Source organism: Tasmannia lanceolata, unplaced genomic scaffold, assembly GCF_043159265.1.
Source record: "Tasmannia lanceolata isolate RefF3 unplaced genomic scaffold, GAP_Taslan_0.1 ptg000007l, whole genome shotgun sequence".
NCBI lineage: Eukaryota > Viridiplantae > Streptophyta > Magnoliopsida > Canellales > Winteraceae > Tasmannia > Tasmannia lanceolata.
The window spans coordinates 27,614,442-27,686,530 of NW_027518684.1; the positions used below are offsets into that span (position 1 = coordinate 27,614,442).

Genomic DNA, 72,089 nt, shown 5'->3' on the forward strand with positions numbered 1-72,089 from the left:
AACCGATCTGCTCTTGGGATATCTGTCCAACCTCTGGTTCTGGATCCCCTCTAACTGTGATAATTATGTTATTCTTGATGAACTTGAGTTTCTGATGGACAGTGGAAGGAACAACTCCGACCCCTATGAAGCCAAGGTCGGCCGAGAAGGAGAAAGAAGGAGGTCTTGATATCTAGAACTTGGAATTCTACGCCGAACATTTCACCTCCAATCTCAATTTTAGTGACCAAAGTTCCAATGACATCCCTTCTTGTTCCATCGTAAGCTAGTATCCCCTGCTCTGACGGGATAAAGTCATCCGGCCCAAATCCCAAGGGGGTAGCGGTGCTCAAAGGACACACGTTCAGCGCTGACCCGTAGTCAACTAAAACCGTTGGTACTTTTTTCTTATTGCACAGTACAGTAATTCAGAGAGATTTTGTATGATTCCTGCCCTCTGGAGTCTGATCTTCATCAGAAAAAGACACGGTCTTAGCCACTCTGGCCATAGATACCAGTCCAACTAGCTCATCAAGGGTTATATCAACAGACACCTGTGCTGCATTCAATTCACGAAGTATGACTTGAGGGTGTTTAGGAGATGACATCAACAGACCCCAGATAGAAACATTAGCTTGTGTCTTCCTAAGTTGCTTCAACATGATATCTTCATCTTCGTCAGGACTCAACCTCTGATTCTGGTTTTCAACAGCTCTGACAATCTCAGCAGGATTTTCTGCTCTCAGCTCGGGAGGCTTAAAGACACGTCCACCACGGGTAACATGGCGAACCTCATCACAGGGATCGTTCAATAGCAGCAAGTCCTCATCCTCAAGCTTAAGGACATATGGGACTTTGTTTTCCTCTTCTTCCTCCTCGTACCTGAGGACATAAGGACATTTAGAAGATTCCCCGGCTTCCTTGTTATAGGTCAAGACGTAAGGCTTCTCGCATTCAACTTTCTCATCATCGGATTCCCATCTCAAGATGTACGACTTTTCAGAAATGACTCACATATACGGGAATGATCCAGGACAACTTCGTCAGTAAAAATGGCATAAACATTTGGAGGAGGCACAGCATGCGTCAGCAATGGATTTCTGGTGACATTAGGAAGAGCTTCCACCGCGATTTCTTTTGCCTCAATCTTATTCTGGATCTTATGCTTTAGTGCCAAACATCTGTCAGTCAAATGCCCAACACTCTGGTGATATTCGCAGTATTGATCTTTTCTCCAATATTTTGGGAGAGGATTTGAAACTTCCCGGGGTTCTAGCAGAGTGATCTTCTTGTCCCTCAACAGCTTTCTGAGAGCTACAGATAGGGAGTAGGGTAAATGAGTGAATTGTCTGGGCTCGTTCCTCTTCGGACGACCTCCTTCGGAACCTTCTTTCTTAATTGGACAAGCAGTATTTACATTGTTAACTTCCTTCGGTGGTGCCATAGGCCTTTTTCCCTCTCTGACATCTGAGGAAGAGGTCCTAGTTCTCAGGCCGCCCTTAACCAGTATATCTTCGATTCTTGTCCCGGTCTTGATCAGGTGATCAAAATCATTGAAGTACTGGATTGGCATATGAGGAAAGTAAAAAGGGGAAAGATTCTTGATAGCAATTTTGATCAGATCTTCATCAGGCAACTTGTTGGTCATTTGCACCGCCTTTCTCCTCCATCGCCGAATGAAGGAAGTAAAGATCTCATTAGGTCCTTGCTTCAACAATTTTAAATCCCTTTTTGTCACGTCAATCCCTTCTTCCATGGAGAATTGTTGGACAAATTTGTTAGCTACGCCTTCAAGGGTCCTGATTTCTTCTGGCTTCAGATGCAGAAACCACTTCTTAGCTGTACCGGTTAAAGTTCTAGGAAACACCAAGGCAATCTGCTCTGCGGATAAACCGTGCTGCTGCAAAAGAGGAAGGATTGACTTAAGATGGCTACGAGGGCACCCATTCCGTCGTATTTGTCAAAGTCTGGCATTTTGAACTTGGGCGGAAGTATGACCCCTGGAGCTATCATGAATTCAGACATATCTAATTTTTTAGGACCTTGTCATTTCATGTTTTCCATATCTCGGGTCAGCTTCTCAATTTGGTTAGCTAATCCTTTTGCTTTATCAGGATTTCCCAGGTTAGGAAGACAGTTCTCTTCTGCATACTGGTCCTCATCAAAATCTTTGAATTCAGGCAATACAGCTGGCCTGGGAGAAACAAGAGGGATGGAAGGTATAACTGGAGGCTGCTGATGGGCAGGCGCTTCAGAGGCAGAATGCCAGTCATTTTTCAAGAGGGCTATATCATCCTTCATGGTATTCAGCTGAAGAAGAATAGCCTTCATCATCTCATTCATATCAGGACTATTGTTTCTGGTCTCTTCCATTGATTCAGGTGTAAGCTGAATTGGCGAAAGTATTTCCGGAAGACCAAGTAGAAGCGGTGCAGGAGAAGTAAAAGACTTCGGAGAAGAAGAATGTCTACTCAGCCTGAAATCTGAAGACTGACGGGATTAGGCCGGTTTTGAACTGACTTTCTTGGGAGCGATGGTGTTCAGTTAAGACTCCTGAATGGAAGTTAATACATTAGATTGAGTGACTGATAATTGAGATAGAATATTGCGAATAAATTCAAGACGAGAAAAATAGAAAAAAACACACTTTCATTGATCACAAATCAAACTGCAGTTACGATTGATAAAACATATCATTTTTAATTACAACTAAATGAAAGCAAGTGAGCATAATGAAAATTGAAGAAATTAAAATGACAATTGCATGAAAATGGTCTTCAATGCTCCATGATCTGAGCTCTCTTTCCCGCAGGCTCTTCTGGTAACTCCTTCCGTTGGACTTTAGATGATAGAGTAAATCTGTTATCTGTAACCTTGTTTCTCCAAGCAGCTACAATAGACTTGATGAGATTGGGAGTAAGCTTTTCGCAAGGAGGAGGTGTTACAATTCCCGGAGGACATGGATTTCCCGTGATCTGGTAAAGCAAATGTGTGGGTGCATAAAATATTGACTTTTCCAAACTCATAAGATACACAAATGGATGCGGGTAGGTGCTAGTGATAACTTGCAAGCATGGATGACTCACCTAGTGAAATTGATCATTCTTCACGTGCTACAACCAATTATGCTACGCATCAATGGATTGGGGTTGATTGGCCATTGGTTGCTATGAAAGGTGATCCTTGAGGGTGTACTGAAGAGAGCTCCGAGGCCGAAGGATGGTAAGTTTTTCACAAAGCCACAAATAAAGCAGTTTGACACACCCATGGAAATTATCCTTAACCTCTTGCCAAGCAATAAGATCCAGCCGCAGAGAAGGTTTCCGCTAGCATGATTGGGAGAAGATTCCTTCCTTCGCTAATTTGATCGACTACACTCAGTAAGGCCACAGGGGCAATACTAGAGTCTTCACGGATAACGTGACGTGCAAGGACACCAAAGATTAGGGCACTGCGCCGACAACTTTGAAAACGGGAATCGGTAGGGTCAACGTTTTTAGAAAAACGCTTAATGAGGTTATCGAATTGCACGCACGTGTCTTTGAAATAGGGCATAGCATCAACAGTTTTGTTCTCGAAAAGCTTACAGAAAAGGGAATGAGGAGACTCTACACTCGAAGGTTGGATCCAAAGTCCCTCAAGTGGGAGTTCTAATAGGGAGCACCAATCCTCGAATAATGGACAGATTTCAAAGGGACCAAATTGAAAAACATGGAGAATGGGATCCCAAAGTCTTGCAGCTGCTTGAAGAAATTATCAATTCACACCAGATGGGTTCAAGTGATTGAACGTGCTGATGAACCTGTCGACCATACTCCACTCTGCATGCTCACGCAGGAGAGCTCTAATTGACTCAATTATCCAATCCTTCATCACCTTGTTCGACATGATTAAACCTAATCACACAGATAAGATAAGATCATGAGAGAGTAAAGATAACCTTGAATGTCCAAATAATAGGGATAAACTTGACCAATCATATGGGAAGGATACAACTAGTGACATTGAATTTATTTCATCAATGATCAAGGATGATCGGTAGATCAGAAAGGTAGATCACGACCACAAAATGACAGAAGTAGGTCATAGACTGGATCTCAAATCTGACGATGAACATTGACAACTGTATGATCAAGATGATCGATAATGATAGATCATGGTCACAGAGACAGCGGACAAGCCATCAACCAGATCTAAGGCAGAGTAGGTAAATAGGCAAACTCTAGCCTAGCGAGCAATAGATATACACAGCATGAATCTATGACACATCAACAGAATGGGTACACAGTCGAAGGGTAATATACATATACGACATGGATCTATGTACACAACATGAATCTATGACACAACAGACGAATGAGCTCATGATCAAAGGGCAATGAATAGACCGTGGCCATGAGAGTGACGAGTATAGACCACTAATCAGGTGACTCTGAAAGAATGTACATATGATTGATTAAACCAGGAATCCCTCACCAAAAAAGAGGGTTCTAATCTAACCAACCGACAAAACTGAATATACAGAAGAGATTTGTACAATCTGGAGACAAAACGACAGATTATAGTCACAATAATGGTAAAAGAAATACTATCGATTGCATCGAAAGAACGTAAATAGGGAAGGTACATAGGATGACTTAGACCTGGAATACCTACTGCAAAGGGGTCATGATCTGAATGACCGACTTGGCAAATAGGGAAGGTACAAGAAGATGGCAAAACTGTACATCGACTTAGCAAGTAAGACATCTACAAAGGAACAACACAACTGTACACTCAAGAGACAGAAAATAGACCATGGTCAGTATAACGACCAAGGAAAAATACTAACCAATTTGAAGACTAGAGAATGAAACTATGTAACTGATAGTTAGACCAGAAAACTCGTCTAACAGGTTAGCACAGAGAGCGATTAGAATCACAGAATTTACACGATATGGACAATAAGGAATCAAGGACTGGACCATGCCCATGAAAGGTGGTGAACAAAAACCATTGGCCAAACCCACAACTGAAAGAGTGAACAAACTCTAATTGATGATAATAGATCAGGAAACCTCATGGATATAAACCCAAGACAGTGGAATAATCATATGATAAGAGATCACAGGGTAGACCATGATCAGGGTGACGACCAAATCGAGAGTAAGGGTCATTGATCAGGTCTGAAAGAATGGCACGACTGAAATAGATACAAAAACTTAATCTAGGAGACAGGTTCTAATCTAAGAATAGATATAATACATGGACGAACATATATACATACATACCCTAACCAGGGGCACCAGCCCTAACCTAATCTAGCGGAGCCAAGAAAATCTCGACTCAAAAGTGTCTGTGAGTGTACTAGATAACGCGGCGGGTAATCACGGTGTGACTTACCCTTCTACACTACATGGGTAGGCTGACTTCTATCCTAGGCTCACATATGCTGGTCGCACATGTTCGTCCTATATGAGTACATATATATAGTGTCCTAGCAAGGGTTCCCTAATTTTGGTTCTAAATGGGGTAACTAATATATATATATATATATATATATACATAATATAATGAAATGAAAGTAGGGCCCAGGGACATCTGCAGCGTACTATGCATAGGAAAGATAAATTTTCATAATTTTGGTAAATGCAAAAAATAACCTGAGCTAACATGCCCCATGAAGGAACAATCCCCAAATTACATGTACAATGTACATAATGGCAACGATTTTAGACTCAAAAGATGACACAGGAGTATGAAATCAAATAGAATTTAAACTCAACAAAACTTCTGTATCTCAATATGTCTAAAAAGAACAGGCTACTAATGAATCAAAATCATTTAGAAACCAGCTAGGATGTCCCCGTAACAATTTGTAACCTTGAAATCTCACAAAATTCGATGACTGCTCTGAAAATCACCGACCGAGTAAACCATCAGCATATAATAAAGCTCTGAGTCCACATGATTATGAAATTTCAAATACAAGATAAACATTCGGCATATCATCCCATCTCAAGAGTAATACCACTGCCATAGATGCAAACTAACCCTGAAGTTCAATTTTGAAATAGTAAAAATGGAAGAGAGATGCAATCATCCAACCAAGCTCTTGTAGGTTAATTACACTAACCCAGACCATTTTTTTTATAACAATAAGATTTGTTGACAATGGAAGAAACCACATGTGAGAACTGGAATAAATTTTTAGGAATTACAAGACATGAAAATTGGGTTCAGAACATGACAAATAGCATTACACTATACTGAAACAGACTTTAAAGATCGGTTACAGAGGGAAAAAATGAAGGTAATGCCATTCCTAGAACTGGGTAGTACATATATCACAATGAAAGGAAGGCTGCAAATTTGAGAAATCGAAATCCAAGGATTTAATCTGGATTCAAAGTACAATGCAAAAATGGGCTACAAATGCGATAAATTCAAATCAAAGGATTTGATCCAGATCTAAATCACAGTGAAAAAAATGGGCTACCAATGTTGAGAAAATCAACGAAAAGGTAAGTTAAACAGACCTTTGTTTATCACCACCTTCTTTGTGTGTTGCGATTGATTGATCGGATGATGATCGGATTCCGTTAAATCGATGATAAAGGAGATGAGAGACCTTCTATCTCTTTATTCCTTTCTCCCTGCAAACCATTCCTCTCATTCTTCTTCTTATCTTCAAGAACCTTCGCAGCCCCTTTAACAAACCCTAATGAAATTCCCTTTCACTACAGACCAAAAGGAGAGAGAATCGAATTGGAAAGAAGAAGAAGAAATGGAGATTGATGTTGGCTGATGGTGGTAGTGGTGGAATTGAGTGATTAAGATGGGTTTAGAACGAAACAGGGGAAAGATTCTAATGTTTGATAATGGAAGAGGGTTTGGTGGACTTGGTTTTTCGAAATGGGCTTGGGGTGGAGATGGTGGTAACGGAGGTGGAGAAATGGGGTTTTGAGAGTGGGTTTGAATGGAATAGAAGTAGTAGCAGACGAGGTTGAAGATGGTGATGATGGAAAATGAAATGGGTTTATGGTGGAGGTTGACCGGATTGGGATGAGCTTGCCGGATTCCGGTGAGGATGACCGGAGAAGATGTCTACTCAAAACCCATTTTTTCTCTTTTTTCTGCTGCTCTTTCTCTCTCACCCTCTATTGCTCTCTCCTCTGCTCTCTCGGTGCGTGTGTGGCTGAGATTTGGTGGTGGAGATGATAGCTTGGGGGGTAGATGAAGAGGATGGGTTTGATGACCGAGGAGGTGAAAATGGGGGTCTTGATGGAGGTTTTGATGGTAGTAATGGAGGGAGGTAGAGGGAATAAGGGAAGAAGATGGTGGAATGGGTGCCGGATTCCGACACCACTTGCCGGAGAAGAAGAGTTTCTTCTTCTCCCTCTACTTTCTTGATTTTTCTTGTGAAAATGAAGCCCTCCTTTTTTAGAAAACCCTAGCCGAACCTTTTATTAAAAGGTAAACGATATATTCCACCCCTTTTCTGCCTTGGAATAGCCCCATAGTGTGATTTATGAGTACTCTTTTTAATCCATAAAGGGGTGGTCCAAGTAGAAAATAGGGCGAAAATTCTCTTCTCTTCAAATGATCCTAACCCTCTAATTCGATCCAATGGCCATTAAGGGTTACTTGCAAGGAAAGCAATACCCAAAATTCCAACATTACCCTTGTAACAAATGGCAAACCCCCTTTTGCCGACAAAAAAAAACCTTATCTTGTATTTTGATACTCGCACTATCTCTGCTTGTCTTATTTTACATTTTTTGTCTGATTGCCGTAAAATTTTGCAGGGGTATCCCTGAGAACACTAACAATCTCCTGGGAAATTTGTACCCACGAATGCGCTCAATAAGATGCTCAAAAACTCAAGCCTTCTTCTCATTTTGGGTCCATTCTTCAGGAATTTCTTTAACTTTGAGACCTTGACTCTATTTTAGGAACTTTAGGGCCTGGTCAAAATGGGGTGTCTACAGGGTGAAGCAGATGTGATCTTGGGTACAAGAATCATAAGGCTAGTTTGATTCTGACCCAGTCACATTATATTGAAAAAGTTCTTAACAAGTTTAATCATTTTGATTGCTCACCTATTTCAACTTCTTTTGATCCTAGTGGGAGGCTATATCTTAACTCTGGAAGGACTATTTCTCAAATTGGGTATGCTAGTGTGATTGGTAGCCTTATGTATGCTATGACTTGTACTAGGCTAGACATAGTGTTTGCTATAGGTAAACTTAGTAGGTTTACCAGTAATCAAAATTTCTCTCATTGGAATGCAATCTATAGAGTATTAAAATACTTAAAGAAAATTATAGACTATGGTTTATGTTATACTGGGTATCCAATTGTAAAAGAAGGGTATACTGACTCTAGTTGGATAACTGAGCATATAGACCGTACATCAACCAGTGGGTGGATTTTCACCCTTGGTTGGGGAGCAGTCTCCTGGGCCTCTAAGAAGCAAACATGCATAACAACTTCTACTATGGAAGCAGAGTTCATTACCTTGGCTGCTTGTTGTAAAGAGGCTGATGGCTCCAGAATTTATTATTAGAAATTTTGTTATGGCCTAAACTTATGCCATCAATATATGTCCACTATGATAGTCAGGCCACACTATCAAGGGCATATAATCATGTTTATAATGGTAAGTCCAGACATATAGGACTTAGGCACAGTACTGTGAGAGAGTTACTTACTAATGGAGTAGTAACGATTGATTATGTGAGATCAAGCCAAAATTTGGCTGATCCATTCACTAAAGCTCTTGCAAAAGATCTGGCGTATAAAACATCAATAGGGATGGGGTTAAAGCCATTACCAAATAGTCACCAATGATAGAACGTCGAGTCAACACTTGAATAAATATCAAGTCTTGAGTTCAATGAGTCAAAGTACATCATATGGAGTGATTGCAAGCACTATAATATATTATATTTGCCATCCTAAGGTAAAGTGCTTCTACTGTAATGTATAAAGGAAAAATTGCCAATAGGTGACATCAAAATATGAGAATTGCCAACGGGAGACACACTTTTGAAAAATTGTTAGAGAGGGACGTAGTGGGGGTTATTAAGTCTCTAAAAAGGGGTTACAACCCTCTAAATGGGGTCATCAAACTCTCAAAAAGGGGTTATCAACTCTCTTTAACAATTTTTCAAAAGTGTGTCCCCGTTTGGCAATTGTTGTATTTTGATGTCCCCCATTGGCAATTTTTCCATGTATAAAACTGAAAGGCTGAGCATTTGAGCTCTAAGTAGACTTATAACAAAGTGTTGGAGTGTTATAGTTACAGGGGCACTCTTAATAAGTCTATCTATGTGAGTATGGGAGTGGTGCCGCTTCTTATGAGACCTGGCTAGTCTCTAGAGCGCTCATGAAACCAAGATATAGATACAAGGCCATACATGTGTCGGTCTTTTAGAAATTGCCTAAAGAGTTGAATTCTTATGTGTGAGATGTGTTCGGTTAACCAAATAGAATTGCTAGTTCAAAGACATGTCTAATATGCAATTCTGGTTAACTTTGATGTGTTTTCACTAAGTGAAGGTTCAAATCGAGAGATACCTTCATTTATGCATAAGTATTTCAATCCTGATGAGAAAACTTTCTTCGATTTTGAAAATGGTGGGGGATTGCTAGAGTTTTCTTTGAAAAATATTTTTTTAAAGTTGTATTGGAAAAAGAAAAACTCTTCTTTGAAAAATTTGCTTTTTGCTTTTGCTTTTGGAAAGAGTGTAGAAGTGCATTGAAAAGATAGTCTCACAATGCTTTGGAGAAAAGTTGGAGATGGGTATATATTCCTTTACCCATTCCTTTCTCTTGCTTTATTACACAAGGGTTAGCCATTGGTGGACCCGCAGGACAGTGCAACGCACCGTTCGCACACGCGGACGCGGCGTGGGCAGTGTGGGCTGTAAGGCGCTAGTGGCGCCTTTTAAAGCGCACTTTGCCTCATCGTAGCGAGGAGTGATTGGAGCTTTTAATTTTTCCAGATTTGATCCTAGCCATTGGATCTAAATCGAGTTGGATCGGTCAATTGGATGGACCGAGTGGTAGAACCCATCCATTTCAATATAGAAACGTATCTACCCGTTTCTGGTGCAATTCTTGAAAGTTCCAGTGCATTTTTACACTCTTTTCTATCTCACCAAAGTCGTTTTACATACTGTTTTCATTGCTATTTCTCTAACTACTGTTATACTGCAGAAACAGTAATCAAACTGATTCTCTAAGGCTTGCCATTCTCTAGGGGCATTTCGGATTTAACTCCGCTTGTGCATAGCGTCGTCAGATATTAGTATGGTGTTTCCCGTAGTAGGAATGACATGTATAGGAGGCCTAACATGCATAAGAAACTTGACATACAACAACGAGCACAATGCACAAGGAAGGCTTACTATTAGGGGAATGAGCCTATTGAACGAACTTCGCATACTAATAGGAGGCAAAGATACAAACATGAGAAAATGGATAATTCTTGAAGGGCTTACTTTTCATTCATCAGTCTCAAGATCTGAGAATACCATTGTATTAATAAGAGGAGAAAATACATCAATGAGAAAAAAATGTGACAGCTACAAGTTGCAACATTATACGGAAAACACGTAGTCTCACACTAAGTTACAAGTTTACAAAGGAAGCTTTGAATAGATAGACACCAAGAAATCATATCTCAGTAATTGGTGATATAAGGAGAACTTTCACCAACCACTAAGGAAATATTTCATCTCTCTCCATCGATATCAAGCCCACCCAAGCCTAAGAAATCTGTCTCGACTGCATACATTTCCTTTACAACATCTCTCATTTCCATTCGTTCACTTGGCAATTCTGCAGAACATACAACTCCAATCCTCAACAAAGACACCAAACATTCTCGTAATTGTTGTACATTATCTCTGCAATTGTCACCTCTTTCTTCCTCATATTTTAATGGAAGTAACGGATCCAAAATCTCCATTGCTCTTTCAGGCAAAGCCAACTCAACAAATATGCGAAGTGTTATGCCATCCTTAAACATGTCATCTGTGGGGCACTTTCCAATGAATAACTCCAATAAAAGAATCCCATAACTGTATACGTCTCCAGATATGGACACATGGCCACCTATCCCATATTCTGAAATTTCACACTTCTCTTATAATTTTGTTATGAGAAAGGAAGCTAGATACTATTTAGAAACTAAAATAAAATAGGAGATTTGGTTTTGAGAAACAAAAAGGGGAAAATTTTCCCATAAAAGCATTGAAAGATTTTGAGTATTATAATGCATATGCAGGCATAAACTATATATGGACCAAAGATAATCAATTTGGCTCAATGAAATAAATGAGTGTCATTGCCTCAAATCAGTGAGTAGATGGTTAAAGACTCGAGGAACTGAAGTAAAATTTAGTAAAATTGAAAGAATTAGACATAAGTATAATTGAAAATTTAGACAAAAACATTTTAGGCATAGCATTTTCAAAGAAATTTATGTTTGTCCCGTTTTCATGAAATTCATTTGAAAATAAGAAGGTTGAAGAAACTAACAAAATTGTTACATGGAGCAATGTACCCAATAGTTCTCTTTAATCCAATCGTGCTGCTTTGATCTTCAGAGGAGTTACGAATGAGTCCTGAATGGAACTTGGCTAACCCAAAGTCACCCACATGGCCATTCATTTCTTCATCAAGAAGAATGTTGCTTGGCTTCAGATCACAATGAGCGATTGGCGTATGACAATGATGGTGAAGATAATCAAGGGCTGAAGCCACATCAATTGCTTTGTTTAGTCTCTCAATGAAGTTCAAAATCCTCAATTGATGTTGCTCATCTACTTTTGGATGCAACCACTTCTCTAGACTCCCATTTGGCATGTACTCAAAGACAAGAGCTTTGAAATCATCACCTCCAAAATTCATACTTGAGCAAGAAGTTAAGATCTTGACAAGATTTCGGTGACGAATGTTTCTAAGTGCTTTGCACTCAGCTATAAAACTCTTGCCAGTTAAATTTTTGTCCCAGGAAGAGTTAGTTAAATTTTGGTCCCATCCCATGTTTGGTTGCCTTTTAGCACTAGGTTTATTTTAATCCCACTCTTGTAATGTTTACTTGTGGGGTGAATTTTTTAATCCCACTTTTGTAATGATTGCCTTTTCATCCCATCCCAAAATAACCCCAGGAACAAAAATAAACTCAGGAACCAAAAATAAGCTTGAGAAGAATTTTTTTCTACCCAACAGTTCAAGCAACCAAACAAAGGTTTTTTTTTTTTCCCACCGGTCAACCAAACATGGGATTTTTATTTTACCAGGATACTTCTAGGACTTTTTTTTTCCCACCTATCTCCCAGGGTATTTTTTTCTCCCACATAACTCCCAGGAACAAAAAAAACCCGGCAACCAAACAGAGAGGCTCCGTGTAATTGAAGGTTGAGAACCTTCACGGCAACAATATTTTTTTCACGTCCAAGAATTCCCTTATACACTGTTCCGTAACTTCCTACGCCTATCAAATTCGCTGAACTGAATCTATTTGTTGCTTCAAAGAGCTCTGCGTAGGAAACCTTTAAATGCTGACCCTCTATAGAAGTTGTGGAAGATGGCTTCATCCTTGACTTTCTTAACCAGTAAAGAACCGCACTGGCACCCAATATGAAAATCAAACATAAAGCCACACTCGCTACTGGGATGATCACTTTAGAAACGAGTGATTTTCCTTTCTTCTCATTATCTAGAATGGGGCATGGATCCAATTTTAATTCTAGGATACCTCCACAAAGATTGTCATTTCCAATGACTGGAATAGCATTTGCATTTCTAAAGACCCCTTGTATTGGTACTTCACCCTACAAATTATTGAAAGACAAGTCTAGATGCTTCAAAAACTGAAACCTCTCTAGATATGTTGGAATTCTCCCAGAGAAGTTATTTTGTGAAAGACCAAGGAATTCAATAGCTTTAAAATTGCTGAAAAAAGGAGGAATGGTCCCTTGAAAAGAGTTGGTGTCCATATAAAGTGCTATTAAGCTCTCACAATTCCCAAGAGTACTTGGAATTTCACCTGACAATTTGTTCTTAGAAACATCCAAAATCGCTAGATGTTTTAAGTTACCCACTTCTAATGGGAGGGGGCCAGTAAAAGAAAATCCAGACAAATTAAGTCCAATTGATAGAGAAGGAAGTCCCATAACTTGTTTTGGTATGGTACCATGAAGCTTATTTTCAGCAAGCGATAATAATAAAAGATTCTGATAGGTTCCAAGAGTTAAAGGTATGCTTCCTTGCAGGTTGTTGCCTTGTAAGTAGAGTTTGTTCAATTGAGTAATATTGCCAACAGAGGGTGGGATTTGCCCTGACAACCGATTTCCTGAAATGTGCAATATTTGCAAGCTATGCAGCTTCCCAATTGAACTTGGAATAAAACCCATGATGAATGTTTCATATATACCCAGTACCTGTAAGTTAACAAGATTTCCAATGTCACTAGGGATGCTTCCAAAAATTGGACTTTTTCCTAGTTCTAGCCAACTCAGGTGAGTCGAGAGCTTGGCTATTGAGCTAGGAATTATGCCACCAAAACGATTTTCTTGTAGCATCAACGATTGTAGATTACTACAGTTGGTCATTGAAGTGATAAAACTCAAGTCATTAGCTTTTCCAATCCCAAACTGGTTACCTGATAACACGAGGCTACGCAGATCCTTTAGGCTTCCAAAAATTTCAGGCACAAGCCCACTAAAGTGGTTGTCTGCTAACTCAACTGCTTGAAGCCGCGAAGCATTGGATAATGAGATTGGAAAGTTGCCTGTAAATTGGTTTCCTCCTAAAACAAAAATTTGGATTCTAGGGAGAGAGATTCCTAGGTCAATTGGAAGGGTACCAGATAGTTGGTTTTCCACCACAGCAAGTTCCACGAGAGACGAGAGATTATAAAGAGAGGAAGGGAAGGTGTCAGATAGATTATTTGTAGAAAGAGAAATGATTTCCAAGCTCCGAATTCGGGCCAAGTCATAAGGGATGGTTCCCTCCAAGTGATTGGAACGTAGGAAAAGAATGGTGAGAGATGTAAGGTTCCCAAGAGAAGGTGGAATACTTCCTCTGAGAAAATTATATCCAAGAAACAATTGTTGAAGATTCTTGAGAGTGCTAAGCTCGACTGGGATTTTCCTCGTCAGAATGTTGTTCCCTACATCAATTTTTTGGATGTCCATACAACGGCTGAGATTTGATGGAATTTCCCCTTCAAGGGAATTGAAGCTCATATTAAGATATCGTAATCTAAATAAATAGCCAATTTGTTGGGAAATTTGGCCATTGAAGTTGTTTTCTTGGAGGTACATTTCCCTAAGGAAGGTTAGGTTGAATATAGAGGGAGATATAGAACCCACCAAATTTTGCCCACTAAGGTCCAATACCGTGACCCTTTGATGCTTGTAACTGCAAGTGACTCCATTCCACATGCAAAAATGAACAGTATTGTTCCATGAGATCAAGGCATTAAGAGGATCGCTTCTTATCCCATTCTTGAAAGTAAGCAAAGCCATTCGATCAGTTTCATTTCCTCGTAAGGAAGTGGTGGTGGACATGCAAAAAATGAGATTTGCTTAGAGGATAAATGATCTAAAGAAACAGAGAGTCGTACCTGGTAGTTCCATTTGGGTTGGATACTGTTGACTTTTTATGTGAAAAAAGTCTTTTTGTAATTCAAACTTACAATGGGGTGTTTTTAGTCTTTATATGTATGCTTTTGGGCTTCCCTCCAAAAAAGACTAAAGTCATGAGAAAACTTTAGTCCTAGATGCGAAGTGTGAGAGGATGAGAGTGGCCATATATATACTTTCACTCTCTTAACCTTGTGAATAAGCAAAAGGTCATGGGGATCCTACGCGCACGGATCGCCCACTTGGGTCCGGTGGGCTTTTGATCTTACCACACACGCACGCCGCCCGGCCCGGCACGTGGACCTAAGGCTTTTCTTTTTATTTATTTATTTTTCCTTTTAACGGTCAAGAATTTATTTAATTTTGTTTTAACTCTTTTTTTACCGTTTAAGATTCCTTAATCGTGGTTTAGCGACCGTTTGGAAAACGTCTCTCACGCACTAAAAGAGTGCGACGTTTCACCCTAACGTGTCGATTACTTTTCTATATAAATCGGTTTTAGAGAAAACAGAAGGAAATCCTTGACGGATTCTTCTTCTGCTCTTTCTCTTCTCTGGTTTTTCTCTCTGGTTTTCTGCTCAAGGCTACTGGCAAATATAAGCGAGTTCTTAGGCATCCGGGCTGCGTGAGTGCACACCCCTGGAGCGAGAGTTGTTGTATCCTGGAGGCATACGCCGAGACGCCCATCTGCACCGTTGATTCGTCGTAGTGGGGGCGAGATTTGCCTTAAGGACAGCGAAGATTCTTCGTGCCTCAACTCGATAAGTGATCTAACGATTTCTTTTTTCCTTTACAGATTATTATTGCAGAAATAGTATTATTGATCTCTGTCTTCAACGTGTGAGGTTAATTTGTTATAAGGTATTCTCGAATCCTAAATTACAGATTTGCACATCATTTTTCTAACAATCTTAAGGCAAATCTACGATCTGTGATCTGTAATTTTTGGGATTTCGATTATTGGAAATTAATCATCATGGCTTCCCAAACCGAAAGACCGGAGAAATTTGACGGATCGGATTTCGGTAGATGGCAGGAAAAAATGCGATTCTTTCTGACTTTTCTAAACCTAGACTATATCTTGAATGATCCTGACTCATTACCTGATGAGGAAGAACCTGCTAGAACTCATCTCATTGAGAAAAGAAAAAGAGATAACTATCTCTGTAAAGGTCATATACTGAGTTGTCTCAGTAATCAATTGTTTGTTGTATTTTTTAGAATTGAGTCTGCAAAAGTATTATGGGAAACTCTAGAAAAGAAATACCTAGTCGAAGCAGCGGGTTCTAAGAAACATCTAATTGAAAAATATTTCCTCAGATGGTAGATGGAAAATCCATTATGGATCAAGTGAATGAGATCCAGTTGATTGTTTCTGACATTCTTGCTAGAGGGATCAAAATAGAAGAACAGATACAAATTGGTGCAATTATTGAAAAACTACCACCTTCATGGGAGAAATTCCAAGATACATTATTATATGACAGAAATAATTTTTCTCTTCAAGACTTGTTTGTTTATCTTAGAACTGAAGATGAAAATCGTTTCAGAAAACAGAAATCTAAGGCCTATGAGTTTAACTCTAAGGCAAATCTCACTGAATCTTCATCTGGAAAGAAAACTTTTTCTAAACCTGCATTTGGATCAGGAAAAGGTCATTTCAAGAAAAATAATAAGGATTTCAAGAAAAAGAAGGGTAACTGCTTTGTGTGTGGGAAAGCAGGTCACTATGCTAAAAACTGTCGGAAAAATGATAAGAAGAAAAACCCTTAAGGAAATAATGCGCCTTAGGCTAATGTGGCTGAAGATCAATACCTGTCGGCCGTAGTGTCTGAAGTGAACCTGGTTAGTGACGTGAATGACTGGTGGGTGGACACTGGTGCCACTAGATACATCTGTAGTGACAGAAGTGTATTTTCTTCTTACGAGCTTGTAGGGGATGGAGAGCAACTTTTCATGGGAAACTCGTCATCATCTCTTGTGACGGGTAAAGGAACAGTGCTGTTGAAGCTTACATCTGAAAAAGTTCTGAAGCTCTGTGATGTCCTTCATGAACCAGATATAAGAAAGAATCTGGTGTCTGGGTCACTTCTGATCAAGAAAGGTTTTAAACTAGTTTTTGAGGCTGATAAATTTGTAATCACTAAAAGTGGTGAATTTGTGGGAAAGGGTTACTCTAGTGAGGGTTTATTCAAACTGAATGTAACTGAGAACATTATGAATAAAGCTTCATCTTCTTCTGCTTATATTACTGATTCTTCTTGTTTATGGCATGGTAGACTAGGTCATGTTAACTATGCATCTTTAAAGAAAATGATGACCATAGGTTTAATTCCTAAAAGTGATAAAATAGTAGAGAAATGTGAAGTATGTGTGGAATCAAAGTACTCTAAGAAGCCTTTTCACAAAGTAGAAGAAATAAAAATAGAACTATTAAATTTAATTCACAGTGATGTATGTGACTTAAACAATGTTTTAACTAGAGGAGGTAAAAGGTATTTTATTACATTTATAGATGATTTCTCTAGATATTGTACTGTTTATCTTATTAGAAATAAAGATGAATCTTTTGATAAATTCATTACATATAAAACTAAAGTAGAAAATCAGTTAGAAAAGAAGATCAAAATTTTAAGATCTGATAGAGGTGGTGAATACACTTCTAATGATTTTAGTGAATTTTGTGAAAACCAAGGCATAATACATCAAGTTACTGCACCATACTCTCCACAGCAAAATGGAGTTGCTGAACGTAAAAACAGAACTCTAATGAACATGTTAAATTATATGTTAGGAAGTTTAGGATTACCTCAAAATTTATGGGGAGAGGCTCTTCTCTCTGCTTGTTATATTTTGAACAAGATATCTTTTAAAGATTCTGACAAAACTCCTTACGAGTTATGGAAGAATAGAAAACCACATTTTAAATACCTTAAAGTGTGGGGGTGCTTAGCTAAAGTTAGGATTCCAGATCCTAAGAGTACTAAGTTAGGTCCTAAGACTGTTGATTGTGCATTCATTGGATATGCACAAAACAGTAGTGCATATAGGTTCTTGATTTATAGGTCAGATCATGTTGATATGCAACCTAACACCATAATAGAATCCAGAGATGCTGAATTCTTTGAAACCTTATTCCCTTATAAGACTAGTCGAAGTGAGAACATAATTAAAAGACCCTTTGAATCTATAGATAAAGACCATCTAGTGTCTGAAGAATCAGTAGAGCCTAGAAGAAGTAAAAGGGCAAGAGTAGAGAAATACTTTGGTCCAGAGTTCATTGCCTATCTTCTAAAAGAAGATCCAAAGACATATAAAGAGGCAATGTACCTTCCAGATTCTTCATTCTGGAAAGAAGCTGTCAAGAGTGAAATAGACTCCATTTTGAGTAATGGAACATGGATCTTGACAGATCTGTCTCCTGGTTGCAAACCTATTGGTTGCAAGTGGATCTTTAGGAAGAAATTAAAAACTGATGGAACTATAGATAAATATAAAGCTAGATTAGTAGCTAAAGGGTTCAAGCAAAAAGAAGGAATAGACTTCTTTGACACTTATTCACCTGTAATCAGAATAACTACAATAAGAATTTTAATTGCCATAGCTGCAATCTATAACCTGGAAATCCATCAAATGGATGTCAAAACTGCATTTCTGAATGGTGAATTAGATGAGGAGATCTATATGGATAAACCTGAAGGCTTTGTAATCCAAGGCGAGGAACAAAAGGTGTGTAAACTTATAAAATCTCTATATGGTTTGAAACAAGCCCTAAAACAATGGCATGAGAAGTTTGATAGTGTGATGCTATCAAATGGATTCATAAAAAATGAATCAGATAAGTGTGTATACAGCAAATTTAGTGGGGATAGTGGTGTTATTGTTTGTCTGTATGTAGATGATATGTTAATCATCGGAACAGACATTAGTGTAATTAAAGGCACTAAAATTTTTTTATCAAATAATTTTGATATGAAAGATCTGGGAAAGACAGATGTAATCCTGGGTATCAAAATTAATAGAAACACAGAAGAAATAATTCTATCTCAGTCTCATTATGTAGAAAAAATTCTTAGAAGGTTTAATCAATTTGATTGTAAACTTGTGGCAACCCCATATGATTCTAGTATAAGATTATGTAAGAATAAAAGAAGTGGAGTAAATCCACTTGAATACTCTAGAGTTGTAGGGAGTCTAATGTATTTGATGAACTGCACTAGGCCAGACATAGCCTATGCAGTGGGTAGACTCAGTAGCTATACCAGAAATCCTAGTAGTGATCACTGGGAAGCTCTAATTAGAGTATTGAAATATCTTAAAGGAACCATAGACTATGGTTTGCATTTCACTAAATATCTTGTTTTACTAGAAGGGTATAGCGATGCAAATTGGGTATCTGGATTTGAGACCAAATCAAGGAGTGGATATGTTTTCACTCTAGGAAGTGCAGCAGTTTCTTGGAAATCAACCAAGCAAACGTGTATAGCCAGATCGTCTATGGAGTCTGAGTTTATTGCTTTAGAGAAAGCAAGTGAAGAAGCTGAATGGCTTAGAAACCTTCTAACTAATATTCCATTTTGGAATAAGCCAGTACCGGGTATTACAATCCACTGTGATTGTCAAGCTGCTATTGGAAGAGCAGGTAATAATGTATATAATGGTAAATCCCGACACATACGTTGGAGGCATAACTCCATAAGACAGTTGTTGAAAAATGGAGTGATAACCATTGATTATGTAAGATCAAGTGATAATATATCAGATTGTCTTACAAAAGGACTAAATAAAAATTTAGTCATGATCACATCGAGGGGGATGGGGCTGAAGCCCACTGTTTAGATCACCTATAACAGGAACCCAACCTATCTGACTGGAGATCCCAAGAAGTAGGTTCAATGGAAAAAACAAGTTATTTGAGTGATCTGTTTTGCACCAAGTTGTATGTGAATTAAGTTCACAAAGCCTATCCCTATAGTGTGGGTGCAACCTGTAACAAAAAGAGGATGAGTTGTAGGACTCTTAATGTTATCTATAGCTGACTAGCTGATTGTCAGTGGGGTGCGTAGTTACAGGGTACTCCTGATAGATACACCTATATGAGTGTGGAAGTGTGGCCGCTTCCTATGAGAATGGGCTAATTTCTCTAGAGCGCTCATGAAAACAGGACATAGCACATGGCCGAAAAGTGCAACACCGTATGAACTTGCTTATGTCTACTGTGTTGTGTGTGTGGTATGTTGTCTCAGTTTATTACTAAAAGTGCTTGGTTCAAGACGTATGTTCACCAAGTACTTGATAAACTCGATATACCTATACTAAGTAAATGTTCAAGTCCAAAAGACACCTCTACTGAAGTATAACACATCTTGCCTTGATCAAATCTATTTACATTTATGATTTATTTATTTCTTGTAATTTTGAATTAGTGGGGGATTGTTGACTTTTTATGTAAAAAAAGTCTTTTTGTAATTCAAACTTATAATGGGGTGTTTTTAGTCTTTATATGTATGCTTTTGGGCTTCCCTCCAAAAAGACTAAAGTCACGAGAAAACTTTAGTCCTAGATGGGAAGTGTGAGAGGATGAGAGTGGCCATATATATACTTTCACTCTCTTAACCTTGTGAATAAGCAAGAGGTCATGGGGATCCTACGCGCACGGATCGCCCACTTGGGTCCGGTGGGCTTTTGATCTTACCACACACGCACGCCGCCCGGCCCGGCGCGTGGACCTAAGGGTTTTCTTTTTATTTATTTATTTTTCCTTTTAACGGTCAATAATTTATTTAATTTTGTTTTAACTCTTTTTTTACCGTTTGAGATTCCTTAATCGTGGTTTAGCGACAGTTTGAAAAACGTCTCTCACGCACTAAAAGAGTGCGACGTTTCACCCTAACATGTCGATTACTTTTCTATATAAATCGGTTTTAGAGAAAACAAAAGGAAATCCTTGACGGATTCTTCTTCTGCTCTTTTTCTTCTCTGGTTTTTCTCTCTGGTTTTCTGCTCAAGGCTATTGGCAAATATAAGCGAGTTCTTAGGCATCCGGGCTGCGTGAGTGCACACCCCTGGAGCGAGAGTTGTTGTATCCTGGAGGCATACGCCGAGACGCCCATATGCACCGTTGATTCGTCATAATGGGGGCGAGATTTGCCTTAAGGACAACGAAGATTCTTCGTGCCTCAACTCGATAAGTGATCTAACGATTTCTTTTTTCCTTTACAGATTATTATTGTAGAAAACAGTATTATGGATCTCTGTCTTCAACTTGTAAGGTTAATTTGTTATAAGGTATTCTCGAATCCTAAATTACAGATTTGCACATAATTTTTCTAACAGATACATGATTTCTTTCTCCCAATTTGATTTCATCTTACTGCATATATATATATATATATATATATATATATATATATATATATATATATATATATATATATATATATATATATATATATATATATATATGGGATTTGCAAGGGACCATGGCAAGTGTATATGGTGAAAGCCCGAATTCCACAGTTTATTACATAACATGACAAACCCAAGTCAAGAAGAAATATAGTAAGGGAAATGATATCAGCATAAGCATGTATTCTTATTTGCGGATCTAGATAGCTTGTCTTTCTTTTTTAAGTGGCTTGTGAGAGCCTTCTGGGAACTGTAATAATATTTTGACCAAAACTTTGAGGCATTGCAAACATGGAGAGACCAATAATGTAACTGAAGAGATACAAAGTTACCACACAAATCGCTAATCTGCCCTCATAAAATATTAAAATGTCTTTTCAACAAGATGGAGATAATCCGGTATACAACCCCAACAATACCAATTTTCGGGTACAAAACCTTGAGTTTAGAGATGAAAACTTTTGCCAAAACTCACGTTTTCCTGTGAGAATAGCACTGCTGTAATTTGCTCTTCTTCCTCTTCAATCCGTGATCGATTTGGCTTCTCAACGAATCCAAAATCCCACCCCCGTCGTAGGGGTTGGGATTGCCCCACACGTTTACGCACAGGCAACATGTCATTTTCTCGTTTGTCTTGTTTGAATTACCTTTTGGGTATGAGTACATAGTCATAATTCTACACAGCCACTCATGTCAATTTCTAGTATAATGTGAGTTTGAAGAATATTCATTTACCATTCGAAAAAGGATCTGTCTATAGATATCACCAAAAAGATAAATTCATTTAAAGGAAAAAAAAACTTATTTTATCATAAGAACACATACAAAATCCAAATCATTGTAATTTAAACATTCAGTGGAAATCGAATTCAATATTAAAACCATTGTATCTGCCCTTCAACATGTGCCGTAACTTGTAGAGTTGGAGAGTTGGTCGATGCCTTATACAACTGGAATCTAGCAATTGGTTTTCTCTTTGATGAATAGTGATCCAATTCAAAAATTCTCACTTAGGCAATAAGTCCTACCGGGTCATTGGAATAACCCATAGCATTGTAGAGTTGGGTGATGCATTATACCAGACCAATCTATCAATTGGTTTTCTATTTGATTAATGATGATCCAACCAAAAATATTCGCAATTAGCCAATATATTCTACTGATTCAAACAGAACAATCTACATACACATGGAAAAAGCAAAACATCATAGTCGTACATGCTAACGATCTACCTAGCAATAATGACCTTAACATGCCCTATTTGGGTTGTAGGAATTTTATGGGAATTTCCTGCTTTTCCATGTTCGATTACATACGAAAAAGAGAAACTTAGAATGACCAATTCAGGCTTTATTCACAAATACCTTAAGTTTATAACAATAACCCTGCAATAATCATATCAGTTTCCTCTATGATGTGGGAATACAACAATCTCATCACAAAAAAAAATTCTGTAAGAAATACTTTTACAACAATCCAAAGAGGGCCGTATAGTTTACATTGTCGGGGGCTTTTGGTTTGGACTCAGTAGAGCTCTGAAATTGATCAGCAAGCACTCACAATTTAACGTGTTAATGCAGGGAATATGGCATATATTGGAGAGAGAGAGTAAATAATAGAAAGTACAGGGAAGAAGACTTATATTGAGGACAGAAACCTGGTCAGTAGAGAGAAATTAGGCATGAATTATGGGAAAGATTTATCCTTTCTTTATATAAAAAACTAACAAAAGTGGTAGCTTGGGCTAAGTTCAGCCGATTATTTCAATCACACGTGGCGTATACTAATTTTAGAGTGTGCTCTATCAGTCCCCCTATCATTATTCTTAGAGAAATTTACACGTGGCAAATACTAAATGGATAGATCAAAAGTATGCTTAAAACCATAGTTATCTTCACGAAATCCTAAAATTAAAGCTTTCCCATCCGAGATCAATTCATGGTACCATAAATAGGATCGATTTGGGAAAACACTATTCTGGATATAGAAGATTTCTATTCGAGAATCCTTTGAGGAAAGGAAACAGGGTATAGCTTGAAATAAAAGATTTATATTCGAGAATCCTTATGAAGGAAGGAAACGGGGTATAGAAGGGCTGCCACGTGGCGCACCCACGTCGTTCAGGATTCTGTTTTACATATATACTAGTGGGATCTTGGAAGATATTCTATTTAAGATCGGGGAAAATTTTTAAAATTAATTAAAGAACAAAATAAATGGCTGAAGCAATGGTATGTGTTTTACAATTCCATAAGGTTATGGTAAGGTCATGCAAGAGAACGATAAAGAACAAAATATATTTTTATCATCTAAATATGTTCTATAGAGTAATGTATCGAGATTAGGAGGAAATGGGGACTGTTGCTAGTGTACACTGTTAAGCGGTACAATAAATAAATGCAAAGATATTAGACCTACGGTTCATAACAATCGCAAGGCCCGGTTTGGATCGGGTTGAGGCCAACCCTAGTCTAAACCAAGATAGCATTCCCTCAACCCTAACCCAACTCAACCCAACCCGAGCCTCAGGTTGAGGATGGTCAACCCTAACCCAACCCACCTCTAAATCATTCAACCCTAGCCCAACCCATCTAACCCGAAAATCTGGTCGTGTTGGTTCGGGTTGACCTTCGGCCAAACAAAAAAAATACAATAACCGAAAGAAAACCTAGATAAAATTAGAGGACGGAGGTCTGGTTCGGTTCGGGCAGATTGGGTTGCCAAGCCTCAACCCTAACCCAATCCAAAATTAAATCGGGTTGGCTTTTCCAAACCCTAACCCAAGGAAATGCCATCCCGACCCGACCAAAAATCGGGTTGAACCTGTCGAGTTCAGGTTGAGCCCGATCCAAGTTGCACCCCTATTTAGAATAAATGTGAAAGTATTAATGGGAGTATACTATTAAATGGGGAGATAAGAGCATCCTAAATTCTTGAAGTTCATAGGGCCCACCCTTAGTGGCTGTAATTGTTCATCAAGTAGGCCCCCAAATGTCCATGGTGTAAATAAATGGAAAAGTATTAACGGGAGTTTACTATTTAATGGGGATAGTAGAGCATCCCAAAATCTTGACGTTTATAGGGCCCACCCTTAGTGACTGGAAATTGTTCATCAAGTGGGCCTCTCAAATGTCCATGGTGTAAAAACAGTACATCGTAGCACATTGATATATTGATTGAAGGGTTCTGATCTCTTAGATTGGTGTGATTTGTACCATGCCCACCAAAAGAAGTTTGACCCTCTCCAATCTTCACCAGATAAGGGACCCAACATTGATGAGTAAATTTAATAAACCAAATGTACACTATGTTTGTTGGTCAATGGAACATATTGGCATACTATTACAAATAAAGCCCATTGATCGAACGGCTTTTATCCGTTTTATCAATGTGGTTTCACATAATAGCCCACTCAAGATTTCAATCATGTAAAAAGAACAGATTTCAATAATGTGGTTTCATCTTCTTACAACGATTTGTGTGGCTGGAAATTTGTTTTTCATGACGCTTAAGTGAGGAAATCTCGTCCGGTTAGAGAGGGAGAGAGATATGAAACAAAGCAGAAACTAATTTGGGAAACCAATACTTTCTTCCGTCTTTTGTTTGAAGGAGGTTGCCACGTAGATCGAATGCAGGATGGGGGACTGTCCACGTGGGCGTGAACAGTGAAGCCCCTATCATGCTATATTATAATAGATTATATAATTTTTCTGTTTAAAAAAGACATTATTGTAACAGTGTTCTTGAATATGTGAATTTCGTTGTTGAGTGTGGCTTTCATAGGGGGGAAAAATCTGAATATTTAGGGTTCTTAACTATTGAATATGAGATCATTGTTTTGGGATCTATTTGTTGGATTTCAACAAGCACAAAATACAAAACAAAGATAGAATAGAAGAATAGAGGAGGCGTTTCCTTTTTCTCAAAGTTCATGCTTTTATTCATCTCAATAAAAAAACATTCGAACTACTCTTTATATAGTTGTGGCTAATATGTCCAACAACAACTCTAACAGTGATATGATTCTGCTTTTCACACTCCTAATCAAACTCTGACATTAGATAAGGATAAATAATAAAGATAGAGTTAAATAAGTAATAGGACTCTTGGCTTTCTTAGATAAGATCAACTTGGGGTGGCTTGAGTGGGCCCTACAAGTTTAGTCACCGTTTGAATTAATTCCAACACTATTAACTATGCCGAATTATGCATAATGCTTACACACGAGAAATCAAGTCAAGGAAGCGAGGACTAGTGGCTCTTGTGTGGAAGGGATAAGAAGAGATGTATGGACATTTCCTTTGGAATAAGTGTTATTTGTCCTTTTAGAGTAGGAATTGGTATCCACGAGATTTTAAATGGTGTAAGGGCTTACTACAATATGGTAGGGGTACCGCCCTTGATATTTGATCGAACAGCAGCTCACTTTTTTAGGAGCTGCTGTTGGATTAGATATCAAGGATGGTACTTCCACCGTACAAAGGCCTTATTGTTGTAAGCCCTTACACCATATAATTTCACGGTATCCACACCCACAAATTTACTTATAACATTCATGTCAAGTTCTCATTTGCATGTAAGTTTGTCTTATTTTGATATATTTTTCTTCATAATGCTCGGTTCATATTGAAGACAAAAATTTCATTGTCGGGAATAGCCTAGCTCTCATAGTCTTCGTGACCCACAATGGGAAAAATCTCACATGGCAGTAATTGTATCTATTAATTTTGCTAACCACGATATTGAATAATGGTTACACAGAGCCAAAATTCCATATTTACATAGACCAAGACAGCAGCTCCTGCCATGGCTCACACGGCAACTCAAGTCAAGAAAGAAGCTAGGACTTAATTAGTGGCTCTTGTGTCGAAGTGGTAAGGAGGAAATGCATCTACATTTCTCTATATATATGAAATAACATGTATTTGCTCGGTGACACTAGAAGAGAGCTACCAGGTATGACGAATTGTGTCTTTTATTCTCTTTGCAAATCTTGTCTTTTGCACCTCCTTACTAGCAAATGAAACTGATCGAATGGCTTTGCTTGCCTTCAAGCATGCGATAAGTAGTGATCCTCTTGGAGGTTTCAGCTCATGGAACCATTCTCTTCATTTTTGCAAATGGAAAGGAGTCACTTGCGGTCGTCACCATCAAAGGGTCACCGTTTTGGACCTTAGTGGGCAAAAATTGGTGGGTTCTATATCTCCCTACATATCCAACCTCACTTTCCTTAGAGAAATCAGCCTCCAAGACAACAGCTTCAACGGCCAAATATCCCAAGAAATTGGCCGTTTATTCAGATTGAGATTTCTTAGTATGAGTGACAATTCCCTTGGCGGGGAAATTCCAGCCAATCTCAGCCGCTGTATGAAACTCCGAGCTAATTGTTTGGGGAACAACAATCTGACAGGAAAAATTCCTTTCGAGCTTGGCACTACATTGTCCAGACCAACTTAAATGTAACACTAAGGTGATCATGTCTATAGTTCTAGTTGACCACTGCTACTTACATTCTTTGGCTTTGGTACAACATTGTTTGGGCTGTGTAATCCATTGATGAAATCATCAGATAAAGAATGGGCCAAAGCCAAAATGCAATCTAGTGGTTGTCAAACAGAAAATCAAAAACTTATCACCACAAAGTCTCGCATTTATGGTGTGTGTCAACGATGTTAGAGAGTGATCTTTACCATCAGATCATCAAGGATTAGATGAGAGGTAGTTTGGTTAGTTAGGTACTTAAGATAGATAAAAATTGACTTTCTCCATGCTTTTACCAATCCTAATATAAACAAATTGCCTCTCTATACTTACTCTTGCTCATCAGATATAATGTACTCTTGACAAACAAAATATCATAACATTTACAGCAACAGTCCATGCTTCAGAAAGGTAAAAAATTGGAAGAAAAAAATATTTAGGCAAGATTAAGTAATTTTAATAACTACAAAAAATAAGTGATTTTTAGAAAGTACTTTATGTAAGCTTTACGGAAATTTTGCTAGTATTTTTTTCCATTTTTTATTTTGTATTTTTTAATATTATTTTAAATTTTCTTGATTTTTAAGAGTTTCAAGATTAATCTCGAATCCAAACTTTGTAACAATATTCATAACCATTTTCTACAGGAATGTACCACATAGGAGGCAAGCCGTATAGAAGGAGGCCTAGTGCACAAGGTGCAAAATGAAGGGCCAATACTAAGGGAAGGATCCTACACCAGAATGAACTTGGCATATAAAATAGAAGGAAAAGATACAAATATGAGAAAACTAGAATATTATTGAAAAGGCAATTGCTACGAATTGTACTACTACCCACAAAACACATAATCTTGCACTAGATTATAAGTATACAACAGAAACGTTTAATTGAAATGATAATTATTATTTCTTGGACATGCAGAAAAGCTTTCATTCGCATAAAGGTTTCCTAGCTATAGTGAAAAGCATATTCATCCTCAGTAATTGGAGAGGTAAGATGGACCTTTACCATTTAATAAGGCCCTATTTTGTTCCTCTCCATGGATCCCAACTGCTCGAAATCTCTCTCTAATCGCATACATTTCCTTGGAAACATCTCCCATCTGCATTCGTTCTCTCAGCAATTCTTTAGAACACGCAATTCCAATCCTCACCAAAGACACCAAGCATGCTCGTAACCGCTGCATCTTATCTTTGTGACTCCTGCCATCGTTGGCACCTCTTTCTTCCTCAACTTCTAATTGTAGTAATGGATCTAGAATCTCCATCGTTCGATCAGGAAAAGCCATCTCAGCAAATTTGTGAAGGCTTAGGCCATCCCTAAACACATCATCTGTAGGGCACTTTCCAGTGAATAACTCCAATAGAAGAATCCCATAGCTATACACGTCTCCGGATGTGGATACATGGCCACCTCTCCCATATTCTGCAATTTCACATATACTCTTGCTATGATAATGGAAGCTTTATACCATTTAGAAAGTAAATAGGAGACATGGTTTTCAGAAGCAAGAAGGGAAAATTTTAGCTTAATGAAATAAATGATTCAATTTATTTCTGATGAATTAGTAGATGACCTACAATCCATGACTGAAGTAAAATTTAATACAAATTGGGTCTGTATTGCTACCCATAAATTGCAGCACTTCAAATCCGTGTTATTATCCGATTTGATTCAACTTTATTTATTTTTTATATAAACCTATAGACTCATCAATGGAAGTAAAATTTCTCAATGTGCTTTTGCTAGTAGAAGCCACGACGTTGCTTCCACAGGCAAAAGCAATACAAAAGTTAATTAAAACCCTCATTTTAATTTTCCTAGGAAAAATTAACAAAAATACCTTAGGATGCATTTAATTTGCAATAATTTAGCAAAATTATGTTTAGTTTCTAAAATCACCAAAATTAAAAACTTCTATGAATATTTCTACGCATTTTACACAACTAAAAATAAATTTCTATTTTCTTAGCAATATTAAGAGGCAAAAACAAATACTGAATAGAATCTAGCCGTCAATCAATGAATATACAACAAGGTGACTTCTTCCCATTATTAAAACATGCTCGCATAGAAATATTCTTGTTTATTATTAAAGATGGTCAAGCGGTAGCCGTTGTCTGTCAAGATAAATTATAATGGTTTATTTTATATCCTACAACGAATCATGTATGTCAATATTGCATACACAAGATCCACATAGCCTTAGTCCGATAACGAATTATTGTAACATAATTAAGGTAAAAGATGACACTTTACAATTTTCATTTTTTGTATAATACTTGATATTTACTTCATTTTTGAAATAATTAACTAGCAAGATTTTCCACAAATCCTATCATGCATGTTAACTGATGTCGTGACTTGCATATATAAATCGTAGTGTTACATATACCAAAAGGGTTTCCTATTTTAAGGTGACTTTCTGGTCTTCATACGCATATCTTTGTGTTTTTTTTAGTACAAGATGAAAATTAAAAAGTACAGTATGGCCCGCACCATAGGATGACCCAAACCATCCATTAGATGTGTCCCAAATATCATTTCCATAGGTTGATCCTAACCCTTTGATCTATAGACGGACTGGATATTAGAGGGTTGATCATAACCCTCTATAGATCGGAGGGTTAGGATCAACCTATGGAAATGATTTTTGGGGCACAATCTATTTAGGTTGTGGCCCATCTAATGGACGGTTTGGATCATCCTATGTGAGGAGTGCAATCATCAAAATACAGTAGTGGTGATATCATTTCCCTTTTTTGAATATACAAATAACTTTAACTACTAATTTATTTTGCTGAAAGTTGTTAATTTAGGCTTTTTGTACAATATTAGCCATTTTAAACTACCAAATATTCCATGGAACTCATCTTAAAATAAAAGAATGAATAAAAAAATAAAACTATTACCTGGAGCGATGTACCCAATAGTTCCCTTTAACCCAATTGTGCTGCTTTGCTCTTCAGAGGACTTAGAAGTGATTCTTGAATAGAGCTGGGCTAACCCAAAATCACACACCTGGGCATTCATGTGTTCATCAAGAAGAATGTTGCTTGGCTTTAGATCACAATGAGCAATGGGAGTATGGCAATGATGGTGAAGATAATCCAGCACAGAAGCAACATCAATTGCTATGTTTAGCCTCTCATTGAAATTCAAAATCCTCAATTGATATTGCTTATCTAGTTTTGGATGCAACCACTTCTCTAGACTCCCATTGGGCATGTACTCAAAGACAAGAGCTTTGAAATCATTACCTCCAAAATCCATACTTGAACAACAAGTTATGATCTTAACAAGATTTCGATGACGAATGTTTCTCAGTGCTCTGCACTCAGCCATGAAACTTTTCGAGGCTCCACGTAATTGAAGGTTGAGAACCTTCACGGCAACAATATTTTCTTCACCTCCAAGAATTCCCTTATACACTGTCCCGTAACTTCCGACACCTATCAAATTTTCCGAAATGAACCCACTTGTTGCTTTAAAGAGCTCCATGTAGGAAACATTTAAATGTTGACCCTCTATAGAAGTTGTGGGGGATGGTTTCCTCCTTGACTTTCTTAACCAGTAAAGAGCCGCACTGGCACAAAAAAAGAAAATCAAACATAAAGCCGCACTTGCTACTGGAACGATCACTTTAGAAACAAGTGATTTTCTTTTCTTAGCATTATCCAGGATGGGGCATGGAACCAACATTAATTCCGGGATACCACCACAGAGATTGTCATTGCCAATGACTGAGATAGCACTCTTATTTTTAAAAACCCCTTGTTTAGGTACTTCACCCTGTAAATTATTGAATGACAAGTTTAGATACGTCAAAAGCTGCAACTCCTCTAGAAATTTCGGAATTCTCCCGGAGAAGTTGTTGTATGAAAGACCAAGGGATTGAATTGCTTTTAAACCACTCAAAGAAGAAGGAATGGTCCTTTGAAAGGAGTTGACGTCCATATAAAGTTCTAATAAGCTCTCACATTTACCAAGGGTACTTGGAATTTCACCAGATAATTTGTTACTTGAAACGTCCAAAATTGCTAGATGTATCAAGTTACCCACATCTAGTCCGAGGGAGCCGGTCAACGAATTATGAGACAAGTCAAGTGCTATTGTTAGGGAAGAAAGGCCGATGACTTGTCTCGGTATGGAACCACGAAGGTTATTTTTAGAAAGATTCAATTTTTCCAGTTTCTTACAGTTTCCAAGGGCTGAAGGTATGCTTCCTGTCAGGTTGTTTTCAGCTAACGCGAGCAGGTTTAATTGGGTAATATTACCGATGAAAGATGGGATTTGTCCTGACAGCATATTTCCCTCCATGATCATTCTTTGCAAGCTCCGCAACTTCCCTATTGAAGTTGGAATAGTACCCGTGATCAAGCTGTTGTATACACCCAAGTACTGTAAGTTAACGAGATTTCCGATGTGACTAGGGATGCTTCCAACAATTTGGCTAGCTCCTAATTGTAGCCAAGTCAGGTGAGTCGAGAGATTGGCTATTGAGCTGGGTAATATGCCTCCAAAATGATTCATGCTTAGATCCACTCTCTCTAGATTACTACAATTAGTCAAAGAAGTGATAAAACTCAAGTCATCAGCTTTTCCAGTTCCAAACTGATTACCCCATAAATTGATCGTGGTCAGATCTTGTAGGCCACCAAGATCTTCCGGCACCGGCCCGCTAAAGTGGTTGTCATCTAATCCGAGACATTGAAGCCAAGAAGCATTGGATAATGAGATTGGAAAGTGTCCTGTAAATTGGTTCGCCCCTAGAAGCAGAAATTGGAGTTTAGGGAGAGAAATTCCTATGTCGAATGGAAGGCTCCCATATAGTTGGTTCTTTGCCATGGCAATTCTCTCTATGGACGAGATATTATAAAGAGAGGAAGGAATGGTACCGGATAGTTTATTATCAGAAAGGGCAATTGATACCAGGCTCTGAATTTGGGCGAGTTCACCCGGGATGCTTCCCTCCAAAGGGTTGGAATATAGAAGAAGATCAGTGAGAGATGAAAGGTTCCCTAGTGAAGGTGGAATGCCTCCTATGAGAAAATTAGGACCTAGATCCAATTCCTTGAGATTCTTGAGAGTGCCAAGCTCGAAAGGAATTTTTCCTGTCAGGTTGTTGTTCCCCAAACCAATAGCTTGGAGTTTCATACAGCGGCTGAGATTGGCTGGAATTTCCCCGCCAAAGGAATTGTCACTCATACTAAGCAATCTCAATCTGAATAAACGGCCAATTTCTTGGGATATTTGGCCGTTGAAGCTGTTGTCTTGGAGGCTGATTTCTCTAAGGAAAGTGAGGTTGGATATGTAGGGAGATATAGAACCCACCAATTTTTGCCCACTAAGGTCCAAAACGGTGACCCTTTGATGGTGACGACCGCAAGTGACTCCTTTCCATTTGCAAAAATGAAGAGAATGGTTCCATGAGCTGAAAGCTCCAAGAGGATCACTACTTATCGCATTCTTGAAGGCAAGCAAACCCATTCGATCAGTTTCATTTCCTAGTAAGGAGGTGCAAAAGACAAGATTTGCAAAGAGAATAAAAAACCAAAAGACAGAAAGAGTCATACCGGGTAGTTCCATTTGGGCGAGAGATCTTCTGGTGTCACCGAGCAAATACATGTTATTTCATATATATATAGAGAAATGTGTAGATGCATTTCCTCTCATCACTTCGACACAAGAGCCACTAATTAAGTCCTAGCATCTTTCTTGACTTGAGTTGCCGTATGAGCCATGGCAGGAGCTGCTGTCTTGGTCTATGGAAGTCCTAGCATCTTTCTTGACTTGAGTTGCCGTATGAGCCATGGCAGGAGCTGCTGTCTTGGCTCTGTGTAACCATTACTCAATATCGTGCTTAGCAAAATTAATAGATACAATTACTGCCATGTGAGATTTTTCCCATTGTGGGTCACGAAGACTATGAGAGTTAGGCTATTCCCGACAATGAAATTCTTATCTTCAATATGAATCGGGCATTATGAAGAAAAATATCTCAAAATAAGACAAACTCACATGCAAATGAGAACTTGACATGAATGTTGTTATGTAAATTTGTGGGTGTGGATACCAATTCCTACTCTAAAATGACAAATGACACTTATTCCAAAAGGAAATGTCCATACATCTCCTCTTATCCACAAGAGCCACTAGTCCTCGCTTCCTTGACTTGATTTGTCGTGTGTAAGCATTATGCATAATTCGGCATAGTTGTGGCAGACTTTAACGCTAAGAAGGGTTTGTTGCAGACTTTAACGCTTTTTAACGTCAATTCACGTTGAAGGGTTGCGAATTATCCTACAGGGGTGCGAATTTCTCATTGTCCTGTTTTTTTTATAAACTTTAGTCGAGGGTGTTTTTTTGAAAATTTTCTATTTTCTATTTTATTTTTTCCAAATTTATTGTAATAATAATATTTGTAATTCTCTTATAATTTTAAAAAATAAATAATTGCCTGATTTTTCTCAAATCCAACCTCTAACATTTGCAGAACAATATTTTACATGAGTGTTTCCCGTAAGAGTCATGACATGTATAGAAGGCCTAATACACAAGATGCTTGAGATGCAACAACTACCTCAATGCATACAACACTATTAGGGGAAGTAGCCTACAATAGTACGAGCTAACCATACTAATTGGAGACAAAAATACAAATATGAAAACAAGTTTATTCTTGAAAAGTTTGCTCTTCATTAATCAGTCTCAAAATCTGAGAATATAGAAGGCTTTGTTTTGAGAAACAAAAAAGGGAATACTTTTCTCTTAGAAGCATTGAAAGGATTTGAGTTTTGAGAAAAGCAAATAATGTATTTTTTAATGGCAAAATGCAAATAATGCAAAATCATGCATAAACTATCGAATCAAGAAGAATGATTTGGCTCAGTGAAATAAATGATCATTCATACTTCCAATCAATGAGTAGGGTTAAGGAGTTATGAAAGTGAAGTAAAATTTACTATAATTGAACAATTTTGACAAAATTAAACATTTTAGGCATGTCATTTTTTTAAAAAAACTTATCATTGTCCTTATTTCATGAAATTCATCTTAAAATTAGAGGGTTGAAGAAACTAAATAAATTGTTACCTGGAGCAATGTACCCAACAGTTCCCTTTAGACCAATCGTGCTGCCTTGATCTTCAGAGGAGTTGCGAATGATTTTTGAATCAAACCTCGCTATCCCAAAGTCACCCACATGGCCATTCATGTCTTCATCAAGAAGAATGTTGCTTGGCTTCAAATCACAGTGAATGATTGGAGTATGACCTTGATGGTGAAGATAATCCAATGCAGAAGCCACACCAATTGATATGTTTAGTCTCTCAATGAAATTCAAAATCCTCAATTGATGTTGGTCATCTACCTTTGGATGCAACCACTTCTCAAGACTCCCATTTGGCATGTACTCAAAGACGAGAGCTTTGAAATCATCACCTGCAAATTTTATACTTGAACAAGATCACAAGACTTCGATGGCGAATGTTTCTTAGTGCTTTAGACTAGGCCATGAAACTCTTCGAGGCTCCACATAATTGAAGATTGAAAACCTTCACGGCAACAATAGTTTCTTCATGCCCAACAATTCCTTTATACACTGTTCCATAACTACCGACACCTATCAAATTTGATGAACTGAACCCATTTGTTGCTTTAAAGAGCTCCGCGTAGGAAACCTTTAAATGTTGACCCTCTATAGAAGTTGTGGGAGATAGTTTCTTTCTTGACTTTCTTAACCAATATAGAGCCACACTGGCACACAAAAAGAAAATCAAGCATAAAGCCACACTTGCTACTGGGATTATCACTTTAGAAACATGTGATTTTCTTTCCTTCTCACTATCTAGGATGGGGCATGGATCCAACTTTAATTCTGGGATACCTCCACAAAGTTTGTCATTTCCAATGACTGAAATAGCACTTGTATTTCTAAAAACCCCCGGTTTTGGTACATCACCCTGTAAAGTATTGAATGACAAGTTTTGATACGTCAAAAGATGCAACTCTAGATATTTTGGAATCCTCCCAGAGAAGTTATTGTATGAAAGACCAAGTTTTTGAATTGCTTTCAAACCACTCAAAGGAGGAATGGACCCTTGAAACGAGTTGACCTCAATATTAAGTTCTATTAAGCTCTCACAATTACCAAGAGTACTTGGAATTTCACCGGACAATTTTCGTGGAAACGTACAAAAACGCTAGATGTATTAAGTTACCAACATCTAGTGCAAGGGTGCCGGTCAGTGAATTGTGAGACAAGTCAAGTAGGACGGATAAGGAAGAAAGGACGATGACTTGTCTCGGTATGGCACCACGAAGGTTATTTTTAGAAAGATTCAATGTTTCCAGTTTCTTACAGTTTCCAAGGGCTGAAGGTATGCTTCCTGTCAGGTTGTTTTCATCTAACGTGAGCAGGTTTAATTGGGTAATATTACCGATGGAAGATGGGATTTGTCCTGACAGCATATTTCCCTCCATGATCATTCTTTGCAAGCTCCACAACTTCCATATTGAAGTTGGAATAGTACCCGTGATCAAGCTTTTGTATACACCCAAGTACTGTAAGTTAACGAGATTTCCAATGTGACTAGGGATGCTTCCAACAATTTGGCTAGCTCCTAATTGTAGCCAAGTCAGGTGAGTCGAGAGATTGGCTATTGAGCTGGGTAATATGCCTCCAAAATGATTCATGCTTAGATCCACTCTCTCTAGATTACTACAATTAGTCAAAGAAGTGATAAAACTCAACTCATCGGCTTTTCCAGTTCCAAACTGATTACCCCATAAATTGATCGTGGTCAGATCTTGTAGGCCACCAAGATCTTCCGGCACCGGCCCGCTAAAGTGGTTGTCATCTAATCCAAGACATTGAAGCCAAGAAGCATTGGATAATGAGATTGGAAAGTGTCATGTAAATTGGTTGGCCCCTAGAAGCAGAAATTGGAGTTTAGGGAGAGAGATTCCTATGTGAGATGGAATGCTCCCATATAGTTGGTTACTTGCCATGCTAATTCTCTCCAGAGACGAGATATTATAAAGAGAGGAAGGAATGGTACCGGATAGTTCATTCTCAGAAAGGGCAATTGATACCAAGCTCTGAATTTGGGCAAGTTCATCCGGGATGCTACCCTCCAAATGGTTGGAATGTAGAAGAAGATCAGTGAGAGGTGAAAGGTTCCCTAGTGAAGGTGGAAAGCTTTCTATGAGAAAATTATGATATAGATGCAATCGGTTGAGCAGTAGATAAAGTAACATTGTCATGTTATGAAGGGTTTTTGTCATTGTTTAATGTTTATATGTTTCTATAAATGAGGTTATCTTTATTCAAACTCAGAAAAGGGACAAACAGACATAAGGAACGTTTAAAATAATTTTCTTCAAGTGACAGGTGATTTCAGGGCGACCAACCTTGCACTTCGAATCTGATCAACCTATTTATTGGTCTCAATCCATTCGAATTCATTATTGGTCGTTTTTCTAGTGACTCTAAGATGTATTTTCTTATTGTACTTCACGATCTATTCCGAATCCAACTGTTCAATGGAGTGTCCTAGGTCCTACATGCCTTGTATATATTTAGGGCAAAGAGTTAGGAGAGGGAAAAGGGAAGACATTAGAGAGTGCGAGGGAGGAATCACTACAGATGAAAAGTGTTAGCCCAAGGGTTCAATATTTACCTAGGTTTTGTTGACTCACAAACCCAAATTGATTAAGTAGACTAATGTGCTTTGTAAGTGTTTGTGTATATGACAGGATATTGATGAGATAACAACTTGCACGAGTATCAAAGCCAATCTTGAAGATGAACGATTAATGGCAACCCACTCCAGAACTTAATTGAAGATATTCAAAGATTTGAGGAAATAACATGGACAAGTCAAAGAAAAGGAGTTCATATGCAAGTCAAAGAACCAAGGTGGACTACTGATGAAGAATTGGAGTCTAAGAGGGGAGTTTATGCTTAAAATGTATTATCCATTCTACTTTAGGATACCTAGGTTCAAGGCACATTTTCAAGTCCCAATGTTTTTAAAAGTGAAGTTCAATCCAAGCCCTTAAATGTTGGAAATCATTAAAATGGTTTTAAAACAAAAAAAATTTTAAAAATTTCAGTTCCTCGGTCAACCGCACCTCATGGTCTACGGCGAGATCACTAGAAGAAAACAAAATAGAAACAAACCGTTCTTAGTCGGTCTACCCAACCCGCTTAGTCTACTGACCTCGGTCGACCGCGGCCTGAGTCTACCGCCAGCACCAAAGTTGGTTTTTTAAAATAGCCCAATGACTAGTTGGGCGGTAGACCTCTCGGTCTACTGCGAGAGACGTTGACAGTGTGAAACAAGTAGTCTTTCTTCGCGCGCGCGCGCGCACACACACACACACACACACACATATATATATATATATATATATATATATATATATATATATATATATATATATATATATGATGATTTTGGGCATTTATTACTGCAATGAATGCTTTTATTTTCAACCCAAAGCACATACAAACTTGAAAATTCATTTCAGATTTGATGTTCTCTCTTTCCTAACCCTAAGTGACATTGAATCTTAGCAAAATTTTGGAGTTTGGATTGAGCCTTCAACTTGTAATCTTTGAAAGATTCTTTGAGTGTTCTTCATTGTTCAACAAGCCTACTAAGAGGCAAATTTATTGTATCTTCTTCTTCTGCTCTTCATCAAAGCGAGTGGGGGAAAGGTCACCCTAAGCCCCTTGGAGCTTGAAGCTAAGCTTTTACATGGCTCGGATCTGGCCCTCAAGAGTATCAAGATAGTTGAATCCTCAAGAAGATAAACTTGAGAAGAGTGGAGTAGGCCTCATGGTTGATGATCGGACCACTATAAAATTTGGGGTCAAAGCTCTTTACTTTCTCTTATATTCTTCTTTCTATCTCTCTTGGTGAAAGGTAATACCTTTCCTTTATGGTTTACTTTTCATTTCTAATTAACAAGGGTAAGATTGTTTTCAAAATTAATTATTTGAATTTTTTTTTAATAAACTCAATTCACCTCCCTCTTGGGTTGCCTAGAGGGATTTCAAAATTAAAGAGGCAATGACATGGTTGTCGTTGATTAAGGTTTTTAAATTTTGCAAAATTTTGATTTGTGAAAACACATAAATGAAAAAAATATGAATATTATTTTCATACCATTTGGATCTAAGATTGAACCATCAGATTTTGTGGCTATGTCTTTGTCGTGATCATAATTAATTAATTCTGGACCTCAGAATACAGACCAAATGTTATGCCCAATTCCTATCAATTGATATTTGGATCCATCATAGTGTCTTGGTACATTGCCACAGAAAGAAATATAGTACTGGCATTGGCCTAAATCCTACATCAAAAGGTAGAAAATCGGTTGCTATAGTCATTTGGCAACGGATATCAGTGAGGAAAACACCAAAGAAGGCCAGTTTATTTTCTGAACTCCCATAGGCGGCGAGTTTTGAACTTTACGCCCTAACACGTTCAAAGTATATGTGTCGGACCAAAATAAGACCATTTTGCACTTCCTTGTTCTGCAAGTGGTACACATCACAATCAACCTTTTTCCTACTGATAGCGTCTCTTTTTCTACCTGCATTAAATATACCTCGAAATCCGCAAAATAGAAATAATTTCATGTGATTTGAAAAAACCTACTTAAAATCAGGAATAATCTTTGCCGAGAGGCGGAGGTCGACGGCTACAAGGTAAGGTGCGATTAGAATGCAGCTGGGTGCGATCGGAAAATACATGGGTTCGAGTGCATTAAAGAAATCCGATTAATATTTTGTGATCACGAGGCCCACACCTTCGAAGTTGGGAAGGGAAAGTTTTAATCTACGCCGTTGAACGATATGATTCGTTTCGAAATAATTGTGGTTCGATATAGTTTCGAAAGGTTCATTTCTCAACGTCGCCGAGCCACTAGCTTCTCCCTCCATCTTCCTGTGATATGAAGCCAAGTAACATTCTTCTTGATGATGACATGAATGGCCATGTGGGTGACTTTGGGTTAGCCAGGTTCTATCCAAAACTCATTCGCAACTCCTCTGAAGATCAAAGCAGCACGATTGGGTTAAAGGGAACTGTTGGGTACATAGCTCCAGCTAACAATTTATTTTGTTTCTTCAACCCTCTAATTTTAAGATGAATATCATGAAATAAGGACAAACATAGGTTTTTTTAAGATGATAGGCTTAAAATGTTTAATTTTGTCAAAAAAAATTCAATTACACTAAATTTTGCTTCAATTTCATGAGTCCTTAACCATCTACTCATTGATTGGGAGCAAGGACGATCACATATTTCACCGAGCCAAATCTATCCTCTTGAGTCCATAGGTTGCGCATGCTTTTGCAGTAATTGCGTTTTGCCATTAAAAAATGAATTATTTGCTTTCTCAAAACTCAAATCCTTTCAATGCTTTTAAGGAAAAGTTTTCCCTTTTGGTTTCTCAAAATTCTATATTCTCTTAGTTTCTAAATAGTTTATTGCTTCCTTTCTCATAACAAAAGTATAAGAGTTGTGTGAAATTGCAGAATATGGGATAGGTGGCCTTGTGTCCAAATATGGGGACTTGTATAGCTATGGGATTCTTTTATTGGAATTATTCACTGGAAAGTGCCCCACGGATGACATGATTAAGGATGGCTTAATCCTTAGCAAATTTGTCGAGTTGGCTTTGCCCAAACGAGTGATGGATTTTAGATCCGCTAATGCCATTAGAAGATGAGGAAGAAAGAGGTGCCAACAATGCTAGGAATAATCGAGAGAGAATAAGTTGATTATGAGAGTGCTTGATGTCATTCTTAAGGATTGGAGTTGTATGTTCTGCAGAAGTGCCAAGAGAACGAATGGAGATGGGAGATGTTGCAAAGGAAATGCATGGAATTAGAAACAGATTTCTAGGTCTTCTGATCCATGGAGAGGGATAAAATATTTCCTTATTGGTTGGTGAAAGTTCATCTTACATCACCAATCACCGTGATGTTATTTTTTGGTGTCTTTCAATTCAAAGCTTCCATTGTAAACTTGTAACTTAGTGTGAGCTTATATGTGTAGTGGGTAACAAGGTTTAAAATTTCGGTTTAGGTACCGGTTTCGGACCTTGAAAATTTGAAATTTCGATCGAAATATGGTACAAAACCCGAAAGTAATATTTTATTCAATATGTAATTTCGGCCGAAATTACAGAAATTTCAGCCTAAATTTCAGTAATTTCAGCCCAAATTTCAGTGAAGTATTAAATTAATTTTCCATTGCAGGAATTTCCATCATTCTTCTCTGTCACCCAGCTTTTTAAACCGATGGTGATGTAACAAGAAGTCAAGAAACAAAAGGACTTTAGAGTAACATAAAGTTTATCATTTAATGCAATTCCAATCCCCCAAAAAAAATCGTTTTATGCTTTTATAATCCCAAAAAGCTCCCTTTCTCAGTTTTTCCCCTTTTACCCATCAGGCCATCATTAAATGATTGCACTTTATCCAGTTTTTCCCCTTTTACCCATTAGTTTTTCCCTCCTAGCCCTTTATCCAGTTTTGAACTTGAGAGAGAGAGAGAGAGAGAGAGAGAGAGAGAGAGAGATTAATTGGGTTTCTTGTGGGAGACGATAAGTTACAGATCCCTTTATGCTTTAAAATAAGGGAAAATGACCAAATAGAAGGGGTTTCTTCTGACTATGACATTTCAAGAGGGCTGTTTTCTAAATCACCAATCAAGAGTGCATATGACTAAAATGCCCTTGACTCTCTCTCTCTCTCTCTCTCTCTCCCTATCAAATCACCTATTTGAAATGATTACATTTAGGAGAAAACAAATCCCAAAACCCACCTTTTTCCCTCTTCTTCTTCTTCCTCCCACCTACCAAAAAAACGTACGTATGAAAAACCCAAAAACCTCCATTTTTGAAACCCAAAAACCTCCATTGTTAGATGCCAAAAGCTCCATTCTAATGCTAAAAACCTCATTTTTAGATGTGAAAGCCTTCGTAACCCTTCATTGCATTGCACAGCGCTTCCATTTTCAACAAATATTGGAAAAAAACGTTATTAGATTTGGAAATCTTAAAAATCTTCACTAGAAACCACCATTCCATTGCAGAAAGCTTCCATTGAATGGAAAGGTACCCCTCTCCCTTCTCTTTCCATTATTAGGCATGTTTATAAACTTGAATGAAAGTTTTTCATGTTAAACTACTGTCTTCCATTGCAGAAGAATCACTATTTAATCTTATTTAAATTACTTTAAACACTTTATAATCGTTGTTATTTTACTGTAATCCACTAATTTCTTAAGTTAAACCAGTATTTCACTACCATAAACCAGTACTCAAGTGGGTGTTTATAAGTGGTTTATATAGGTTCTTTGGGTAAGATTCCTCCGTAGTGGTTTATAATCGTAATTAGTGGTTTATTAAGGGTTACCAGTGGTTTAGAGTGTTTATAATTGGTTTATAAGGATTAACAATGGTTTAAAATGTTTATAAATGATTTATACAGGGTAAGAAGTAGTTTCTAGTGTTTATAAGTGGTTTATATAGGCTTATCAGTGGTTTAGAGTGTTTACAACTGGTTTATATAGGGTAAACAGTAGTTTATATAAGCCTATTGGTGGTTTAGACTGTTTATAAGTGGTTTATGTAGGCTTATCAGTGGTTTAGAGTACTTATACATGGTTTATACAGGGTAAGAAGTATTTTATACTGTTTATAAGTGGTTTATATAGGTTTATCAGTGGTTTAAGTTTTTACAACTGGTTTATATAAGGTAAACAGTGGTTTATATAGGCCTATCAGTGGTTTAGACTGTTTATAAGTGGTTTATATAGGCTTATCAGTGGTTTTGAGTGTTTATAGATGGTTTATACAGGGTAAGAAGTAGTTTATAGTGTTTATAAGTGGTTTATATAGGTTTATCAGTGGTTTAGAGTTTTTACAACTGCTTTATATAAGGTAAACAGTGGTTTATATAAGCCTATTAGTAGTTTATATAAGCCTATCAGTGGTTTATACTGTTTATAAGTGGTTTATGTAGGCTTATCAGTGGTTTAGAGTGTTTATACATGGTTTATACAGGGTAAGAAGTAGTTTATACTGTTTATAAGTGGTTTATATATGTTTATCAGTGGTTTAGAGTTTTTACAACTGGTTTATATAGGGTAAACAGTGGTTTATATAACCCTATCAGTGGTTTAGACTGTTTATAACTGGTTTATGTAGGCTTATCAGTGGTTTAGAATGTTTATACATGGTTTATATAAGGTAAGAAGTAGTTTATAGTGTTTATAAGTGGTTTATATAGGTTTATCAGTGGTTTAGAGTTTTTACAACTGCTTTATATAAGGTAAACAGTGGTTTATATAAGTCTATCAGTGGTTTATACTGTTTATAAGTGGTTTATGTAGGCTTATCAGTGGTTTAGAGTGTTTATACATGGTTTATACAGGGTAAGAAGTAGTTTATACTGTTTAAAAGTGGTTTATATAGGTTTATCAGTGGTTTAGAGTTTTTACAACTGCTTTATATAAGGTAAACAGTGGTTTATATAAGCCTATCAGTGGTTTATATAAGCCTATCAGTGGTTTAGACTGTTTATAAGTGGTTTATGTAGGCTTATCAGTGGTTTAGAGTGTTTATACATGGTTTATACAGGGTAAGAAGTAGTTTATACTGTTTATAAGTGGTTTATATAGGTTTATCAGTGGTTTAGAGTTTTTACAACTGGTTTATATAGGGTAAACAGTGGTTTATATAACCCTATCAGTGGTTTAGACTGTTTATAAGTAGTTTATATAGAGTTACCAGTTGTTTTAGAGTGTTTATAAGTTGTTTATTTAGGATAACCATTGGTTTAAAGTGTTTATAAGTGGTTTATATTGGCTTAACAGTGGTTTATATTGGCTTAACAGTGGTTTATAGTATTTCTAAGTGCTTTATATGGGGTAAGTAGTGGTTCATATTTCCTTGTCATGACTTAGTAGGTCTTAGTAGTGGTTTATGTTGTTTTATGGAGACTTAGCAATGGTTGAAGTTGTGCATAATTCAAAAATGGGTGCTTTACTTGTTAATTGGAATGGTTTTTTTTTGAATTGGTTATTTTGACAATGGTTTAATTTTGTGTAAACAGGAGAACAGTAGAACGAAGAGCTTCTTTTATCTTACACGTCGACGGCTTTGTAAAGGATGCGGTATCATTTGAATACGTAGGAGGGAAGAAGTTGCCATTAATTGTGGGTCAGAAAATAAAATTTAGAGAATTTGACACTCTAATTCACAGGAAAATTGGGACTAATCGAAGTAATGTTTCTTTATCCATCAAGTGTCGATATATTTTAGACCCATATCAGATCATCTTATACGATATTCGAGATGATAACGACCTTGATCTGGTGATGATGCTTTTTGATAGTACGGTTATTAATTCTCTGAGCTTGTATGTAACTAAAGAGTACAATTTTGGAGGAAACAATTCTCCTCACCCTATGGATGTCGGTCTGCTGTATCGGTGTGGAGATCCTCCTGATGAAGGAAGATGTGGTGATGGATATACGAGTGATAGGTAAAATAGTTGATTGTTTACAATCCATTTGTGAAATTGCCTTCCCTTTATTGTTACTCACCTTTGCGCAGATGTCACGCCAACTTAAGTGAAGTTTATGAAGATCATATTTCTTACCGGAATGTTGGTGTCGCAACGATCCCTACCTCATTTGCAGACGCTTCGAGGCCGAAAATTAATTCTGTCCCTGCATTACCGAGTCCATCAGTCGTTGCTCGAGAAGGAAAAAAAAGAAGACATAGCAGTAGTCATAACATACATCGGTAAATTATAGTAGAGAGCAATTGTTGAGAGCTATTCATATTCCTTCATTTCATTTATGAATCGATTATTTTATCTCTAATTGCTACCCGATGTGCAGCTACGAAGTGGACTTGAATCAGGATTTTGATGATCCCAATTTTAATGAGACCGACACCACTGAGACCGAGTTTGAGACAACCCACCCAAGCCAATACGAGGAGGAGTTGTCTAGGAATTTTGGAGGTGATGTTCATGCTAATGAATTGATTAGACCGAACGATGGCAGTAATAACGATGATGATGACTTTGGTGATGATGAAGAGGACTTCAGTGACAGTGATGACATGGGTGATGAGCAGGATGAACCTACTAATTATCTAGGCAATGCTTTGGGAAATACGTATGAAAGGCAGCCGATGGAAGCAGATGAAATGGTTGTAGGGGCTGATGAAGTAAATGAGATTGTGCGACTTGAGGAGTTCACGGTTGGGGCAATGTTCCCAAATCTTAAAGTCTTTGAAAAGAAAGTCAGAGACTATGCAATCCAGCATCATTTTGTGTTTGTCCCACAGGAGAAAAATCCCACAAAGTATGGCGTTAGATGCAAGGAGCGTAGTTGCCCGTGGCGTATCACAGGGACCACTTACACAGATTATGTTAAGGTAAAAACATTTATCCCCCAACACACATGCTCAGGCACAGTGAAAGGGAACGATCATCCCATGGCCACTGCAAAATGGGCTGCTGAAAATTGTGTAGCCTTATTCCCCCGACCAGAAGACGTCAAGGCTACTTTGATAAGAGAGTACATCAAGGTCCAGTGGGGTATAACATTGTCCTATCGAAAAGCCCACATGGCGAAGGAGCTTATACACGAAATTAAGTGCGGAAATGCCGAGGCGTCTTACCGCATCCTGCCTGCGTATACTGAGGAGTTGGTAAGAAGGAATCATGGCACAATAATACGGTTGTGCCGATCCCGAGAGTTACGGCCAAGAGGGGATGATACTTTCGCCCGTTTATTTTGGTCATTTGGCCCTAGCATACTTGCATTCAACCGAACAGTTAGGCCCCTCGCCCTAATTGACGGGACCCATTTGCGGGGGAAGTACAGGGGGACTCTACTAGCCGCAACTGGGATAGACGGCAACGGTGGGTTATTCCCGCTAGCATTTGCAGTAGTCGACGCTGAGACGTATGAAAGCTGGGTATGGTTTCTGTATTTGTTCCGTCATAATTTCATTTCAGCGGGTCGAGATGTCATCACGATTGGGTCGGACCGGATGAAGGGGTTGCCTAGAGCCGTAACTGAAGCTTTGCCCAGGTCACACCATAGCTATTGCATCCATCACCTCAGTGCCAACTTCCATTCAACCTTTAAAAATGAAAAGCTCCGGAAACTCTTTATGACAGCTGCATATTCCCTAAGGGAGGGTGCTTTTAAGGAAGCGATGGAGAGTATTAAAAGTCAGAGTAAAAGAGCACACCAATGGATATCGGACATTCCTAAAGAAAATTGGGCGAGCGCGTATTTTGAGGGATGCAGATATAATGTGTTGACAACTAACGCAGCTGAGTGCTTCAATGTCGTTTTAAAGGGAGCAAGGGAGTTGCCAATTGCAGCACTTGTCGAACACACAAGATGGAAAGTTTGCGACTTCTTTCAGTTCCGTCAGAAGACATGTAGCAAATGGACGACTCGTTTGACACCAAAAGCGGAATCCTGGTTGGCGGAAGCACGTAAAGAAGCAGGTGCCTATACGCCGTGGCAGTGTAGTTGGACCGAATTTCAAGTAACGTCCAGGTATCACGTTGACCAGGTGGACTTAGCTAAGCAAACATGTACGTGTCGTATGTTCCAAACGATGGGAATTCCGTGCGGGCATGCGATAGCAGCCATGGGACTAAACCACCAAGATCCATACTGTTACTGCCAGGATTGGTATCTGGCCGATGCATATCGGAAGACTTATGATGGAGTAGTTTATCCCACGTTAGATCGATCGCAATGGCCAGATCCTTCCCATACTTTGCCGTTGGTATTGCCGCCAAAAGTAAGACGACAGCCAGGGCGACCAAAAAAAGTCAGAGTGGAGAGAGGACTGGAAAGAGGAGTGCATCATAAGTGCGGTACCTGCGGGCAACTTGGACATAATAAGAGATCGTGCAAGAATCCTCCCATCGTAAATCGTCAGCAAAACGAGGCTCCAATCGGGCCTTCCGCACCAATGGAGAACAGGTATGATCAATCTAACATGTTTTTTTTACTAGTCCTCGATACAACCCGTGCTGGCGTTAATCGATTCGTGCAAATTTTATTGCAGGCCTGATCTATCCTGTCTGCCTCCGTTTTTTCTGTAAGTATGAATTGCAGGCCCGGCATTTTTTGGAATACATAAACATTTTTTGGAATAATTGTATGTTTTTTTTTGAGTACATGTATGTTTTCTGTAATGGGGTGCTATAATTAATGAGAATTTTTTTTTACGAAGCAAAGGAGCACTTACAATTGTCAAAACCTGAAAGCGACTGATCACAGAATCTACCTATCAGGTGCTTGGCCAGCATACGAACTACATTATCCAAATTATCATCCAAGAAGATAAGCTTAATACATCATATGTCAGTATATATAAAGCGTCTGAGCAAAAAAGTATCCATCATCATCGGAGAACTGAAGCCATCTACTGCTCTGGAGGTGGTGGTGGAGGATATGAGGAACTGGCAGGCTGCTGACCCCACTGACCACCGGAGAGGTACTGGTAATAGGTGGTCCACTGTTCATCAATGTGTGTAGTAAGAGTCTGAAAGCGACTACCCATCTCCGTGTCAACGTGAGTACTGAGCGCCTGGAAGCGACTGGCCATCTCCGTGTCAACGTGAGTAGTGAGCGTTTCGAAGCGACTGGTCATCTCCCTGTCAACGTGAGTAGTGAGCTTCTCAAACTGAGAAGCCATGGATAGCTGAAGGGCCTCCTGCATAGCGGTGAAATCCTGAGATGCCCGTGGTGCCACAGGTGCCTCAGTATCCTGATCCGCCTCTTCTTCTTCATCTTCTTCTTCTTCTTCTTCCTCTCCTTCTTCTTCTCCTTCTTCGTCTTCTTCTCCAGCTGCAACTTCAACTACTTCTTTGTTTAGAGCCATGCGCCGGAAAGACTTATCATCAAATGGAGTGGTAGGAATGATGGTCGCCTCACTATCCAGAGCAATGCCAAAGTTGCGGAAGATACACGTAAGGAGCATGCCATATGGCAAGGAGGCTCTGGACCGCTTAAGTGTTTGGAACATAAAACGGAAGATGATATAGGGTAGGCAAACCTTGCGACGCTCAAGAATACAATAGATGAGGTAGGCCTCTAAGGGCCTTAGAGCATCGGTCATGCCCCCGCGAGGGGTGAAGTTGCTGAACATGAAGTTGTGAAGCATCTTAGCTTCAGGAATGAGATGGGAGGCTTTCACTATCATGTTGGATCTATAACTCCGGGTAATCCGACCATACACAGTGTCGTGATCAAGATCATTAAGTGAATGGATCCCATTTCCAGGCCAAAAGTAATGCTCAAAACCATTGGGACTAATCTCAAGCATCTCAGCAAGTTCATGATAATTGAGTCGAATCGTTGTTTTCTTGACGCGAGACTCAATTTCGAAGTACGTAGGACTGATTGTGAGATTGGCATAGAAAAGACGTACCAATCTAGGATAGATAAGCTCATCAAGATGAAGAAATTGTGTCCATCCAAGAGCGTCAAACCGAGCTTTAAGGTCGAAGTGTTTGAGGACGTCGGGCTCTATGAAGCGTCCGGTGCGGACACCACGATTAGCCATTTTCGGCCATGCCTTCTTCGCTTGTGCAGAGGAGAAGTAGGAATTTGGAATAAGCTCCGGTTCGGGAGCCGGAGCCGTAGCTTTCTTAGACCGCTTCCTCGATGGTCCTTCATCGTCCTGGCGTTGGGTAGAACCTCTGATTTGGACATTTTTGGTTCGAGGCATCTTGAGAACAGTTAGGGAATAAGAGAAGTTGTAATTGAGGGTAAAACGGAAGATGGGAAACCTTAGATTTCTGAAAATGGAGATTATGAAAGAAAATGGAAGAGAAATTGATTATAATGGAAGAGATGACAAAGAAAATGAGGAATGTGGAAGAAAAAGAAGAGAAAATGGAAGGAGAAGGAGTGTGAATGGAAGAAAATTGACAAAAGGAGGAGGAAATTGAGGAATAGGAAGAGAAATTGGGGGTTTTAGCAGGGATGACGCATTTTATGGGTTTTTGGGTAAAAAACAGGGTTGTGGAGGATGAAGATGATAAATTAGGGTTAGATTTGAACGAATTGTAAGGGAGAATGGTTAATGGAGTTAGGGTTTGGAAACTGTTTTCAGAGAGAACGGAAAACGAAGGGAGATTAGAAGAGGGAAATGAAAAAAAAAGCACGTTCGAGGGTTTAAAAGGGGTTACATAAGTGTCGGAATTCTGAGACTATGTCTCGGAATTCCGAAAGTTTTTTAAAAACCATCAGACTCGCTGCGGAATTCCGAGACATAATTCTCGGAGTTCCGACCACATAGGTTTTACATTTTCCAAAAAGTCGAAGTTTACTGCGGAATTCCGAGAAAAAACTCTCGGAATTCCGACCAGGATTGTGAAAAACCCATAAATTTACGTATACTTTCTACGGAATTCTGAAAATAATTCTCGGAATTCCGAGAATTTTTTTATTTGCTGCGGAATTCCGAGTAAATGTCGGACTTCCGACCAGTACTAATTTTTTTTTTTCTAACATAAATATCATATGTACCCTATTGTGCTATGTTGGATTTGTTTGACCACCTCCATTATGTCCATTATTTTGGAGCCTTTTCCATCCATCTTATCCCCATGAAAACAAAAAAAATTGAATTTGTTTCGAATAGTGTATCTCACTGCAAGCAGCATATGTGAACTCATGACCATGCGCAACAATCAAATCCTAATCCAACCAATTATTAGATGCCAAGGTCATGAAAGTTACATTCGATTTGAACCTGCATTGGAGTTGGAAAATGGAAGACATTGTCTGATCCTTACACAATGGACAAATTTACACACATTACAATTTGGAACTGAAGAAATGGAATAAGTGGTCTGACAATCACCATAATACATTACAAGGACCAAACATTACAATTTCGAAATAATATGTCTCGAGAGCGTCGACCTGCAACAACACCACCACAGCCCCTACAAGTTGACAGTCGTGCCACACCGGCCATCTAAAAAATCCTCCAGTAGTTGTCTTCTCATGACCGTGATCTCTGCCTGACTGAACTTTGGCGGCACATCACGTGCCAGGCAATCCATCTCCTTCAGCACAAACAACCCACAATCATTGCTGCAAAAGAAGAAGACATCATCGACCAAGCTCGTGGAGCGCAAATAAGAGGCACAATGAATTTAAGTTTCCTAACCCCTGATTCTAATGAAATTTAGTATCTGTTTCTCTGTATGGGCCTCTTGTCAAGTTCTTCCACTAGAAACTTACTTACGTCCACCTTCCACTTTTCTAAGTATAGCCCCTCCAGGTATCGAACCTATGAAACAATCATTACATGGTAACAGTTTTATATACTTACAAATTTAACGAAGGAAGGTGAGACTCGAACTCACCAATGGTCGAACCTCTGTCCAGTACTTAACATCTTTCAAGGAGTTGTAGATGTAGAACTTTTCGTCCACCATATCAAGGACCAGAAGAATCCAATGTTGAGGGACATGCACCGGGAAGAGGACTCTTTTTAGGGTATCCGGCGGGCATTGATTCAAGCGGCAAACGTACTTCTCAACGGAGTTGGGCCCGGCGTAGCCCTTGTCAGTTATACAATCCTACAGAAGCAATACAAGCAAAGTGATTCGTGACCAAAACACATTCAAAGCTTCCTAAAAAATTATAAAATGAAAGTTTGGGAATGAAAAACGATTTATTCTTACGTAGAGGTAGGTGCTGATGGAAACACAGGCTCTTTCTCCAGGTTTTCTATTCTGTTCATCCCGGACGTTCAGATACTCGCCGTATACGTTCATAAGCTACGTAAGATAACATATAGATATTAGAGACGAATATCACTACTGAAAGAAGTCAGTATTAGAAAAAATAACCAAAACACTTACCGGAGAAGTTAACCACGCTACGGGGTCGTTAAGAATAACCAAGTCTTCCGCACACATGTACTCGTTGTTGATCTGTATGACTCGGTGGCTGCAAAACTCCGAATTGTTTAGCATTTACAAAGGGTAGATAACTATATTACAGAAGAGCTTCAATCCAATTTACCTTTTCGGAAGTGCAAGAAGCGGTCCGAGCAACCGATGGTTTTGCGGCTCTGTCACCGTCTGTTTATTGTTCGTCTTCTTACGCCCAATACCTCTAAACGGCGAACTAGTGTATTTAGAGGCTTTCTTCCTTCTTAAACCCAGCTTCACTACTCTCTCAATACTCCAAACTTTCGGACCCATAGGTTTTACTGGAGTGTCGTGGATGGAAATTACTACCGGCTCTATTCCCTTTCGTCGGTCTTGGCTTCCAAACATGACCAACTGCTGGTCGTCCCCTCCATCCGGACCTTCACCTTCAACCACCTCCGGTGTATCCTGGCTGGGAATGATGACCAACTGTCGGTCATCCCCTCCTTTCATCACCTCCCCCCCTCCTTCATCTCCATCCTGGCCTTCGGCCTCCTGCTCCCCTTCAGCCTCCTGGTCCCCTTCAGCCAGCTTCCTCTTCAACTCAGCTACTTCATCTTCCAACTCAGCCACTTGATCTTCAAGTTGTCTTAACCTCCCCACTATGAAATTTAATTCAGCCCTGCTTATAGGCTTCTCTTCTCCATCCACTTTATTCTTTTCCTTATCAGTTTCTTTTTTTGTCCATCTTCTTCTCTTAACAGCTACGTTGCTCTGCAAAACGTAAATGTGAAGTTAATAACATATGAAATATATAGTTATTGAAAATGAACTATAAAGACCGTACCAGTAGACTCAGGGACGCTATCGTTTCTTCCTCTGAAATGTGAATGTCTTGGAGACGATCCTTGTCTCCAACACCTTTTCTCTTATAAACCTACGAAGATTAAAGGAAATTTAGATAACTTGAATACAATGACCCTATGTAAGCAAGAGAGTGATGTTCCTTACCACTGATATCGGAGTAGAACGTTTTCCGATCAACACATTCTCGACATCTAAGACATCATCTTCTACGACGGACTGCCGCTGTCCCTCTTCTCGAGGAAGAAGAGGATCGTCGAGATTGTCTACATCATCTGCTACGATGGATAAGAGACTCTCTTCTTCAGGAATAGGTAGTAAGCACTTCACAACCTGAAATCGAATAGTTCATTTCGGTTAGAATAAGTGAGACCTAGAGGAGTACAGAAGCTTTATGTCTCACCTCCTTCTTCTTTAGCTTCCTATCACGGATCAGGGTAATGAGGGTTGTCTGCTCCTTCATCCGTGTATCGATCCTCGAGGTCCACTTCAATAGGCGTGGACGCGCATCTGGAACTGAAGGTTCCCACAGGGTAGTATGCTCGAATAGCCACACCTGGAATGAAGACGTACGATGATTAGAGAACAAAAATTTAACTTACATATCACTTATATGGTACATACTATATGTACTCTTTACCTGTAGCAGAATAGCACAACCGTTGATATATCCCATCCCCTTCTTCGAATATGAATCCAATGACTCTATGAGGAAGTCATAGACAGGGTATGCCCAACCAATTCTTCTGATGGTCTCTGCTTCTAAGTAGGGGAAAATGCAGGATTTCGTCTTGTGATCCGTGGCGTCGGCATGTGCAAAAAGCACAGAGCAGCAGAGGAGTAGCAAGACATGTCTGACTGTCGCCTGGATCGATAAAATCTCGTCCGACATGGACTCTGCCCTAATAACCTTCGCAATCTCAGCGAATCTTGCCGTTGGACTGCCAAACCTCCAACCTTCGACCTCTTCCGTCGAATGCCAGTCTATCCTTATTCTATCCCCTTTAAGGCTTAGACCTAATGCTAATGCTACATCCTTAACCTCAAAGGGGACTACGATGCCGCCTACTCTAAATGCCCTGGACTTGGGTATCCAGGATCGCACGAGGGTGGTCAAAATTGCCTTGTGCAATTTTACACCTTCTAGGTTAAGCAAGCCTCCAAATGGGCTTCTACTTAGGATATCAGTATGTACATTCCTCAACTGCAGGGACTGGAAGAAGTCGTAAAACTTGGAGGGGCAGCATCTTGACGTAACATAAGACGGCTGGAAAATAAAGCATTATTAGATATATAGCACATTACCAGAAATACAACACTTAAAAGAATAACATGAGGCATTACCATGATTTCACGAGATGATTACTATATGCAAAAGATGAATATGAATCCAAATAATCAGATGTGGACCTGTTCAAACACAATGTGAGGAAACAAATTAACAAATATCCATTTAATTTCTTAGAAGCCTATTAGGGTGTTGAGCAAATCTCTAAGGAGAATTAAACCCCTAATTTATCTATTAAACCACTGTTAACATGAAAAATTAGGGGTTTAAACACCTGATTGCTCGCAAACTCAAACCCAATATACCACTGAAATGTCTATTCTATTTTTTAATAGCCTAGTAGGGTGCTGACCAAATCACTACGGAGAATAAACCCCTAATTTATCAATTAAATCACTGTTAACATAAAAAAGTAAGGGTTTAAACAACTGATTTGTAACAAATTCAGCCCCTATAGAGCAATGACATGTCCATTCATTTTATTACAAGCCTATTAGGGTGTTGAGCAAATCACTATGGAGAATAAACGCGTCATTTCTCAATTAAACCACTAATTTCTCCTAAATTAGGTTTTTAAACCACCAATAGTTAGTTCAAACACCTTATTTATCAATTAAACGACTGATTTCTCACAAATTAGGTGTTTCAACAAATAATTTCTCACAAATTAGGAGTTTAAACCACCGATTTCTCAGAAATTAGGTGTTTAAACCACCGATTTCTCAGAAATTAGGTATTTAAACCACTGCTTTCTAACAAATTAGGGGATTATAACCATCAATAGTTACTTCAAATCCCTCATTTATCAATTAAATCACTGAGATTGGTTTAAACCACTGATTTTTCATAACCCTAACTGAGAAAACGACTAAATCACTGACTTATCAAAACCCTAAATGACAAAACCACATAAAGACTGAAAGGGAGAGAGTGACAGTGAGAGAAATGGGTTACCAACCTGTGAGATTTGCCGCTGAGATTTGCCGCTGAGATTTACCTAGAGAGAGATACAGAGAGGCCGAGAGATAGAGAGAGAGAGAGAGAGAGAGAGAGAGAGAGAGAGAGAGAGAGAGAGAGAGAGAGAGAGAGACGGAGAGATGGAGAGACTTGCCGGAATTTCTCCGCCGACGCTCGTATTTGCAGCGAGAGAGAGAGAGAGAGAGAGAGAGAGAGAGAGAGAGAGTAAACAGTGGAAGTAAAAAGTAAAAAATAAAATCAAGAGAGTAAAAACAGAGGGAGAGAAAGAGAGTAAAGTTAAAACCGTGTTTTTTAACTAAGGGTATTTCCGTCCCATGGTCATCCAAACCAGTCAACATCACTTCTGTTTGGTGATTTAGAAAACAGCCCTTTTGAAATGTCATTCTCAGTAGAAACCGCTTCTATTTGGTCATTTTCCCTTAAAATAACGAAGATTTTTTGCTTAAATTTCGGAAAAACCGAAATTTCGATCCAAATAAATGACCGTTTCGGTTTTCACCGATTTCGGTGTCGGTCTCCACCGAAATCCGAAATTTCGGTCCGAGATTTCGGATTTCAGTCGAAATTTAAAACCATGGTGGGTAATGCTGCTACTTAGCCTTTTTTCTCGTGTCTATATTTTCTCCTCCTATTAATAAAATGTTATTCACAGATCTTGAGACTGGTGGATGAAGAATAAAATTTGCAAGAATAAATTCGTTCTCATATTTGTATTTTTGTCTTGTATTATAATGCTAAGCTCGTTCTATTATTGGCTACTTCCCCGAATAGTTCTTTGTGCATTGTGGTTGTTGTTGCATCTCAAGCTTCTCATGTGCACTAGGCCTCCTATACATGTCATTACTCTTATGGGAAACACTCCTGCAGATAATTGTTCTGCAAATGTTTAGAGCTTGGATTTGAAAAATATCAGTCAATTATTTAGTGTTTTAAATTATAAGAGAATTACAAATATTATTACTATAATATATTCTTAAAAAAAAATAAAAATAGAAAAATTTCCCCAAAAAAAACCACCCGTGACTAAAGTTCATAAGAAAGATAATATAAAGTTGGGTACCTAAGAGGGTTACCAGCAGGGAGCATTACTCATGTCACCATTGTTTTTGCACAATCCATACATGTGGCACTTTGTGGTGATCATGTGAACCACCAATAGTATGGCTTATTTGTTTGGGCCAATCCTTTATTTGGCGATTTGATCAATGGATTATAACCATCCAAACAATGTCGTAGCAAAAGAAACAAATCAAAGTATTCACAGTCACTTTACCAACGGATGCGAACACCACAAAGTGTAACATCTTAGTTGGACTAGAATGTATTACAAAAAATATAGTAATATTACTTTTTACCAAAGGTTTTTCAATGTTTAATCCTTAGATTTTCTATATATTTGGCTTTTAATGATGCTTAGGAATGCGTAAAATAGGCAGATTGGATTTTTAATATAATTTTATGAATATGACAGGTGATTTTAAGCTGCCTGCGGGTCCACTTAGGATTATTTCCACCTATGTCATGATAACGATCAGTTCAGATTCCTTATACATCCTTTTAGAATTTAGTAGTAGATCTACTGTTGAAGTGTAATTCACAATCCCATTCAAATCGGCCATGGGAGTGACCTAGGTCCTACATCTATTAGGGGTGCAACTCGGGTCGGGTTAATCATTTTTTCAAATCGGATTTGGTTGGGTTGGGAAAAATCAACCCGATTTGGAAATTGGGTTGGGTGTCGGGCAACCCGAACCGACCCGAAACCCGACAATTCTTCCTGTATTCCGAATATATACAGAAAACTGAAGAGGGTAAAAAGCCAAAAACGCGTGATTCGTGAATGACGGAATTTTGAATTTCTATCTTTATCTAAAAACGTGTTTTTTCTGACTTTCCATAATTTCTAATTTCTATATTTATCTAAAAATCTATAATATACGTATAAAATGTTTGTAAAAACCCTAACCAATAAAAAGTGAAAAAACTCTTCCTCCATCGACGCTCTCCGGCTCGCCTCTCCCTTCCTCCATCGACGATTTGACGAACTCTCTCCGGCTCCCCTCCTTGCAGGTATGTTTTTAGATGTAGTGCTGGCTAGAATATCTGCAGTGAGAGAACCTTTTAGCTTCATGGCCTTCTCTTTAACCTTTCTGGCAGGTAAAAACTGTTAAAAACAACAATCTTTTAGCCTTGGTGAAAGTATTCAACTTTATCTATTACATGGGCATTGAGTTTCCGCAAAAGAAGAATAGAAGTTTGAAAACCAATGCCAGAGAAACTAACAAGAAAATAACAATCAGATTAGATATTTTAAAAAAATGACAAGGTAGAGCAGAGCATCTTAATGCCATTCATGGTAGATTTTATCACAATCAAGATCGAGGAGTGAAGTCATTCAGATAAAATTGGTGAAACGTTGAATCAGACTTGTGTTTTCGGCTTTGCTTTTGAATCGATTCCAAAATACATTACAGAAACAATAAAAAAGGAGATGTGGATACCCTCCCTCTCTCTCTCTCTCTCTCTCTCTCTCTCTCTCTCTCTTGCGTTTTTTTTTTTTTTTTTGGTTTTTATCGTTTGTTGACATGATGGCAAACTGAATTAGCATCATGGGCGGGTCAACCTGACCTCAACCCGACCCAACCCTACCCGAGTTGCACCCCTAACATCTATTATACGTTATTTGAGCTTAGGGCATGTTTGACTACCAGGAATTGTGTTTAATGATAAGTTGGGCGTCTCAAAGTGCGAAAGGGAAGTGATATATGCGCCCCTTTTGATTACTTGGGACACCCAACAGTAGTGTACTCATTTGCAGGAAGCCTATATATATATATATATATATATATATATATATATATATATATATATATATATATATATATATATATATATGAGGAAAGTGTCTCTAGTCTCCCCTAGATAAGCTTATCTACTCCTCCCTTTAAAAAACACAGTGGGCCCACGCTGTTTGGATGATCCAAAGCATTCATTTGATAGGTCCTAACATAGATAGGGTGTGCCCAAAAAATCAGCACCAAAGGGTCATCCTAGAACTTCGTTTTGTTGGGCACACCGTGTCCAAAATGGACGCATATAAACGTGGACTTTTATATGTGTCCATTTTGGGTACCACAAGACACCACAAAACGAAGTTCTAAGATGACCCTTTGGTGCTGATTTTTTGGGCACACCCTATCTATGTTAGGACCTATCAAATGAATGCTTTGGATCATCTAAACAGCGTGGGCCCACTGTGTTTTTTTAAAGGGACGAGTAGATAAGCTTCTCTAGGGGAGAGACTAGAGACACTTTCCTCTATATATATATATATATATATATATATATATATATATATATATATATATATATATATATATACTAGTAAAAAACCCCGTACAATGCAGGGCCGACAAAGAACTGTACGGACCACATCATCGGTTGATCCAAACCGTCCATGTGATGAAACACAACATAAATATGTTGTGCCCCAAAAATCATTTCCATAGGCTGAACCTAGCCCTCAAATCTATAGATGTTTCCATAATTCCTCTAAAATCAGATGGTTAAGATTACCCAATAGATTTTTATTAAAAAAGCATAAAGGAGGGCGGTAAGATTGAAATTATGTGGCTTTAATAGGTGCCTTTGTTAAAAAGCATAAAGGAGGGGGTAGGATTGAAAATATGTGGGTTGAATGGGAGCCTTTGTTAAAAAAAGTCAAAAAAAGTGATGTGTAATTCTCATAGAATTTTCAAAAAATGACAAAGAACTGTACATACCACATCATCGGTTGATCCAAACCGTTCATGTGATGAAACACAACATAAATAGGTTGTGCCCCAAAAATCATTTCCATAGGCTGATCCTAGCCCTCCAATCTATAGAGGTTTCCATAATTCCTCTTAAATCAGATGGTTAAGATCATCCTATAGATTTTTTATTAAAAAAGCATAAATGAGGGGGGTAAGATTGAAATTATGTGGCTTTAATAGGTGTCTTTGTTAAAAAGCATAAAGGAGGGGGTAGGATTGAAAATATGTGGGTTGAATGGGTGTCTTTGTTAAAAAAAGTAAAAAAAAGTGATGTGTAATTCTCATAGAATTTTTAAAAAATTCATAAAATTCTCTTCTTTTCTCTTCTGCTATGTAGTATAAACACACACACACACACACACAATAGTAAATAACCCTGTGCGATGCACGGGCCGACAAAGAACTGCACAGACCACAACATAGCTTGATCCAAACCGTCCATGTGATGGAACATAACATAAATAGGTTGTGCCCCAAAAATCATTTCCATAGGCTGATCCTAGCCCTCATATCTATAGAGGTTTCCATAATATGTTGTTCATTTTAAATCGGATGGTTAAGATCACCTTATAGATTTTTTATTAAAAAAGCATAAAGGAGGGGGGTAAAATTGAGATTAGATTGCTTTAATGGGGTGCCTTTGTTAAAAAGCATAAAGGAGGGGGTAGGATTGAAAATATGTGAGTTGAATGGGTGTATTTGTTAAGAAAAGTAAAAAAAAAGTGATGTGTAATTCTATTAGAATTTTGAAATAATTCAAAAAATTATCTCATTTTCTCTTCTGCTATATAGTATACTAGTAAAAAACCCGTGCGATGCACGGGCCGACAAAGAACTGTACGGACCACGTCATAGGTTGATCCAAACCGTCCATGTGATGGAACACAACATAAATAGGTTGTGCCCCAAAAATCATTTCCATAGGCCGATCCTAGCCCTCCAATCTATAGATGTTTCCATAATTCCTCTTATCTTAAATCGGATGGTCAAGATCACCCTATAGTTTTTTAATTAAAAAACCATAAAGGAGGGGGGTAAGATCGAAGTTATATGGCTTTAATGGGTGCCTTTGTTAAAAGCATAAAGGAGGGGGTAGGATTGAACTTATATGATTTAATGGGTGCCTTTGTTAAAAGCATACAGGGGGGGTAGGATTGCAATTATATGAGTTGAATGTGTGCATTTGTTCAAAAAAGTCAAAAAATGTGATGTGTAATTCTGACGTGATTTTCATAAAAATGGAAAAAACTCTCTTCTTTTCATCCCAGCTTATTGTATTAGATTAGTAAGAGACGCACGCCGCACGAGCAACAAATAAAATGTAGATAAAGAAGAAATCAAAATAAATTGAATGTTGTTCGTTGCATAAGATAATAAAGTAGGTAATTTGTCTTTCCTATTAAGATGGTAGACCTCCAAAGCAAGGTTTTAAATTTCGGTTTCGGTACTGATTTCGGACCCGTCTGAAATTTTGGCGAAATCCGAAATTTAGGGCCGAAATCTAGTAAAAATTTAAAATGATTATTTAATTAATTTCAAAATTTTGGACCGAAATTCTGAAATTTCGGCCGTGATTTTGTAACATTTCTTTTCTTTTCTTTAAATAAAATAAATTTTCTCAAAATTTCAGCCGAATTTCTCGAAATTTCGGCTGATATTCCGAAATTTGGGATTTCGCGAAATTCCAGATTTTGGCAAATTTCGGGTTTGTTTCAGATTCGGCCGAAATTTCAAACCATGCTCCAAAGTATGTTAATTACGCACAAAACCAAACTCTACAGATCAAACTCAAGTCACTCCTCTTCCATTTCATACTCCTCACCACTCCGTAGAAATCCCTTGAAAATAGTGCGAGCAAGTTTTGGTTCAATCATGAGCTCGGCCGGAAATTACTAATGAAATTTGGGCCTTGTGTTCTGCATCTAATCATTAGTAACACAATTCTTGCAATCATTGGTTCAAATCTTTTATATACATTTTTCTTTAGAATTCAAAACGGACAAAAAAATAATCCCACATAGGATATGTGAAAGGATGTGGATGGGCTATAAGGATTTGGGCACCCTCGCCTTAACGCCTAAGCTTTTAAGGGTGAGTTCTACCCGGATCCCAATACTTGGGAGGATGGGAGGGAAGGGAGCACAGAAATCTCCTAAAATCTGAAAGAATAAAAACCATTGAAAAAGCTTTGTCCTGCAACCAAGAGATAGGAGGTTCGATCCTAGCTTAATATAAAAATTTGGAAAATAAAAAACTAATTTTCAGTTAGTATTAATTTTTCATAATTTTTAGGCCCTTTTCTTTAAAGATTATGACAATCGATTGTGAGTGCCAAAATCGGTTCCCGTGCATTGCACGGGGTGAACAAAAAAAATGAAATAAAAATTTTAAGCTACAAATTTGTAAAGATGAGATTGAAAAGGATGTTTTTCAAAATTCTTGTTAATATCATTTGCAAATAAAGACCTATTTTTGTGATATCCAATGAGGCAATAAAACTCGAAATTGATGGGGATTTAATCATCCTAATTTTTCTATTGAAACAGGCATTCAAAAAGTTCTAATATGTAGCATATCAAGAAACAATTGGCATGTTCCAAGGTGTACATCTTATAGACAAAATTTTTACACATACAATTTTTTGTACTTTATGCAAGTAAAGAATTACATAGGATAAATAACTAATAGCCACACAAAAAAAAAATTACAACCAAGAGCTGATAAAAAGAGAACACTTGATGAAAAGTCCCATCAATAGAACTGTTGAAAGTTTTAAAGCATCTATATATTTTTCATAACCAAATAAAATAGGGAAAATGACAAAAAAATGGCTTTGATATGACAATGACCTATCAAGGGGGGAGAGTTGTAAATGACTAATGTAGAGTTATTTTGACGAGAATACCCTTACCGTACGTTTTTCTCTCTCCCTCTCTCTCTCCCCCCATATCAAATCAAATTACAGGCTATGATTACCTTCAGCTGTTCTATTTTGAAATTTGAGAACCCTAAACCACTTTACAGTATACACCTCTCTCTCTCTCTCTCTCTCTCTCTCTCTCTCTCTCTCTCTCTCTCTCTCTCTCTTCTCTCTTTCTCTGGCGGTCTTCTCCGGCACTCTCTCTACCTCTCTCGTCGGCCCTCTCTCTCCCCGTCACCGGCACAAAAGAGGTTGGTACCCCTCTCACTGTGACTTTCTCCTTTAGTTTTTTCAGTTATTGTTCCCATAAAGTCTGGAAAACCCCTAAAGTTTGAGAAATAAATGGTTTGAAGCAAGAATATTTGAGAATTCATTGGGTTCAAAACGTAATATATAACAAATCAGTTAACAAAACTCCTAATCTTTTTAAAGATCAATGGTTCAAACAAAACTTTAGGGCTTTAAACCATATATTTCTAAAAAAAAAGGGTTTTAAACCATAGATTTCTAAAAAATAGGGGTTTAGTTATTGATTTTCGTAGCTTAGAGAGAGAGAGAGAGACATAGAGAGAGAGTACTGATTTTTCCAAAACCCCTAAACTAATTTTCTCAAACCCCTAATTTTTTGTTTCTAAACTGATTTTCTCAAAACCCTAACTTAAAATCTCAAAAAATAACTGAGAGGGAGAGATTGAGAGGGAGAGACTACCAACCTGTGAGAGGAGGTTCGCTCAGAATCAGAGGCTACCGGAGAGAGAGGGCCGGAGAGAGGGAAAGAGGGAGAGAGAGGGTGCTGTTGAGAGAGAGGGTAGTTTGAGAGAGAGGGCCGGAGAGAGAGGGTGTCGTCGAGAGAGAGGGTGCCGTCGAGAGAGAGAAATGCTAGAGAGAGAGGGCCGGAGAGATCACACCGACGGCCGGCGAGAGCGACCAAGAGAGAGAGAGAGAGAGAGAGAGAGAGATAGAGAGAGAGATGAAAATAAAAAAAGTAAAATTTTGAGGGGTAAAAACCACGATTTTGAACTGAGGGGTACTTTGGTCTTAAAAATCCCAAACCAGTCATTATCACTCTACATTGGTCATTTAGAACTCTCCCCCCTTGACACGTCATTATCGCATTAAAGCCCTTTTTTTTGGTCATTTTCTCAAGAAAAAATGACCAAAAAAAAGGGCTTTGATATGACAATCACCTGTCAAGGGGAGAGACTTGGAAATGACCAATCCAAAGTGATGGTGACTGGTTTGGGTAGGTTTAGGACAAAACTACTCTTAAAGTCATTCAAGTGTTTTTTTTTACAGTATTTACTGTTTTTACATCTCTCTCTCTCTCTCTCTCTCTCTCTCTCTCTCTCTCTCTCTCTCTCTCTCTCTCTCGTCGTTCCTCTCTCGCCGGCTCTCACTCGCTCTCGCTGGCCATCTCTCTCTCTCTCTGTCGTCGGCACCCTCTCTCTCTCCCCCTCTCTGGTGTGATTCTCTCCTACCATCTCTCTCGCGGCCCTCTCTCTGTCGTCGGCATCCTCTCTCTCCCCCTCTCTCCGGCCCTTTGTCTCTCCGGCAGCCTCTGATTCTGAGAGGACCTCCTTTTCACAGGTTGGTACTCTCTCCCTCTTAGTTGTGTTTTGATATTTTAAGTTAGGGTTTTGAGAAAATGAGTTTAGAAACAAAAAATTAGGGGTTTTGAAAAATCAGTTTAGAATCAAACAAATAAGTTAGGGTTGGTACTCTCTCTCTCTCTCTCTCTCTCTCTCTCTTTCTCTCTCAGTTGGGAAAATCAGAGAGAGAGAGAGTAATCAAACCCCTAACCAAAACTCCTAATTTTTTTTTAGAAATCTAAGGTTTAAAGCCCTAAAGTTTGGTTTAAACCCCTAATTTTTTTAGATAACCTATGATTTAAACCCCTAAAGTTTGGTTTAAACCCCTAATTTTCCAATAATTTGTCAGAAGTTATGGTTTTAAACCCCTAAAGTTTGGTTTAAACCCATAATTTTCCCATTATTTGTCAGAAATTATGGTTTTAAAACCCTAAAGTTTGGTTTAAACCAATAATTTGTTAGAAATCAATGGTTTAAAGTTGAGAAAATCAGTTTAGCAAAACCCTATATTTTCCCAAATCAGTTGAGAAAACCCTATATTTCGGGAAATCAGCAACTAAACCCCTAATTTTTTAATAAATCTAGGGTTTAAACCAGTAATTTCTCCCAAATTATTGATTTAAACCTCTAAAGTTTGGTTTAAGCCATTGGTTTAAACCCCTCTCTCACACTGTCACTCTCTCCCTCTCAGTTTTAAGTTAGGGTTTTGAGAAAATCCGTTTAGAATTTTTCCTATATTTTTCCAAATCAGTTGACTGAACCCTATAGTTGAAAAAATCAGCAACTGAACTCCTAATTTTTGTATAAATCTATGGTTTAAACCAATAATTTCTCACAAACTATTTGTTTAAACCTCTAAAGTTTGGTTTAAACCAATAATTTGATAGAAATCATTGGTTTAAACCAATAATTTGTGAGAAAGCATTGGTTTAAACCCTTAATAATTCGGAATCAGTTGGTTTAAACCCTTAATTGTTCTAAAATGTATGGTTTAAACCTATAAGTTCTCACAGATTAATGGTTTAAATCCCTAAATGTTGAAAACCAATATGTTAAACCAATCATTTGTGAGAAATCATTGGTTTAAACCCCTACTATTTCTGAAATTAGCCCATAAGTTTTGAAAAACAATGGTTTAAACCAATATTTTGGTAGAAATCAGTGTCTATAACCCCTAATTTTTGGAAAATATATGGTTTAAACCTATAGTTTCTAAAAAATTATAGGTTTAAACCTCTATGTTTTGAAAAACCTATAGTTTCTATATGGTTGGCATCACAGTTAAGAAGAATGTTGGGTTTTCATCCCTAATGGATCAAAAGGGTAAAATTCTGGTTGTTAAAGAATTTTGGTAGACAACTTTGTTAATTTGTTCCTATAATTCTATCTGAACAGGTCCAAATCTGATTAATTGGATTGGATTCCATCTTTTCCACGTAGTGATCATCTCGTGAAACTATGGTAATGCCTCCGATTATTCTTTTAAGCCTTGTTTTCCATCTTTTTCACATAGTGAAATGTTGTATATATATGATAATTCTTTGTTTTGCAGGCGTCTTATGCTACATCGAGATGCTGCCCCTCCAAGTTTCACGACTTCTTCAAGTCTTTGAAGTTGAGGAAAGCACATACCGATATGCTAGAGAGAAGCCCATTTGGGGCCTTGCTTAATCTTGAAGGTGCCAAATTGCACAAGGCAATATTGACCGTCCTCGTGCGATCCTGGATACCCAAGTCGAGGGCATTTAAAATGGGTGGCATATTAGTCCCCTTTGAGGTTAGGGATTTAGCATTGGCATTGAGCCTAAGCCTTATAGGGGATAGAATACGGATAGACTGGCATTCGACAGAGGAGGTCGAAAGTTGGAGGTTTGCCCGTGCTTGGGCGAGATTTGGTGAGATTGCAGATGTTATCAGAGCAGAGTCCAGATCGGATGAGATTGCATTGGTCCAAGCGATAGTGAGACATGTGTTGCTGCTCTTGTGCTGCTCTGTGATTTTTGCCCGGGCTGACCCTGTGGATCACAGGACGAAATCTTGCCTCTTCCCCTACTTAGGAGTAGAGACCGTGGGAAGAGTTGCTTGGGCATACCCCATCTACGACTTCCTAGTAGAGTCATTGGATGCATATTCCAAAAACGGGAAGACGAGATATATCACCGGATGCGCTTTTGTGCTACAGGTAAAGAGTACATATATATATTATACACATGATTAGTCTTTTGTAAGTTTGGTTATTTGTTCTCTAAATACTGTCTGTCTTCATTCCAGGTGTGGCTATTCGAGCATACTACCTTCTGGGCACCTTCTACTTGTTTCAAGTCGCTCTCCACTCACGTTGACGCCCAGTTCTCTACCCTTTATCAGTACCTCTCTGGTGGTCCGTCGAGTCAGCACCCGGGCAGTTCCTCTTCTTATCCGCCACCACCACCTCCAGAGCAGTAGATGGATGCAGTTATTTGCTGATGGCTCTCTTTTTTGGCTCCGACTTCTTTGCTATATTCGGAGTCTCTTTGTGGATGTTTTGGGCTGTATTAGCTTTATATTCGGAGTCTCTTTGTAGATGGATGCAGTTATTTGCAAATGGCATGAAAGTTTTGTTTTCAATATCTAAAATGAAACCTGGGTTGCAAACTTCATTCAAGGAGAGAAATATAGAGAGAGTAAACAATTTTCTTACGCGCAAATCCAACGCCGGAGCTGTTATATAATCAACCATTGTCTGGGTACAAATTAAAGCCTGTACATTATAGGGTATAAAACAGTAAAATTTCTCATTGTTGCATATCTACACATAATGCTAGGCCATTCCCATATAACTTCATAATCTTCAGATGAATCCTCACTGGTTGAATTGCTCAATGGTTGATTGCTCCCTAGTCCAGAAGTTTTGGAGCCGCGTCTAGTTGACGACCCCGGACTTCTTGAAGAAATCTAACAATGAAACTGTATTGGATGCAAAAACAGGTCACCTACATGGAAAATTCAACACGCCAGCAAGTTGTTTAAATGTTTCATCTGATTTTATGCATTTCTTGAGAAAAATTCACATTCTAATGGTTCAAAAGAAAATAAAAATTACATACCAGGAGGCAGGCAGGATAGACCTCGAAACAGTTTCTATCAACGAAATCCAGGTCCCTTCAATTCAAATGATCCCAAAAATACAAAAAAAGAATCATACTTAAAAGAACGGAGGCAGGCGGGATAGGCCAGGCCTGTAATAAAATTTACAAGAATAGTTTAAAGCTGGCACGGGTTGTATCGAGGATCGTAATATAAGAGAAAACACAAGTCAAAAAATTACATACCGGTTTTCCATTGGTGCGGAAGGCCCGATTGGGACCGCGTTTGGCTGAGGAATTACGATGGGCGGATTCTTGCACAATCTCTTATTATGTCCAAGTTGACCGCAAGTACCGCACTTATGGTGCACTCCTCTTTGCATCCCTCTCTCCGTTCTCACTTTTTTCGGTCGGCCTGGCTGTCGTCTTGATTTTTGCGGCAATACCAACGGCAAAGGATGGGTAGGCTCCGGCCATTGCGATCGGTCTAACGTGGGATAAATTGCTCCATCGTAAGTCCTCCGATACGTATCGGCATGATACCATTCCTCGTAGTAACTGTATGGGTCTCGTTGGTCCAGTCCCATTGCTGCTATCGCATGGGAGCACGACATTCCCATTGTTTGGAACAAACGACACGTACATGCATTCTTTTCTATATCCACCTCATCAACGTGGTACTTGGACTTGACCTCATATACGGTCCAACCACACTGGTGCGCCATATAATCACCTGCTAGAATACGTTCATCGGCCAACCAGTCTTCCGCGTTTGGGGTCAAACGAGTCGTCCACTTGCTACCTGCGTTCTGACAGTATTGAAAAAGTCAGATAGTCTCCATCTTGTCTGTTCGACAAGTGCTGCAATAGGTAGCTCCCTTGCGCCCTTTAAAAGTACATTGAAGCTCTCAGCTGCGTTAGTTGTCAGCACTTATATCTAGAACCTTCAAAATACGCGCTGGCCCAATTTCGTTTAGGAATCTCCGATATCCATTTCTCTGCGCTTTTACTCATGCTTTTAATACTCTCCATCGCATCCTTAAAGGCACCCTCCCTTAGGGAATATGCAGCGTTCATAAAATTTTTTCGAAGATCTTCACTCTTAAATTTTTCATGAAAGTTGGCACTGAGCTGGTGGATGCAATAGAAATGGTACGATCTGGGCAGAGCCTCCGCTACAGCTCTAAGCAACCCCTTCATCCGGTCGGACCCAATCGTTATGACATCTCGTCCTGCAGAAATGAAATTCTGACGGAACAAATGCAGGAACCATACCCAGCTATCATATGTCTCGGCCTCGACTACTGCAAGTGCCAGCGGGAATAACCCATTGTTGCCATCTATCGCAGTTGCGGCTAGTAGAGTCCCCATGTACTTCCCCGCAGATGGGTCCCATCAACTAGGGCGAGGGGCCTAACTGTTCGGTTGAACGCACTAATGCTAGGGCCAAATGACCAAAAGAAATGTCCAAATGTATCATCCCCTCTTGGCCGCAGCTCTCGAGTTCGGCACAACCGCACTACTGTGCTAGGATTCCTTCTTACCAACTCATCAGCATATGCAGGCAGGATGCTGTATGACGCCTCGGCATTCCCACACATAATTTCGTGTATGATCATCTTCGCCACGTGGGCTTTCCAATACGACATTGTTATACTACAGTGGGTCTTGATGTACCGTCTTATCATAGGAGCCCTAACATCCTCTGGGCTTTCGAATAAGGCTAGAGAGCACTCAGCAGCCCATTTTGCAGTGGCCATGGGATGATCGTTCCCTTTCATTGTGCTTGAGTATGTGTGCTGAGGGATAAATGTTTTTACCTTAACATAATCTGTATAAGTGGTCCCTGTGATACGCCATGGGCAGGTACGATCCTTGCATCTAACGCCGTAAACAGTAAGCTATTTTACCTATGACTGGTATGTCCATGACAACGTCTTCCTCCGCCAGGAGGATCTCCACAGTGATTTTCCAGCGCTGGTAGTGCAGTTCTACATTCCACTCTGGTACCCACTGCCTCTGTGTTCGCACTTAAATACGGCTGACCGACATTCGTAGGGTCCGGAGAATTGTTTCCTCTGAATCTGAACTCTTTGGTTACATATAGGCTCAAAGTGTTAATGTACTATCAAAGAGCATCATTACCAGATCAAGGTCGTCGTCATCTCGAATATCATATAAGATGATCTGAAATGGGTCGAAAATATATCGACACTTTATAGATAGAGAAACCTCACTTTGATTGGTCCCAATTTTGCCATGAATTAGATTGTCAAAATATCTATATTTTGTTCTCCAACCCACATTAAGAGGCAACTTCTTCACGCCGAGATATTCAAATGATACCGCATCATTTAGAATGCAATCGACGTATAAGACAAAAGAAGCCCTTCGTTCCTCTCTCCTGTAAAGACAAAATTAAACACTGATTAGAAGTTGTTTAAAGCAATTTAAACTTGCTAAAAATGGAAAGAGAGGAGAATGGAAAGGGAACTACATACGTTTCCATGAAGGGAGGTTCGTATTGGTGCAATGCAATGGAATGGTGCTTTGGAGTGAACCAATCGAATGGTGGTTTATATCCTTACAAAGGAAGCAATGGAATGGTGGTTTAAACCAGTGATTTTTTAACAATTACGGGCTTTCTCAACTGATTTCTCAAACTTCAGTGTTTAAAACAACTGATTTTTCACAAATTATTGGTTTAAACCATTATTTTTTCCAAACTTTTGGGATTTAAACCGATAATGTGCCACAAATTATAGGTTTAAACCATTGATTTCTCGACAATTAGCGGTTATCTCAACTGATTTCAGAAATATTATATCTTTAAACATATAATTTCTGACAAATTATTGGTTTAAACCATTGACCTTTCAAAGTTTAAGAGTTCTCTCAATTGATTTCCTAAAAACTAAGGGTTTTAACCAATGATTTCTTAACAATTATTGGTTTAAACCATTGATTATCAAAACTTTATGGGTTTAAACAAATAATTTCTCAAAAACTATTGGTTTAAACCATTGATCTTTGAAAAATTACAACTGATTTTAAATATATTACGGGTTTTAAACAATGATTTCTCACAAATATTGGTTTAAACCATTATTTTTCAAAACTTAGGGGTTTAAACCACTAATGTGTGAGAAATTATTGATTTAAACCATTGATATTTGAAAAATTAGGAGTTTTCTCAATTGATTTTTAATAAAGTAGGGGTTTAAACCAATGATATTTCACAAATTATTGGTTTAAACCATTGATTTTTCAAACTTTATGGGTTTAAACCAATAATGTGTGAGAAATTATTTGTATAAACCATTGATCTTTAAAAAATTAGGAGTTTTCTTAACTAATTTGTTATATATTACGGGTTTAACCAAATGAATTCAAAAAAAATATTGCTTCAAACCATTTATTTCTCAAACTTTAGAGGTTTAAACCAATAATGGGTTAGAAACTAAAGGTTTTAAACCATTGATTTTTAAAAAATTAGGGGTTGTCTCAAGTGGTTTTAGAAATATTAGGGGTTTAAACCAATGATTTCTCACAATTTAGGGGTTTCAACCAATAGTGTATGTGAACTTATAAGTTTAAACCATTGATTTGTGAAAATTTAGGTCTTTATCAACTAATTTACAAAATACTTTGGGTTTAAACCAATAATTTGTTATCAATTGTTGGTGTAAACCATTAATGTTTTAAAAATTAGGGGTTTTCTTAACTGATTTTGAGGTTTAAACCAGATATTTCTCCCAAAATATTGGTTTAAACCATTAATATTTCAAAATGTAGTGGTTTAAATCAATAATTTGTGACAAACTGTAGGTTTAAACCATTGGTTTTCAGAAATTAGGAATTTCCCAACTGATTTTCTAAATATTTGTTGTTTAAACCATGCAGATTATTGGTTTAAACCATTGATATTCCAAAATTTAGCTGTTTAAACTAATAATGTCTGAGAAATTATTGGTTTAAACCATACATTTTCCAATAATGTGTTCCCAATAACTGAAAAAATTAGGGTTTTCTAGACTTTATGGGAACAATAACTGAAAAAACTGAAGGAGAAAGTGACAGTGAGAGGGGTACCAACCTGAGAAAAACGCCGCCGTGTGGGGAGCGCCCTCTTTTGTCCCAGTGACGGGGAGAAGGAGGGCCGGCGAGAGAGGTAGAAGAGTGCCAGAGAGAGAATGTCGGAAGAGAGAGAGAGAGAGAGAAGTGGTTTGGGGTTTTAAAAATATAACAGCTGAAGGTAATCATCACCTGTAATTTGAATTGATAGGGGGGCGAGAGAGAGAGAGGGAGAGGGAGAGAGAAAAGCGTACAAGAAGGGCATTATCGTCCAAAAAACTCTACATTGGTCATTTGCAACTCTCTCCCCTTGACAAGTGATTGTCATATAAAAGCCCTTTTTTTTGGTCATTTTCTCTTTAAAGAATTATGGATGGCGCTGTTAATGATTCACCTACCATCAAAATATTTCATACCTTTCATTCAATGAGACCCACTATGGAATGGTTCACTATGAGCCCACTTATAATGGAGACGGCATATGATAATACTTGTTCATCTAAAACAATAGTCTATGCTTTGCAAAGGGTAATGGGTAAATAAAATTAGGAAAAAGACTTGATTCTAGTGACTGCCAAATTTTAGTGTGTATTTTTAGAAACTTTAGTGAAGAGTTTTTTTTTTTTTTTTTAAATTTAGTTATATTTTTCCTTTTTCTTTTTTAAAAATATTATATTAATAATATCTGTAATTTTATTATAATTTAAAAATAATAAGGATTTGCCAGATTTCTCTCAAATCCAAACTCTAACAATTTGCACAACAAATTTCTACATGGTGTTTCCCATAGTAGGCATGACATGTATAGGAGGCCTAACACGCATAAGAAACTTGACATACAACAATGAGCACAATGCACAAGGAAGGCTTACTATCAGGGGAACGAGCCTATTGAACGAACTTAGCATACTAATAGGAGGCAAAGATACAAACATGAGAAAATGAATTTATTCTTGAAGGGCTTACTTTTCATTCATCAGTCTCAAGATCTGAGAATAACATTGTATTAATAAGTGGAGAAAATACATATATGAGAAAAAATGTGATAGCTACAAATTGCAACATTACCCACAAAACACGTAATCTCACACTAAGTTACAAGTTTACAGCGGAAGCTTTGAATAGAGACACACCAAGAAATAATATCTCAGTAATTGATGATATAAGGTGAACTTTCACCAACCAATTAGGAAATATTTCATCTCTCTCCATCGATATAAAGCCCAAGAAATTTGTCCCTCCCAAGCCTATGAAATCTGTCCCTAAGTGCATACATTTCCTTTAGACATCTCTCATTTTCATTCGTTCACTTGGCAATTCTATGGAACATACAACTCCAATCTCAACAAAAACACAAAACATTCTCGTAATTGTTGCATATCATCTCCGTAATTGTCATCTCTTTCTTCCTTGTCTTTTAATGGAAGTAACGGATCCAGAATCTCCATTGCTCTTTGTGGACCCCGATCCGAGAGAGGCTGGGGGGACGAGCCCCCAGACGGTCTCTAGATCATCCACGTGAAGGAGAGCCCCACCAAGGAACTCTCGAAAGAGTGCCCCTCACAGCATGAGCTGCGATGTAAAGTGAGATACCTCTCGATTCGGGGACTAGCCCGGATTCGAGACGCACCTTAAACAAAGAAAGAGTCGCAATCCAAGGAAGTAGGCCCTGGATCCCATGCTATGCTTTGTCGCAACAGATAACCAGAGATACAAAAGGTCCGTACCTGATGACGAATGGGGAAGGGGTTAGGCGCCCCCAATTCGCCCAAGTGCAAGTACCTGGTCTCTTATGCCATTTATTATTAACCTTGAAGAGTTTTGGGCGAAAATCATGCGAAATGGGAACGAATATCCCTGAGATAACGTCTAGCTAATCATGCATGTCTCGGAGATGAATAAGAAGCACACACAAAAGAAATGAAAGACATGGCACTTAAGAATAGCTAGGTTATGAGTGTCTTGCCTAATTGGTGTCTAAGTTCCGATGGGCAAACACATGCACACTACAACTAAAGGTATAAGGTCTATACAGGAAAGTAATAAAACACAGCAAAAACATAAAATATGACAAACCCTAGACTCTAATGCGATACTTGACTCGGACCAGGGTGGCCATCCATCCTGGCTGCACTACGTATCCCGGCCTCGGGAAGAATCAGAGTCAACGTAGTTCGGCGACCTATGCTAAACTACAATGCCTATCCATATAGGACCGCTATCCTAGACTCGATCAACTAGACCTGACTAGTTTTTAAAGCTTCTTGCGCCATTACTTAAGTTCAAGTGAATGGTAATTTTTAGGACTCCCTATATGCCCTAACTAATGCAAGCGGACCCTACACCCTATGTGTGACTAGGCTGTGCGTCCTAAGGAAAACCATGGGCTATCTAAGCGCATTCTAGTCTAGCCATCGGATCGACTAAGTGTCTAACTGATCACAACTTGAGGCCTCCTAACTCTGAGGACACTCACACGACAAGACTCAGCATATCAACACAAATAGGACAGACTCCTAACTCTAAGACACCCCAAACGCCTAGGACAGACTCCTAACTCTATGGGAAGATCTTTTGAAAATTGTTGGTAAGGTTATTTTGAAGAATTTTTGTAGTTTTGGAAGGCTTGAAAGGTTTTGAAGCTTATAGAAGTTTTTGAAGTTACTGAACTCGAGATGCCAGCTGCAAGCCCGAGCTGCCTACGTACCCCTCAGCTAGGGATCAAGCCATCCGTAGTTCGGACCAGATAGCGAGAAATATTTGTAAAAAATGGTGATGTAAAAATGGTGTAAAAATGGTGATGTAAAAATGGTGTAAAAAGGGTGACTGGACTCAGAATGCCTGCTGCATACCTGAGCTGCCTACGTACCCCTCAGCTAGGGATCAAGCCATCCGTAGTTCGGAATAGAATTTCCTAACTACTCCTAATGACTGGATTTTTGAGATTTTTGGTTTTTAGATGTTTTTTGAAGTGTTTTTGAAATTTTGACACAAGAGGACAGAATCCTATAATCATAAGGGTAGGATAGACTCCTGATGTCCCGCAAAGGTTGGACGGCATCCTATGCTTTGCGGGGGGATTGGACAGAATCACAACTCTGCAAGGGTTGGACAGCATCCTATACCCTGCAAGAGCGGGTAAAAATCACATGACTTGATGAGAGGATGGACAGAATCCTAACCCCTATGATGATAGGACAGACTCCTGAAAGACTGAAGGACTGACTCCTATGCTGAAGACTGACTCTGAAAGATGGAAGGACGGAATCCTAAACTCTACAAGGGATATGACAGAATCCTAAACTCTCTATGACTGACTCTAAAGAGGAAGAAATCCCTTAACCTGCGAAGACTCTAGGGCAGGAAGGGAAGGGGTTGGCTCAAGAAGCATTCCGTCATAGCCATAACCCAGGGGAAAGGAATTTTGAAACCAAAAGAAAACACGAAAACGAAGGAAACCCCCGAACGCGATATATGGATCCCGCGAAGGGAAAGAAAGGAAGGGGAAGATGGTATGAATGCTACCGTGTTTGGATAATGATATCAAGCTCGCCTTGCTTCCCATCACATAACTACTCTCAAGAAAGAGGTTTTGCTCGACGATTTCGCGAAAAGCCATTTCGTAACCAACTCTTGCATGTAACATCAGTTGCCCCCTTTTGGACTGAATGAATAGAACAAAATGTGCTCAATTGCCATCTATGTATTATGGTTCTCACACACAAGAGCTGACAGCAAAACGGCTTTCCATGAACTCGCCCAGCAAATCCCAAAAATATAATAACCCGTTGCTGAAGAAAATCCTAGGAAAGGGTCAATTGACATACAAGATAAAAAGAAAGAACCGATCCTATACAATCAATACCCTTCAACTTCCTATGTAAAATAGAAAGAGAGAGGGTAAGGCTATGCAACAGTATTATCAATGCTGTGATTATGCATTTCTACATGAGACACCACGTCCAAATATTTGAAGAGTATGCAGAGAACATCACTACAATTAACAGA

General features: G+C 38.5%; 4 protein-coding genes and 1 pseudogene across 5 annotated transcripts; all 5 read right to left on the reverse strand.

The window, feature by feature from the left end:
* Window positions 1–10,497: 10,497 nt before the first annotated feature.
* LOC143880721 (putative LRR receptor-like serine/threonine-protein kinase At3g47570) lies at window positions 10,498–35,801 on the reverse strand (annotated as a pseudogene). The gene is made up of 4 exons (XR_013251778.1): window positions 35,519–35,801; window positions 34,815–35,374; window positions 33,609–34,717; window positions 10,498–11,082 (listed from the first exon to the last, which is right to left on the reverse strand). The product of XR_013251778.1 is annotated as a putative LRR receptor-like serine/threonine-protein kinase At3g47570 (transcript).
* On the reverse strand, window positions 11,476–14,572 carry LOC143881225 (uncharacterized). The gene is made up of 3 exons (XM_077384217.1): window positions 12,853–14,572; window positions 12,399–12,600; window positions 11,476–11,958 (listed from the first exon to the last, which is right to left on the reverse strand). Exons 1-3 carry the CDS (start codon window positions 14,544–14,546, stop codon window positions 11,476–11,478), a joined length of 2,379 nt encoding a protein of 792 aa, XP_077240332.1. The 5' UTR covers window positions 14,547–14,572.
* Window positions 27,374–32,081, reverse strand: LOC143882348 (putative receptor-like protein kinase At3g47110). The gene is made up of 2 exons (XM_077385900.1): window positions 29,426–32,081; window positions 27,374–27,938 (listed from the first exon to the last, which is right to left on the reverse strand). Exons 1-2 carry the CDS (start codon window positions 32,001–32,003, stop codon window positions 27,490–27,492), a joined length of 3,027 nt encoding a protein of 1,008 aa, XP_077242015.1. The 5' UTR covers window positions 32,004–32,081; the 3' UTR covers window positions 27,374–27,489.
* A 13,405-nt stretch (window positions 35,802–49,206) lies between the features above and the next one.
* Window positions 49,207–52,618, reverse strand: LOC143881198 (uncharacterized). The gene is made up of 9 exons (XM_077384183.1): window positions 52,599–52,618; window positions 51,697–51,762; window positions 50,993–51,619; window positions 50,756–50,908; window positions 50,500–50,685; window positions 50,336–50,425; window positions 49,640–50,262; window positions 49,477–49,564; window positions 49,207–49,392 (listed from the first exon to the last, which is right to left on the reverse strand). The coding sequence occupies exons 2-9, from the start codon at window positions 51,697–51,699 to the stop codon at window positions 49,246–49,248; spliced, it is 1,917 nt and encodes a 638-aa protein (XP_077240298.1). The 5' UTR covers window positions 51,700–51,762; window positions 52,599–52,618; the 3' UTR covers window positions 49,207–49,245.
* Window positions 52,619–63,818: 11,200 nt separating this feature from the next.
* LOC143880722 (uncharacterized) lies at window positions 63,819–65,378 on the reverse strand. The gene is made up of 4 exons (XM_077383695.1): window positions 64,952–65,378; window positions 64,500–64,809; window positions 64,029–64,083; window positions 63,819–63,914 (listed from the first exon to the last, which is right to left on the reverse strand). Exons 1-4 carry the CDS (start codon window positions 65,376–65,378, stop codon window positions 63,819–63,821), a joined length of 888 nt encoding a protein of 295 aa, XP_077239810.1.
* Window positions 65,379–72,089: the final 6,711 nt, after the last annotated feature.

What these genes read in the sequence shown, in the direction of transcription:
- LOC143880722 (XM_077383695.1), bottom strand. Translation starts at nt 65,378, where the DNA reads ATGGGGACTCTACTAGCCGCAACTGCGATAGATGGCAACAATGGGTTA. An exon ending in GGCCAGCGCGTATTTTGAAG is followed by an intron (nt 64,810 to 64,951) that starts GTTCTAGATATA and finishes GTCAGAACGCAG; the next exon opens with GTAGCAAGTGGACGACTCGT. An exon ending in TCTATCCTGCCTGCCTCCTG is followed by an intron (nt 63,915 to 64,028) that starts GTATGTAATTTT and finishes TTTTCCATGTAG; the next exon opens with GTGACCTGTTTTTGCATCCA.
- LOC143881225 (XM_077384217.1), bottom strand. Translation starts at nt 14,546, where the DNA reads ATGTCCACCACCACTTCCTTACGAGGAAATGAAACTGATCGAATGGCT. An exon ending in ATTCCAACATATCTAGAGAG is followed by an intron (nt 12,601 to 12,852) that starts GTTTCAGTTTTT and finishes ATTGGGTGCCAG; the next exon opens with TGCGGTTCTTTACTGGTTAA. An exon ending in AAAATATTGTTGCCGTGAAG is followed by an intron (nt 11,959 to 12,398) that starts GTTCTCAACCTT and finishes TTAACTGGCAAG; the next exon opens with AGTTTTATAGCTGAGTGCAA.
- LOC143881198 (XM_077384183.1), bottom strand. An exon ending in GGAAGCTAAAGAAGAAGGAG is followed by an intron (nt 50,686 to 50,755) that starts GTGAGACATAAA and finishes ATTCGATTTCAG; the next exon opens with GTTGTGAAGTGCTTACTACC. An exon ending in GTTCTACTCCGATATCAGTG is followed by an intron (nt 50,426 to 50,499) that starts GTAAGGAACATC and finishes TAATCTTCGTAG; the next exon opens with GTTTATAAGAGAAAAGGTGT.
- LOC143882348 (XM_077385900.1), bottom strand. Translation starts at nt 32,003, where the DNA reads ATGGGTTTGCTTGCCTTCAAGAATGCGATAAGTAGTGATCCTCTTGGA. An exon ending in TATTGGGTACATCGCTCCAG is followed by an intron (nt 27,939 to 29,425) that starts GTAATAGTTTTA and finishes GTGAAATTGCAG; the next exon opens with AATATGGGAGAGGTGGCCAT.